General features: G+C 54.2%; 1 protein-coding gene and 1 long non-coding RNA gene across 2 annotated transcripts in view; one reads left to right on the top strand and one right to left on the bottom strand.

Annotated features, from left to right (window-relative positions):
* Nucleotides 1–1,781, bottom strand: part of LOC122428246 — a 13,905-nt gene extending 12,124 nt beyond the window's left edge. The window contains exon 1 of the long non-coding RNA XR_006265675.1: nt 1,647–1,781. This is a non-coding gene — a long non-coding RNA (uncharacterized LOC122428246). The remainder of the gene's footprint in view (nt 1–1,646) is intronic.
* A 7,547-nt stretch (nt 1,782–9,328) lies between these two features.
* Nucleotides 9,329–50,186, top strand: WDR1 (WD repeat domain 1). Its single transcript, XM_043447736.1, has 15 exons — nt 9,329–9,639; nt 10,144–10,265; nt 21,718–21,808; nt 26,257–26,404; nt 27,610–27,790; nt 35,315–35,392; nt 35,756–35,836; nt 36,169–36,402; nt 39,475–39,562; nt 40,865–41,021; nt 42,145–42,232; nt 45,046–45,156; nt 46,138–46,311; nt 47,962–48,106; nt 49,247–50,186. Exons 1-15 carry the CDS (start codon nt 9,624–9,626, stop codon nt 49,351–49,353), a joined length of 1,821 nt encoding a protein of 606 aa, XP_043303671.1. The 5' UTR covers nt 9,329–9,623; the 3' UTR covers nt 49,354–50,186.
* Nucleotides 50,187–69,634: the final 19,448 nt, after the last annotated feature.

Below are 69,634 nucleotides of genomic sequence, written 5' to 3'. Positions count from 1 at the left end.
TTCAGTGCCCATCATTAACACAATGGGTCTTTCAACAAGCATGAGCCCATGAGTTGCCAAAGGCCAAGATTTTGTTTTGCAATATTCAGATAGGTTTGGCTTGATTCCACTCCCTCTCCCCCCAGTCAAGGGTTATACTCAAGTATCAGTATTTCGGCACTGGATAGTGGAATGGCTGGGGGTGGGCAACCCAAGGGAGGGGAGGTAAGTTTTGTGAACCAGTCCTGAACTATTGTGACACAAACTGACACCCACCCAATGGCTGGCTCCACATTCACTCTGCCTGGGATTAAGCAGTTACAACTTCCAAGTTCTAGACGTTACCAAGACCACCACTGAACATTTCGCTCAGTCTTAGCACTCTTAGAATTAAATGACCTCTTCCCTCTGGTTTCTAGTGGTTCTGTAACTGAGGATCACTTCAACACCCACAGCATACCAGGCAGACACCAGGTGAGTGGTTGACGTGCAGAAATCATGCTTCCTGACCTACACGGTCTCCATCCTACAGGAGAAAGTTTCTCAAGGGCCCACGTTCTCTCCCCTGCATGTCATCGTCTCCACGGTGGCCAACACAGCATCCTCCAGTCTTGGGAATCTCAAAGGGACATAGATGTACCAGCCTCCTGAGAAACTACAGGCTGAAGATACACAGGGCTTCAAAGGGATGGGCATACACAGGAGACTGAAAGCCTTGAAGTTATATCTAGATGCCAACAGCTCCCAGATGTTACTGGTGCTGCCTGATGCCATTAACTCTGGAGAGAAATAAGCTCAGACTCTGACACCAGCCTCACCCTCTGCGATCTCCTTTTTGATCTATTGACTTAAACCCGTCAGGGTTCATGTCTGCATACAGAGGCTCTTATTATCCAATCCCAAAGCCATCATTAAGGGACTGGAGCTCACCTGACCAGGAGCAAGGAGCCTGGGGCTCCTCCAGTTCCACACTGAAGGGGCATCAAGAGCCACCTGCGGCCACCACCACTCTCCGGCTGCCCTTGGACACAAAAGTACTTCATGGCCACAACAGCCAGGCTGAGGAATTGGGCCACAGATCTCTGGGCAGCAGAAGATGCTGAGTAGCCCCCTAATATGACAAATGTCCTGGTGGCTATTTTAAGGGGTGCCATTTTAAGCTGCAGTTGAGCATTTTCAAATGGGAGTCAGACTCAGGGATGGGCTGGAGAGCAACATTTATAATCATTGATACTTTGGTAGGACACCTGGCCTGGTTGGGGGTTTTCTCCAAGGTCAAGTACTCCGGAACAGGTGGTAAACCTATGGTGTAAATGCTATTGTCAGTGAAAGTCAGCAAACATCTTGCCTCCTTCCCCTCTCCAAGGGGCTCAGAGGCTAGGGGTTGGGACTCTGGGCTTGGGAAAGGATGCTAATGACAGGTGAGACGGGCAGGTCCAGTCTTCCATATTATGAAGGGTTGAATTGTCTTCTCCATGCCCCAGTCACACATCCAGGTCCTAAATCCCAGTACCTCAGGATAAGACCTTATTTGAAAACAGCACCACTGCAGGGGTTGTCAAGACAACTTCATACTGGAATTGAGTGGGCCTTGATCTAGTGACTCTAGTATCTTTAGGAGGGTGAAGGAGGTACGGACACTCAGGGATATTGCCATGTGAATGTACATGTGAGGCTGCCAGGGCTAACACCATGACAGGCAGCCCGGACCTAAGTTTCGGTTTCCCCCGAAATGGTAAGATTCCCTACCCCCATCAGGCCACCTGGAGCCAGCCAATCAATATGGGCCCAGTAAGAAAAAGGGAATCTATCAGGGGAAAGCTGAAAAGCCTGCAAACGCCCAAGTTTAAAAAAGGCCCACGAAAGTTTGGACCAATAAAATTGCTTTGAAAACATGTAACCAATCTGCTTACGCCAGCTACCAACTGCTTATGCTCACCCTATAAATTTGTGTAACAGCTTGGGCTCAGGGCTCTCTGACCCCACACCACTGCGTTGGATGCGGCAGGAGCCCTGACTCGAGTCAGCAATAAACTCCCCTTTTTGCAAGTTGCATTGTCTTGGAAGCCTTCTCTCTTCCCGCTCGGGGATTCGGACATCGGGCATAACAGTAAAGACAGAGGAAGAAAGCAGCAATTAATTGCCAGCAGACCCCAGCAGGGAGACAGGCACACAAGATTCTTCCTCATGCCCTTCAGGAGGAACCAACTCTGTCAATGCCTTGATCTCAGACATCCAGCCTCAAGATTGGACAATGTTTAAGCCACTTATCTTGAGATACCTTGCAAGGCCCAAGTCTCTGAAGTCAGGCAGGCTCCTCACACCTAGACATTAGAAGGATCAGACAATGCAAGCTGTTGTGTATGAAGTGATAGAAAAATATGAAGATAGGTCAGTAAGGAGTGAAGAGGATATAGCCTCCCTGAGGTATGTTTATTAGATCTAGAAACCTATGCAGTGAAAAAGTTCTTAGAGGTATATCCATCGGGCATAACCTCAAAGGGGAAGTCTTCTGTATGCAAAAGTTGCACAGTTTGCAGGGAACTGCCAACCCCTACAGCACCAGTGGAGCTTCCCCGGTGACTCAGCGGTAAAGAGTCTGCCTGTAACGCAGGAAACTCAGGAAACTTGCGTTCCATAACTGGGTTGGGAAGATCCCCTGGAGGAGGGTATGGGAACCTACTCCAGTATTCTTCCCTGGAGAATTCCATGGACAGAGGAGCCTGGCAAGCTACAGTCCATATCGTTGCAAAGAACTGGACACAGCTGAAGCCAACTGAGCACACACACACAGCACTAGTTACGAATTAATCACCTGGCTGCAAAGCTCAGCGCTCTGACACAGCCTATGAAACGTGTTTTCATCTGAGCAGCTCGGGGAGGGACCCAGTAACAAGCTCGCACTCAGAGTCAGAGGTTAAGGACTCACTTCTTGCCTTGGAAGAACTTATATTCCAGAGATTAACATTCATATAAGGTTCATATAGGTAGGTCAGGGTTTTGAGTTATTAAACCTCTTTGACAAAGTCCTGGGGGACAAAAAGCAGAGATCTTGCTGTGATGGCCCTGCCCTCAACAGTTCTCCCTACTAGGAGAGCAGCCCAAGGGTACAGCCCCAGGTTTCCAGGACAGGAGGGGATAACCTGTAGCTAACTTTACCATCGTCCCCACCCCCCATTCATAGTTAAAATTTATTGTAGCCTTAATGCACAGGATATAATGACTTCAAGCAACTCCTGTTATCAGAAGCTATAGAGAATGGGTAACTGACCATTCTGGTGAGTGTAGGGTTAACCCCACCCCCGCAAAAATCCACCTCATGGGAAATCCAGTAAAAAGAACTCAGAGGAAATAACCCACAGGACTAAAAATACCGCCAGAAAAGTCTCCTCTTTCAAGGGAAAGCAGTGACCCCCGTGGTGTATTTGTAATAGTCTGTTCCTCTGCACAGAGGTGCCTGTGACTCTGCCCTACTACACTAATGAAGTATTAGAATGTTTTAGTAAGATGTGCAAAGTTTCAAATACATAAAGGGCAAAAAAAAGTTGCTGATATTTACGCAAACTTGTTTCAACATTCACTGACAAATTGTTGGTCACAGGCATTGGTTTCTACAAAAATCCTCTGTCAACGTAATTGGACTATAGATGGATGGGAAACAGAACAAGATCCATTAAATGCCAACTTGCTTGTCCAAGTTGTAACTTGCCTTTATTAAGCGTCCTGTAATTTTTCTTGCAAATTGCATCTACTCCAGGGGTCACTGGAGCCTAGACTTATCACAAGATTCCTTTAACCACCCCCTATAGATAACACCCGATATGGGTCAGTGAAGAGTTGCCCAAGTTGTTTTTTTTCAGGAACTTGCCCAGACCACTTGAGACCACTGACTATTCAAACTGGACCTGCCTAAGTGTGTGAACTTGTGGCATCACAAGAACACTCTCAGATCACGTGAATGTTGCTATTTTCTGGACACGTGTCTCATGAACCGTGTCAACTCGGATACACACATTTTCTTTTCTACCTCCGATTACCTTTCTCCTGTACCTCCGTACCACCATCTACTCTTCACCCCAAGTATCCCAAGCCCCTCAACCTTCGGGCAGGGAGCCAGACTCAAAGTTTGTTCACCTCTCACTTGGGGGCCTCCTGAAAAAGACTTGTCTCTTCTGCAAAGCTCAGCATCTCAAGCATCTGGCTTGCTGCGTTCATCAGGAGGATGAAACTCACTGGACAACAGAGGCAGGCTTGACCCAGCCTGAACTCAATTTTCTGGCGATTTGGAAGTGAGGGCCTGCTCGTGGAGCAGATTAACAGGTGATGGCAGTAAAACTGGCTTAAGAGACAGGTGCTTCTTGAGTGTGGCTTACCCGAGCTTGTTTACAGGCTGCAAACGACCCAGGAAAGTAAGACTCCTAGAGAGGGGGGCAGGGCTAGTCATGGGGCAGCGGGCAGTTACTCTACTGCATGGGACATTCCGACCTCTCCTTCCAAGAGATGAGCTAGTCCAACCCTGAGCTCCTGGAGGGGGTAAAGTGCCCACCCCCTCCTCCCCCCTGTTCATTCCTTCACCTGGCATGGAGCCCTCTTGCAGGGGGGCGCCCAGGACAGAACAGGAAGCAGATCCCTTCCTTAGGAGCCTGGACGTGAGAACACTAGAGTTGAAAGTGGGCAAGCAGTTTGGAACACCCGTCCAATTGCTCCTGTCTCTCCCCAAAGCTGACAACAGCCTTCCATCTCCTGTACACATCCAATTTAGGGAGGAGGCAACAAGGGCTGGGGGCTTCCCAGGTGGCTCAGTGATAAGGAATCTGCCTGCCAATGCAGAAGACGCAGGTTTGATCCCTGGAGGTCGGGAAGACCACCTCGAAGAGGAAACGGTAACCCACTCCAGTATTCTTGCCTGGGAAACCTCACAGAGGAGCCTGGTGGGCTATGGTCCATGGGACGCAAAGACTGACACGACTCAGCACACATGCACATAGAATTTAAGAGTTCAATTGAGTGTGTGTGCTACCCTAACTCTGCCTTGTCAAGATGCTGTGGAGTTGGGCTAGCGAGAGGGAGGGAAGTGGCCACAGCCTTTCAGGTTGCCTTTTTTTTTTTAATCTGGGCTCTTCTAGACCCGACTACCACTTGCACGCTCATGTGCAATAAGGGTTGAGGCCAAGCATGCCCAGGGTGAGGTGGAACCTTGTAGGGCTGTTGGGGCCACTATGAAAAGCAGGAGCGACTCCATCTTGAAGCCTATCATCCGTCTTAAGGACAGGATGTGAACTGGACCGAACTCTGCCCAACAAGGACTGGATGTGAACTGGACCGAACTCTGCCCAACAATGAGGAAAAGTGTTGCTAAAGAAACCAGGTCTCCTGGAGACTTCCCTCCCTACAGATGGCAAGTGGAGATTGCAGTTGAGGTCAGGCTGCCCCTGTGAGATTTAACCATGGAGACATCCCCGTGATGTATAATCAATGTTCCTCCCTTTTACCTTAACTGTTTGTTCTGCTAGCACCTGCTTGTTGTAGAACTCAGTCATATACAATGAAGAGGTTGCTAACATGTAACCAGTCACATAGACTAAGTCTCAGAAACATACAGGTCCTTGTTGGGAACCAAATCCCCCTGGACCTGCTGGCATAATGAACTTACTCCCATGTTTTGAGTGTCCTCCGAGGTGTGTTTGACGACTCTGGATTCCACAACAGGGCCACACGTTCTGAGCCCCCGCCCCCCCCCCTTTTTTTTTAAAAACAAAGCAGCTGGCAGAATTGGAGAGAGGTAAGGCCTCCTCATACACACACGTGGAGCCAAATGAACGGTTTCCCTCCAAGTTACCCAACTCAGGTAACTGCAACCAGTCTCCCCCAAAGCCAGCCTAGGGGTTTTTCCTGGAGGAAGTTTGAAGGAGTTGCCCCAAAGGGTGTGTCTTTAAGAGATGCCATTTTACACACTTAGGAATTCGCTGTGGATTCAGGGAAGGCTCTCATGACTCATTCTCTCCAGAGTGCAGATCAGCAGCTTCCCTTAGCTCATCTGGTGGGCTCTAAGTATTGCAAAAACATGGTCCCTGTTGTGATGTTTACAATGTCGGCAGGGCAGGCAAATTGGATTAACCCAGCAGGCACAGCATCGTATGTTAAATGCTATTTACCTACAGTTTGGGCTTCCCAGGTGGTTCAGTGGGGTTAAGAGTCAGCCTGCTAATGCAGGAGACGGAGGTTCAATTCCTGGGTCGGGAAGATCCCCTGGAGGGGGAAATGGCAACCCACTCTAGTACTCTTGCTGGAGAATCCCATAGACAGAGGAGCTGGGCTGGCGAGAGTGAGTGAGGGGCCGTGGTCTGGTGGGTTGCCCAGTCTGAGCAAGGCTCTTCTTCGGAGCTGACTGCCACTTGGCTAAGGAAGGGGTTATCTCACCCATTATCTGTAGTTGGAAGTCTCCCCAGGCAGAGGTGTGGGCGTTCCTAAGAAAGCATTTCCAACTACTGTTCCCACATCACAGGGCTTTGCTCCCAAGTGGTTAAAAAAAAGTTGCATGAACTCTGGCCTTAAAATTGAGGTATCAGGAAAATCCTGGAAACAGGTACAGAAACCCCAAGGCAGAGCTCTGAGCCAGCGGCCAGAGCTGGGAGAACTGGGATGAGAGCAGTTTGAGAGCCAGGCTGGGTCTGGGCGCCCTGGGGCCTAGAGAGGCTGTTGCTCTCTATGGAGAGAAAAAAGACCAGAGTGGGAGGTGGCAGGATATTAACCAGAGATTCGGGCATCCTAAGAGTCCAGGTGAAGGACTGAATGTGGTGGTTGTGGGTGGGTAGATGCGTTTTCTGGCCAGTATAGCCAGAGATGGGGCCGCTGATCTCTGCAGGAAGGGATAGCCCGGAGGAGCCGTCTCGTGCAGTGGGAGAAGGCGAGGTGGTCTGGTCTCAGTTGGCATTAGGTCTAGTCCTAGTAGGTGTCTCCAGGACACTCCCCCAAGGTGCTAGGAAGGCAGTTTCAGAAATGAGGGTCTCAGGAGTGGCCAGGCGACACAGCCATCACAGATTGGGGTACAGTCATTTCAGGGTCCCCATCGGAGACCGAGTGTGCATTAACACTTGTATTAAAAGGGGGATTAGTAACAGCTAGTCACAGCTGACACCAACTCAAGGACTGCTGCGCCCTTACAGTGGAGAAGGACCAAGCTGGGATCACCCTAGGCAAAGAGCACCCCATGTCCCTCCCTCTTCCTTCCAACCCCTGCAACTCCCTGCCAACTAATGTTTTCTGTGACATGATTTTTACAGCAAAGGCCAGCATCCGTAACACGCATCCAAACTCAAGTCCCCTGAACAACTTAACTTCCTTCTAAGCTATAGAGCCTAGCCTCCTGCCAGGGGCTCGGAATTTAGCTCTAAGTTTGCTGCATAGTCTCATTTGTGAGTCCAACAAGGTTTTACCCCCATGCACAAGGGTTATCTGCTTTCAAGGGCTTGAGGTTAATGCTTTAGTAGTTTTAGAGTCAGTCCTTCAGTTACAAAGATGCCTGAGGGGCAAAAAGTTAGCACAGCTGATCTTAATCCCAGTCCCAATTCTCAGATGATTACAGCCCCCACCTGTAGATCACTTGTTTTCCCTTTGTTCTGGCAACATCTCTAGGGTGGTTCAGTTCACAAAACTACCTTTCACAGCCACTGTTTCTCAATTGAGGACCGCACATGGGGTCTGGGGTCAGCCATTTGAGTATCTACCCTGTCAGGGACACACTCCAGATAACAGGGACCAGAGTATCAAGAAGGTATTTGTAGGGGTTGGAAGGTTTAGAGCCAGTTAGGTGGTCAGGGTGGGGGGTGGGGTTCCCTGAATAAAGGACACTCGCATTTAAGTAGTTTTGAGTAATTCCAGGTAGTGGACAGAGGTTATAGAAGTCCTGGAGGCAAGAGCAAGGCTGGGGCATTCGTGGAACACCCAGGAAGCTGGGGTGCTGCAGAAAATGGGGAGCAGAGCAGAAAGCAGAGAGGAAGATAGTCTCATGGAAACCTGAGATCTAGCACATAGAGCTCAGTTAGGCCATTTCACGACTTTTGCTTCAACTTTGAGACCGAGCACCTACAGGTTTGACAGTGAGGAACAGACATTTTCAATTTTAAAATAGGCTGCAGCCTGAAGGTGCAGGTGAAGGTGGGGCAGGATAGGAGCAGCAAATGCCTAGAGACCAGATAAGACACACCTAGTTTCACGCAGGTGCGCCTTCAGAGCTCTGCAGTGCTATTGAATGAACCTGGATGCAATTCAAAAATAGAGCCAACCCAGGTACCATGTCCCCTACAACTCCGGAAGATTTCCCCAAGAGCGCCAGAGGCCAGGATAGCATGGCCCCCAGGAGGTCGCCCAGGCTTGGCCTGGCAGAGAAAGACACACTGACCACCCTCACTCTGGAAGCTTCCACCGCGAGCAATTCCTTATGATCAGTACATCGCTTCCTATGTCTGACGCCAAGATCTTTGTTCTAATGTTTTTTCAATTTTTATATGTTGAAAACTTTTAAAGCTTCAAATGAATAAAAGTTAAGCATTAAAAATATTCCCAGTAGGTTCAAGAAAAATCAAGGATCACCCTGAGGTTTCTGACTTTACGTTACCCTCCTCCTCCCCCCGTCCCTGCAAATTCCGAGAGACAGTACCCGACACTCAAAGATGAGTTTCCAAATAACATCTCAACTTGCTTTTCCCCTAGCAACGAGCCGCTGCTTCAGCCTTACAAGTGGAAGTTCCCCCTTTCTTCTGCTTTCATTAGGAAATAAGTACTAGTTTTTTTTTTTTTTTTTTTAGAACCTACATCCCTCCCCTCTCTGCTCTTGAGATCCTAGTTTTCTAAAGTTTTTAAGAGATCTCGGGCCCCGCAAAGCACATCCGTAAAACTCCTCCTGCAGCTGCTTTTTGCGAGGAATGCCGTCTGCCAGTTAGTCATGCTTTATAGAAGAAAGCAAGAAAAAGCACTCCTCTGTGTTTACAAAACCCAAGGAGGACGCCCACTGGGCCGGAAGGCTGGTAGCTAGGTAAACGCCCGCTACGCAAACACAAGCCTTATCCTGACGCTCCAGTGATTTCAGCGTCTGCAAAACTTCAGGTTAAAAAAAACAAAAAAAACAAAAAACCCCAACTTCCTTAGCCTACCCTTCCCCCAACTGCCGGAGCCGCGCAACCTTCTCCGCCGGCTCCCAGCAGCGTTCTGAGGCCCCGCGCTGACCATGCGGCCTTTTCACTCGGTCGCGGTTTACGTCACTTCCGGAGGCGGGGCGCGTTGGGCGGGGCCCGCGCGGGGAGGGGGAGGGGCGCGGCGGCGGCCAGGTCCGCGCAGGCTCGCCAGAGCCGCAGCCGCCGAGCCGAGCGCTTGACTATATATGGTCAAAGCTGGGGGGCGAGCCGCGCGCGCGGGGCCGCGCTTCCGGGTTCGGCGCGTCCGCAGCGGCAGCGCGCAGGGCAGGGCGCGAGCCGGCCTCGGAGACCCGGCCTCGGACCGCCCCCCCGCCCCACTCCGCGCCCTGCACGCCCGGCGCCGCCTTTCGGCCCCTGTCCCTGGGCTCGGCCTCGGCCAGGTCTGATTCGCGGCGCGCGCGGCCCCTAGAGGCTCTCTGGCGAGCGCGGCGCGGTAACAAGTGGGCAAGGATGCCGTACGAGATCAGTAAGTGCCGCGGCCCGGTGCGAGCCCCTCGCCCCCGGGGGTGGGCGCCCGCCCTGCCTGCCTGCCTGCCTGCCTGGCCCCTCGGCCATCGGCCGGGCGTGGGTGGTCCGGCGAGGTCCGCGGGGCGCGGGGGAGGGGTGCGGGAGCCGGCTGGTGAGCGCCCCGCCGCCCTCCGGGGGCGCCGGGCAGCGATCCCTCGCCGGGCGGGGGAAGGAGAGGAGGGCGCCCCAAAGTTGGCGATGCGGTCGGGGCCCCGTGGAAGTCCCCGCATCTCCCTGCAGGGCCTGGTTAAGGGAGCGCGCCGACCAGGAAGTCGCGCCGGTCCCCTGCGCTCCTTCAAAGTGGCGGCCGCCCCTCCGGGTTGGAGGCAACAGGTGACCGGCCGAGACCGGTCCAGGGCCGCCCCCCCCCTCTTCTTTTTTCTCTCCCCTTTTCCCTCCCCTCCGCCCTCATCCCAGCGCGGGGCTGGCCCTTAGGTGCCTGGCTGCGTTTGTGTCTCTGCAGAGAAGGTGTTCGCCAGCCTCCCCCAGGTGGAGAGGGGTGTCTCCAAAATCGTCGGCGGCGACCCCAAGGGCAACAATTTTCTTTACACCAATGGCAAGTGCGTCATCCTAAGGAACATAGACGTGAGTACCTCGCCTCCCCGCCTCCACCGGCCGCCGCCCGGATGCCGGTTCTTTCCCTGACCACCCGCCCAGCTCTGGGGTGAAGCCTTCCCCTTGCAGCCCCCTCCCCTCCGGCCCAGCGGCCTGGGGCGAGGACGCCACGCCCCCTTCAGCCTCGGGGACCACACCTCGGAAGCCAAGGGAGACAGCTGCAGATGTATCCAGGCCCAATTCTCTTTCTCCGTGGGGGAAGCCGAGGCTCAGATTTAGTTCCCTTCAAGTGAAGGGCTCTGGGTTTGAGGGATCGGACGTTGACCCTTGGGGTGCTTGGTGACTCGGCCTCTCTGAGCCCTGGTTTACTCATCTGTAAAATGGAGATGACTTGAGGCTCCCCGACTTGTCCTGCTGGCCTGGGTCCCCCTGAGGGAGACCCTGCATGCCCGGCGGACACCCAGTACTCATGGCACACCCAGGGTCCCCCAGTGTGGCAGAGATGGGGCTCACACCCAGGTCTCTACCCTTCCAGCCTGGTCTTCCCCCTCGCGCCGTCTGAGCCCCACTGCAAAATAAGGAACCAGTTTATCCCCGTGAATCATCTGCAGAGGCCTCCTGTACCCAGGCTGAGAAGGCTTTTAGAACCCATTCCTTGGGAAGTCCTCGAAAATACTCCGTTACTTCTCTGTAATTATCGAAATGACCCAGTGTGCTTGTCAGTCTCCCCACTGCTGAGATTACATAGTGAAATCTTTTCTGCCTGCCTGGCCTGAGTGGGGGGTGGGGGTGGAAGCTGGAGGTACCAACATGACCATTCCCTAGTGTCTGTGTGTCGGGGCAGGGTTCTCCTGAGCTTCCTGGGTGGGCCTTGTACCCAGTCTGTAGGTGGATGGCTTTTGATTGGCGATGCCCCCCAAGGGGTGTCAGCTTAAATTCAGGGTACGTGCCCTTGGGGCACTGGAACCGTCCCTTTGAAGACAGGGTTGCTCTCTGAACCTCAGAGCTGGCTGAAGCAGTGCAGGGGCTCTGTGGTCTTGATTTCCTTGTCTGTGAGGTCTGAGATGCTGCTGGCTCTGCCTCCCCACCCCGCTCCCCCTGCTCCCCAAAGCAGTCTGCTGGGAGACAAAGCATTTGGCAGTTTCTGCCCTGCCCAGGATGGCTTGGCCCCTCACTTGAAGGGGTGGGTGGGTGTGAATGTGCTTTGAAGGTGCTAACAGCTCCTCTGCTAGACACAGATTCCTCGAAAGCTGATCCCGACTCACTCAGAACTGGGGAAAACATGGCCAGGGACTTAGATCATAACGATCTGGAGGTCTCCAGAGAGCTTCTGAGATATTGAGGGAAAAAAAGTTGAGATGGCCCTAAGTAGGTAGATACCATAGTTTGTCAAATAAAATGAGTGAAGGCATTCTCGGGGATACAGGGCAGCGGAATGAATGCTTGTGTTTGCCCCTAACAAGGAACACACACGTCACAGCGGGCTATACTCACTTCCAGATGGGAGCCCGCCCATGAAGACCTACTGTGTGTCTGGTGCCATGAAAGGTTCTTAACCTGCAGCTTCTCCTTTAAACCACATCTTCCTCACCTCCCTGCTCCACCCGCCAAGGGGACCCACTGCTCAGAACAGGGGTCCAGCTCAACGAAAGGAAGGCAGCCAGTAAGTGGAGCCCCTTCCAATGGAGATGCTGTTTACAGTCACGGACAAGCACCCTCTTTGCAGGAGGCATTCCCTAACTTAAGGAACCTATTCTATTTTCTGCTTGCTTGTTCTGAGTTCTTTTTTTTTTTTTTTTTAATAATATTTATTTTTGGCTGCGACAGGTCTTAGTTGCAGCACACGAGCTTCTCTCTAGTTGAGAGAAGCCTGGCTCAGTCGTTGCAACATGAGGGCTTAGTTGCCCTGTGGCTGGTGGGAATCCCAGCTCCCCAACCAGGGATAGAACCCACATCCCCCGCTTTTCAAGGTGGATTCCCAACCACTTGACCACCAGGGAAGTCCCTCTTCTGAGCTTTTCATCCTTACCCCCTTGAGTTTACCATTCTCTTTGGAGGGCGCGTCTGCTTACCCATCTGTTTGTAAGTGTCTGCAGGGCCAGGACAACCCCGGGGTGCAGATGTGTTCTTCCACCCTGTTCTGGAAGTCCTATGAGGCGTTTAGGCTTTTGTTTGATGGGAGTGGACCACTGGTGCTCAAGTCAAGGTGGGAATAGTTTTTGTTAGGGCAGAGTATTCCTGGGGAAAAAATAGACACAACTCTCATGAATGTTGAGGAAATAAGAGAGGAATGCGGTCTGGTTGGAATACAGGCTCAGAGTCTAGAAGAGACATGAAAGGGAGGAGGGGACCAGATCGGGGAATGTCCGACAGAACGTCTGATGGGCGGCTCATACTGAACACGCCCTCCCCACAGTTGGGTTTCCCACGCGTCCATCCCCAGAATGGCGACCGCCACTCCGCCAAGTTGTTCTGGCCCCAGCCTTGGACTTCCCCTTTCCACACCATATTTAGTTCTGCAGTGAGTCCTATTGCCTCTGCATTCAAAGACTTCCGAATCTGATGGATTTTTCACTGCTTCCACCCTTATCATGCTATCTTGCCTGGACTGCAAAAACAAAAGGCCAAATTGGCCTTCCTCCCTGGCCCTCCTCCAGCCTGCCCTCAGCACTGCTGCTGGACCAGTTATTAAAATACGGGGTCGAACTGTTCTTTGCTCTCCCATCCAGGACTGATGGTGCCCCATCATCCAGCCTTTCACCCCCGACCTCTCCTCACCACCACCACCTGCCCCTGGGGCTCTAGGCCCCCGGCTTCCGCGCCCTCCCTTAAGCTGGCTGCGTGTGGGTCTCCGGACTTGGGCCTTGCTGTGTCCCTTGTCTGCGCATTCTTTCCTCAAATAGCAGCATGACTCGCTGCCCATTTGCTGTGGCAGCTTCGCCTCCCAAGTGGCCCTCCCATCCTGGCCTTCCAGGAGCCAGACAGCGGGCAGCCACTCTCACCTGCCGTGTCCCAGCCTAGCACAGTGCCCGGCACGTAGTCGGTGCTCAGTAAGTCTCCTCTTGATTGAAAGGCGGGCTGTGTGGCGGAGATGATAGGCAGACACAGAAGGTTTTACTGTATGGAAGTAAGAAAGGCCCCCCTGGTGGCTCAGATGGTGAAGAATCTGCCTGCCATGCAGGAGAAACAGGTTCGATCCCTGGGTCAGGAAGATCCCCTGGAGAAGGAAATGGCAACCCACTCCAGGACTCTTGCCAGGAGAGCCCCATGGACAGAGGAGCCCCGAGGGCTACAAAGAGTTGGACACGACTGAGTGGCGGATCCCGCCTTTGTTCCCACCGAGCAGGCATCAGGCCCCTTGCTCACCTTCCCCTTGGATCCACAGCCGTCATTCACTTTGCTGCCTTTTCAGAGTTGCTTGGTGAACCCAGCATCACGGCACTTCTCAAGCTGGTGGCAAAGAGTGTTTCTCACCTGTTTTCTCTCAACACGTTTGATTGCCACACCTAGCAAAAGAAATTCTCTGCTGGGTTCAAAGCAGGCGGTGAGGTGGCCATCCAGAAAGGAACATTCCAGGAGGGAACCTGATACACTTGTACCTGGAGGCCCCATCGCCCCCTGCCCACAGTGTAGTCGGAAGGTTCCCCCCCGCACCCAGTGGCTGTGAAGGAGCTTCTTCACGTTCTAAACCGCCTGGGATCACTTCCCTGTAAACTGGCTCTGGCAAGTGAGTGCCCGCTGCCAGTAGCAGCCAGCAGATCTGCTACACGGGCAGGCTTGGGGCTTGCTTTTGAAGCTCTGCAATCCCTACATTCCAGATCTAGAATGAACTATATGCGTGTGTGGTAGTCACTCAGTCGCGTCTGACTCTGTGACCCCGTGGACTGCAGCCCGCCAGGCTCCTCTGTCCATGGGGATTCTCCAGACAAGAATACTGGAGCAGGTTGCCATTTCCTTCTCCAGGGAATCTTCCTACTATATAGACACACACACGCACGAATATGGGAAAAAGTGATGTATGTGAAATTAAATTCCAGGGGTTGTGGTTTATATCAGTTTGTTGCTGTGCTTCCAAGCACAGGATCTGTGGACTCATCCTGAGCAGGGCAGGGGCCAGCTTGCGTGCGTGCTGTGTGCTCAGTCGTGTCCAAGTCCTTTGTGACCCCATGGACTGCAGCCCGCCAGGCTCCTCTGTCCATGGGATTTCCCAGGCAAGAATACTGGAGTGGGTTGCCGTGCCCTCCTCCAGGGGATCTTCCCGACCCAGGGATCGAACCCACGTCCCCTTGCCTCCTGCATCAACAGGTGGCTTCTTCACCACTGGGCCACCTGAGAAGCCCTGGAGGCCAGCTTAGGGGATGTTGAACTCAAGCGCTGAGCTTCCCACGGGGTGACCTGCTGCCATTCAGCATGCAGAAGGACCACCTTGGGCGTCCCCTTCAGGTGGGGTGGGGTGTGTACGTGAAGGGACAGATGGCCAGAGGAGGACAGACCGCGTCCCTTCTGTCCCATGACACGTGCCCCGAGTCCCTGCCCCTGCCCAGGACGGCTGCGTGCTCTATGGGCAGTGCGGGGACAGTGCCCCTGCCCGCGTGGAGCCCACTGCCTCGGGTGGGACTGAAACGGGCCTCCCGGCGACAAAAGGAGGTGACGTGTTTGATCGCCACCTGGACAGAAGGCCGGCGGGCAGCACAGGCTTGGGGTCGGGCCAGGAGAGCACTGGGGTCCTGTGGTCTGACCTTTTAACGAGCAAGGATGCTGGGCTCAGAGAAGGCTCCAGAGCTGTTGGGGGAGCCCCCAAGGGGTGGGGCCGTGCCCCACTGGCTTCTGGGCTAGTGACCTTCAGGTGCTTGGGCTGTGATGTCAGTGTCCACCCATTGCCAGTCATCTTGGGAACCCCTCCCCCACCCCAGGGTCAGCTGGCTCGGGGTCACTTCCACTTCTCTCCCACCCTCCTTGCCCTCTCCACTTCCTGAACTTGAGCCTGACTTGATCCTGTTACAAGTATATGTAAGCACCTGCTTTGTAGCGGAGCCCAGGCCTGGCTCTGGACACTCCCCAGCAAAGGCCTGTCCTCACGGAGCTCACCGTCTCCAGGGGAAACCAACACTCAGGACTGATGCCGAGAGGAAGAGAGGTGCCAGGAGGTGTCATCCCAGGGGATCTTGAGCAGCTGGGGGCCCAGGAAGGGACCAGTCAGGTGGAGCAGGGCTGGGAAGAGAGTCCCGCACAGGTTGTGGACCCTTGGCCAGAGCCCTGGTGCAGGGGGAGTTACAGGCAGGCAGGAGAGGGTGCTGGACTCTGGTGCTGGGGGTCAGGCCGCCCCACCACAGCCCAGCCCTGGCCTGAGGCCACCAGAACCACGAAAAGTTTCAGTAGATGAGCAGTGTGGTCAAGTCCGTGGAGAGACGGTTCTGTAGCTAAGGTGTGAGGCAGGTGCATGCATGTGCGGCAGCTCAGTCGTGTCTGACTGTTTGTGACCCCACCGACTGTAGCTCCCCAGGCTCCCCTGTGCATGGAATTTTCCAGGCAAGAATACTGGAGCAGGTTGCCATTCTGCTTTCCCGGTGGGATCTTCCCCACCCAAGGATTGAACCCATGTCTCCCTCGTCTCCTGCATTGGCAGGCAGATTCTTTACCACTTCGCCACCTGGGAAATCCATGTGAGGCAGGAGGGAGGCCAATTAGGAAGCTGCTCGAAGATGAAGGCATCGTCAGCTGCTGCATCCAGTCCTCAGTCCGGACGTTTCCCACACACATTCCCCATCTTGCCAAGCCAGGCCCGTAGCCATGGTGCCCAAGGTTAAATCAGTGGTTCTCAGTGAGAGGCAGTTTTGCCCCCACCCGCACCCTGTTGGGTGTTTGGCAATATCTGAAGACATTTTTGTGCTACTGGTGTCTAGTGGGCAGAGGCCAGGGGTGTTGCCAAACATCCCACAATGCGCAGGACTGTCTTGCAACAAAGAGTTGCCCAGCCCAAAATGTCAGCAGGGGCGAGCAAAGAACCCCAGTAGGTAACATTCCAACTCACCAGGTTAGTGCTTTGAAAGAAGTGTGTCCTCGGTGCTTTGGGAACACGAGCGAAGGGCCAGCTGTGTCACAGAGCCTCTGGGGAGGTTTCTGGAGCAAGGGAAATTTTGAGTTGGGTTTTGGAGGGTGAGTAAGAGTTTTCCAGGAAGGGGGTTTGAGACAGCAGAGATGGAGGGAGTCTGGACTGTGAATACAAGTGCATGGAGGTTGGAAGAAGTTGAGCTTGTGTCCTGTCAGCGTTGTTATGGACTCACACACTCGGGCCTTTGGGTATCTTTCTTATCCTTTATTGTTGTCATTTACTTGCTCAGTCGTCTCTGGCTCTTTGCAACCTCATGGACTCTAGCCCACCAAGCTCCTCTCTCCATGGAATTTCCCAGGCAAGAATACCGCAGTGGGCTGCCATTTCCTTCTCCAGGGGATCTTCCCGACCCTGGGATCAAACCCGCGTCTCCTGCATTGGCAGGCAGGTTCTTCACCATCTGAGCTACCATTTCTTACCCTTGGCGGGGAGGCAAAGAAAAGGCTGCAGCAGAGCGGCGGCCCTGTCCCTTGTTACACTGGGGGGGCTGACCCTAACCCCCAAAGTCTCCCCTCCTGACTCCTCCGAAGGCCCTGGGCAGGCAGAGGAAAAGGGGGGACAGGAAGGGAGGTGGCATCGTGCTGGGTCCAGCGGGGAGTGGAGTGCCCACTCTCACATGGGGGGACCCCCTCGGGCCCCTGTTCTAGGGTTTGGTTTGCTTCAGGGTGGGGGCTGGGCAGGGAGCCAGAAGGAAGGTTCCGGGCGTGGCCACTCTCGCCCGCCTCCAGGCTCTACACTTCCAGGCGGGTAGCTGGGTAGCTGTCACCATCGGTGCAAACCTCTGTTCCCTGAGTTAGGAGTCAGGCTAACAGTGACTCCACGTGTAGGTCATGGAGTAGAACCAAGAGGAGCAAGGGTGCTCAGCTGAGTTCAGGTCCCAGCCCCCCACTTACTTGGGTGCATCCCTCCAAGTCTCTCTGCCCCACCTCTTTGCCTGTAAAATGGGGTCCTGAGGTTACCCGTAGGGGTACTGTGAGGTTTCAAAGAGAATCAACTGAAGGGTCACCCCGGCTGTCAGAGTGGTCATCAGCATATGATGGCTGTGTTTTCATAAATGGCTTCTGGGGACTGGCATGCCCCAGTCTTTTCAGGGCCGGGGTTGGGGGGGGTTGGTCAGAAGTTGCAGTGGTGAATCAGACCTGGGCTCTGCCCTCTGTGGGGGTCCACTTAGAAGCTTTGCAGGTGTAAGAATGACATGTGCCCAAGGTAGCAAATAATAAGGGCGGGAGGGTAGGGAGAGTAGTGTGGGCTTTCTGGGCTGGGAGAGATCATTTCTACCTTGGAGCATCAGGGAAGGCTTCCTGAAGGAGGCGGGGAGCCTTTGCCCGAGCCTTAGAAGATAATTCAGAGAAGGTTATCTGGGAAGTAGGGAAGGTATTCCAGCCTGCATCGAATAAAGGGAAGAATATCAGAGCGAGTGACCTGCTGGAGGAGGGCAGGGGCGTAATGGGAAATGGACTTTGGACTGTGGCTTAGGGCTGCTTCCTCTGGGTGAGAGAGGGAGCCTCCAAGGTCGAGCAGAGTGGGCTGGCCAGACCCTGGGCTGAGCCTCTGGGTTCAGTTCTGCAGGTCTGGAAGCGGAGAGGTTTGTGGAGCCGCTTGGCGGTCATTGAGTTGGGTCCTCTGCAAGCAGAAGGCCCTGCAGGTCACATTCACTGCACAGGTCGGCTTCCAGGGCCTGCTTTTAGGAACTGGGTGTGTCTAGAAAGCCAGCACTCTGGAAACTTAATCCTCCCAAAGGTCACTTTGCCTGGTCGAGTTTGTAGGAGGCCGCCGGAGACCATCAGCCACTCCAGAGGGGCAGGGCTGTGTCCCATAGCTTCACTGATGTGGCGACACGTCCACGGGGTTCCCCAGGGGGCCAGGCGTGTCATGGCAAAGCTGCCATGCCCTGTAGCTGGAGCCACCCCTTAACCTTACCTGTAAAGTGCCGTGGTGACCTCTGGCCTCAGAGGACACAGGAATGTGAAAGCTTGGGGGATGGGGGAGTGCTTTAGGGATTTTTCCTTCCACTTGTGGAAAGGTGTTGGGGGAGAATGCTTCATTTGCTGGGCTGGAGAGGGGCCTCCACGCACAGGAGGGAGGTGGGAACGGTCCAGGGTCCTCTGAATGTGTAATCAGAATTGGGACATAGAGCCTGGTGTGGGTTGATGGAAGGCAGAGGGTTCATTTCACATGTTGTCACGGTGTTGTCCTGGTCCCAGGAGGAGCAGGAAAAACTGGAATCTGGCCGGGGTGGGGAGATGAGGTGGATGGACTTGGGACAGGCCTGGGATCGCAGGGCAGGGCAGGGCTGAACAGCGGGCTAGGGCTAGGGCCAGGGCCAGGACAGGCCTGGGGTCAGAGGTGGGGGATTGCGGAGGGACACGCCCAGGGTGGAGGGTGGGGGGGGCAGGGCTGGGATGCGCATGGGGACCCAGCGAGACGACAGGAGGTTTTCGCAGGCTCTGCCCACATCCGCTAGGCACCCACGGGCCTCAAATGCCAAGGCTTCCTCCTGGTTTCTGCCTGAAGCCCCTGTCCCCTGATGGGGGGGCGGGGGGAGGGCAGGAAGGAAGTCCTCGGGGAGGGATGCCCCAGCCCTGCAGGGCCGGGTCTGCCGAGAGCCTGGGCGGTCCTGGAGGCCTGGGGACAGGGAGGCGTCCCCTTTGGCTGGGGAGCCGAGGGCGGGGTTTTGCTGCTGACTCGGGAGTGTTCTGTTTGTTGTGTTCAGCCGGGGGAGCTCGCCCCCAGTTGTGTTGGGAATGTGGACGGGGGCGCCGGGAGAGCCCGCTCGGACTGACCCGAGGTTTCACTCGCCCCAGCCGCTTTAGGGGCAAGGTCTGTAGGGGCAGGACTGCCTCCCAGGGCCGCTGCTTAACTCACTTTCCACTTCTCCACGTACCCCAGCCCCGCTCCCCTTTAAGGGCAGGGCTGGGCTGGGCATCGCCTTGGGCATGAGTCCCCCGGGGGGTGGTCGCCCACCTGTCGTGCCCACGTTCGGGGCTGAGAGCCCTCAGTCAACCTCGGAACAAGGGCCTCAGTGGCGCCCGGCCACAGACCGCTTTCGCCAGCTTCTCTATGAGGGAAGTTGTCCTCGTTAGAACGTTCCAGTCCAGAGGAGTAACCTGCGCAGGAGCAGGTTGGGCTGGGAACGGACATTTACTGGATCCCACACATCATCCTTTTATGGCAGGGTAATTTAGGGACAATAAAACCCATCCATTTCAAACACATAACTAGAGTTTTGACAAATTAAATACCATCCCGTCACCCCCGCCACCAGCATTCCAGTCAATCCATGGGCCTCCACCCTCCCCCCCAGGCCCTGGCAGCCCCAGCAGACACCCGGCTTTCTGTGGCCCGTGGGCTGGCCTTTCCTGGACTTTGATCAGAACGGACCCCTGCAGCGCGTTCTCCTTTGCGTCGGGCTTTGTCATTGAGCGTCAGGCTTTCGAGGCTCCTGTGGTTGAGGGTCCACAGCAGTGTGTGTGCTGAGTCATGTCCCTTGGGTGGACAGCGCACTTTGCTTCTCCAGGCACCTGGGGATGGACCTTTGGGTTGGTTGTTTTCCACTTAGGGGCTGTCATGAACTTTCACATGTGTCTTTTTGTGGGCCCGCACTTTTATTTCTCTTGGATAAATACCTGGGAGTGGGGTTTTTGCATAAATGTTATGTTTAGCTTTATAAATAACCAGCCCAACTCTTCCAGCTGTGTTATTTTACATTCCCCCCGGCAGTATATAAACATTCCAGACTGTACCCCACCCATCCTTGCCAACATTTGGTGACGTCAGTCTTAATTCTCCCCACTGTAGTTCTGATTTGCAGTTTCCAAAAGGCTAATGACATGAGCGCCTTTGCATGGGCTATTTGCTATTCAGAATATCTTCTAATGCTTAATGTCTCTGATTGCACTTTTTGCAAATGTTTATTCTGCATCAGGTTAATGTATGAACTATCTATGTTTAAAGTACCTACTCTATCATGTGATGCTAAGTCCTTGGGGTAAAAGGACTGTGTAAAGTTCCCCCCCCCAAAAAAAAAGTAATTGAGCACCTGTTGTTTGCTAACTGCTGTGGTGGCTAAAGGAGATAACTACACATGGAGCAGGTCAAAGAGTCGTTGGAGGAGAGGGATAAAGGGGCCAGGGACCATGGTGTGTGTCATGTTAAATGCTTTGCAAGCACAGGAGAGAGAGGGGCTGTCACGGCAGGCTTCACGCAGATGGCTCTTCAGGCCTGATAAGTGGGTGTTAGCAGGCAGGGAGAGGTGTTGCTGGCCAGGGCACGGCATTTACAGAGACCGGGGGGCTTGCAGGAATGGTAGGAGGGTGGTTGTCAGAGCTGGGACTTAGGGGGGCGCTTCTCTGGACTCTGTCGGGTGAGGGGGCGGGTGATCCTGTGGCTAGGAAGCTGAGAAGAGTCCCGGCCTCTGTCCTTGTTGATGGGCGTTAAGGAGACAGGGGAGGGGGAGACTGCGAGGTGGCTGGAAGAGGTGGGGGTTGTTGGGGGGCAGGTCAGATGCACCCGCAGCAGCCTCCCTGGGACCTGATGCGTCCACAGCCCGTAGCTGCTCCTTTCACAAGGCACTTGGCTCTGGAGCGTGTGTCGGCGGGTGTCGGGGATTAGATGCCTGGCTCTCTCTGCCCTCCTGGGAGGACGCTGGGCTCTGATGACAGAGCATCTCAGCACAGGGCCGCAGGTTTGCTGAGGCCTCTGGGCCGTGTGTGTCGGGGAGTCGGGGAGTGCCGTGATCGACTTTGATAAATTGTACATTTAAGCCTGGTTACTGAGTCCAGAGCTGCTCCTGGTCTCCAACGCTGGCCCAGTTCTCGATGCAGAGTCCAGCCAGTCTTGAATTTGAGCCACGAAAGGGAGTTTCCCAAATCGAGGGATTTGGACGAGGAGGGGGCCCCCAGCTGTCTGTTCCTGCTCCTCCAGGCCAGAGGCTCTGGTTTAGGTCAGACGCCGCCTGGCAGCCTGGGGAGAGCTGGTTCTGAATGGGGAAGACCCGCTCTGGGGAGCTGGACTCAGGGAAGGCAGCAGCCCCCTACAAGTGGGAGAAAATCAGAGTCGTAGAATTTTTTTTTTTTCCCCTAAGGAGACTTTTATGTCCCATGTGTATTTCAAAAATACATATTTGTTTGACAAGTACCGAAAGAAAACAAATCACCTCGCCTCTTATAAAAGAGTTAAATTACCTAGAATTCTTGTCACCCAGGCAGGTATGTGTATTTCTGGGATTTTCCTTACGGAGGTTTTGACGTCCGTATTTGTGTGTGTGTGTCCACATGTCATTTTCCCACCCAACTCCGTTAATCCAGAGAGTGGAAAGCGAGTTTGCCTGCTGCTGGGTTGCCTGTGTTCATTCTGGTCTTCTCCCTGCAGAACCCGGCCATCGCGGACATCTACACGGAGCATGCCCACCAGGTGGTAGTGGCCAAGTATGCTCCCAGCGGCTTCTACATCGCCTCCGGAGGTACCTGTCCATCCGCGCGTGGCTTCTGGGTGCATGTGGTTTGGCCCGACCTCCCCCCGCTCCCCTGAGTCCTGGGCACCTGGCTTGGGAAGGTTGGGGGGGTGGGTGAAGGAGGCAGGGAAGAAGAAGGTCCAGGAGGGTGGGGATGGTAGGTGGGGCTGACATGGGAAGTGTAAGCCACCAAGAAGCCCCTTTCCAGAACTGTAGCTGGCAGTGTTCCAGCTGGTTCCAGCTCGGAGGTCGGCGGGGATGCTCACGTGCTGTTAGGCCAACTGTGCTGTGATGTATCAAAGCCCATTGAGTGTGTGTGTGTTTCTGACTTGTATCTTTGCCTCGCGTCGCCTTTCTCTGCCGCCCTTTTCCGTGTATCGGGCACAACTCTGGCCTCTGGCAGGCACTCATTCTGTTTGGCAGTTGGGGTCTCGGCTCCCTGCAGCCGGACTTTGTGTGGCTCGGTGGGAGGCTGGGCAAGAGGTGGGACATGAGATGCCCATGTTGTAGGAGGCTCTGTTCACCCCGATGCTCTCTTGTCTACAGCTGAGAAAGGCGGGGGCACACAAGTTAGACTGCCCCGCCCCCCCCCCGCCCCGTCTCCCATTCACTCATCCGTTCGTACACTCAGCAGGTGTTGACGGGCAGCCTTGCCTGCGTCCAGGCCCCAGGAAGGGCTGAATGGTTGAGCTGATGTGGGCCTTGTCAGCTCCCCCCCGGAGAGGGATGGAAATGAGCAAATTGCTGAATGGACTGGTAGCCAGTGGAGAGGGGCAGGGATCATACATACCAGTGGCCGTTAGTCTACACCGCTCCGCCCATGCCTGGGAGGCAGCATAGAGTTGTCCCTGCAGGGGTTGCCCCTTCATAGCTGTGTTGTTGTTTTGTTGTTTAGTCGCTCTGTTATGTCTTATCTCTGCAACCCCATGGACCCGCCAGGCTTCTCTGTCCATGGGATTTCCCAGGCAAGAATACTGGAGTGGGTTGTCATTTTCCTCTGCAGGGAATCTTCCCAACCCAGGGATCAAACCCGAGTCTCCTTTACCGCTGAGCCGCCAGGGAAGTCCTCCTACCTGTGCAAGCCTTCCTTAAAATAACTCCGCTTCCTGGGCCTTAATGTAACTGCCTTGTCTGTAAACGGGAGCTTTAGTTCCTACCAGGTTGGTGTGGGGAGGACCCCGTGCAGCAATGCCTGTGCGATGCCTGGGGTGGCCTTGCCCTGGCAGGCACCACAGGGGACCAGGTGTCTGTCCCTGAAACCCCCAGACACTCCGGGGCGAGAGGCGTGCCCGCTGATGGCTGATGCCAGCCGCCCAGGGTTGTGTGTATGGGGGCTCGGCCAGGGGCTGGCATGAAATGGGCCCTTAATGATTTTTATGTTTAGACCTACTCTGGATTCCATCTGTAAAACTTGCTCTAATTTATATCCTATGATTTACTCTAGCCCTGTGATTCCCCAGCCCTGCCCCCACCGGCCCTGCTTTGCTTGCCAGCAAAATGCCTCTTCATTTAAAGCCCGGGATTTGGCCCTGGTGCCTTTTAAAATGTGTCTTCTTGGGAGAGGAGTATGGTTGGCGCAGCTCAGCGGCCTGGTGCTGGGAGCCACGGCCCAGCTGCTGAATCACTCGCAAGCCCAGGCCTGCTCTCTGGTCCCCAGGCAGGTCATTGAACCAGCAGGAAGCACGGGCCTCGCCTGCTGGCGCAGAAACCTTTGCAAAGGACGGTCCACAGAAGTAAAGGCTCCGTCTCACGTTTTCCTTCTTGTGCAAGCTCCCGGGTTTGGTGGGGAAGTGAGCGGGGTGGGGCTGCGAGCCGGCGTGGGCGGTGTGTTTTATGATTCTAGCAAGTTGGTCCTTTGAATGGAGCAAAGACCAGGAAACATTTACTGCAGAGATTAGTGCTCTGGGCTAAAGATAGTGTTGTGTGTAGAGTATGGAGCTGGAAAGGTGCTGTACTCTCTGGCTAAAGAGGCTTACCCGGCACCTGCCATGTCCAGGGTGGGGTTGGGGGTCCCGGGACCTCAGGAAGCCTGTAGTCTCTCCCAGACAGGGTTCCAGCCTCAGATCTGCGAGTCTTTAGATCCCCTAAGTTTGGCTGGTCCACATTCAGATAAAGGATCCAACCTTACGGAAGGCCTGGGTGAGGAGGCCAGGCCTCCAGCCCTAACTAAACCAGACAGCAGTGTATGCCTTTGGGGAACCTCGCTCCTGGCTGGTGGGCCTCAGGGTGGAGCCATTCCGGGGCCTGATTTACCTTTCTAGGGTATCTTCCCAGGCTGCTGGGGGAGGGTGGTGGTTTCCTGGATAGGAGTCTCCACCCTGACACCCCAGTGATGCTGGTGTGAACCCCTCACGAAAGTGGGGACATAGGCTCACCACGAACAGATCCTGTTTTGTTCCTGGATGCAGCGTACTGTCTGGGGAGAGCGCCTCTCCGGATGGTGGAAGGAAGCCTTGTGGAGGGAGGGGGCCCTTCCCCTGGCCCTGTCTGCCACCGTGCACTGTGGTGCTCTGCCCTGTGGCCCTGTGAGTGCAGCACGTGACGTGTGTGTGTTTGCAAGCAGGTGCCTGGTCTGTGCTGCACCCCCGTGGCCTAGTACAGGGGCCTGGTCCCCAGGGGTACCCGGTTAGGGCTGCCCTCGGCCGATGGGGCCACGCCTGCTCTCTAACCCCTCCGTCTGTTTCCAGCCCAAGTGCTCCTGAAAAGAATTAAATGCACCAGCAGGGCCCATCAGAGGAGGCTGATGGTCCAGGTTGGGATTGGGGGGCGGGTGGTGGAGAACTGGGATGCCAGGCCTGTTAAGGGGGGAGTGAGCTGAGGGCAGGGCAGGCGCCCCCACCCCCACCCCCGCGCCCGGGGAGGGGGAGAGCGGCTCTGCTGTCCCGGGGGCCGGGGGTGGGGCTGTGTTCTGACCCGTGCTGCAGACGCTGCTGTGTTTTCCATAACTGCAGCGCCCTGGGCTGGCCTGAGCGCGGGGACTGCACGGCCTGGTGCGCGTGAACATGAGCACACACGTGCACGTGAGCACGGGCATTAGTGCACATGTCCTTCCAGCACACGCAGTACACGTTTCCCGTCTCTGGCCTCTGCCCCTTTCTTGCCTTTCCCTGCTGGCCCACTGGTTCAGCCGAGGGGCTAAACTCGCTCAGGCCAGCTTCTAAGTTCGCCTCGGGCAGTGTGCCAGGCCGTCTGGCTGGACCTGGTCCAGAGACCAGGGCCCCTCATCAGTGCCATTCACAGGGCGGCCCGTGTCCCCTTCCAGCTGTCCCACGGCCGGACGGGAGCCCCTGGTGTGCGCCCACAGAGGCGGGGTCCTCAGTGGCTTCTGCAGAGTCCTAGGCAAGCCACTGACCATTTAAAGACTAACTAGACTGCAGTGGACTGGGGGCTGGTCTGAGACTTCGCACGTGTTGACTCACTTTGTCGGCGCAACAGCCCTCTGGTGGCTGGTTATCCCCCCTCGGGTGCAGTCGTAGGGGGTGTTTTAGACCCCCAGAGCCGCAAGGGGCAGGGGTCGTGTCTGCAGCCAACACCTGCCCTCCAGTGGATGCTAACAGGAAACCCTAGCTGTTCCCCCAGACCTCATGTTCAGTGAAGCAGCCAGGGATGCTGGAAGCAGGGCAAACAGAACTGCTAGGGGAACAGGACTTCCCTCACCTCCCCACCCCCACCCCCACCTCTGACCCACGTGCGGCTGAGCTCCCAGCCTCGAGAGTTCCTGTAAAACACTCCGCCTTTCCTGCTCTTTTGGGAAGGGGCATGTCGGGGTTGGTGCTGGGAACCTGGCGTCAGTGTGGTGGCGGGCAGGGAGGGGGTGATGCTTTATCACTGATGGGCCGCAAGTGCTGCAGTGAGAAGCTGGCCTGGCGTCAGGTTCTGCCTGGAGTGTCATCCCTCCCAGCCCCGACCTGTGTGTCTCCTGGGAGGCTGTCAGCCACCGGTGCTGGCGGGGTGCCTGGCTCTACGAGCGGGGCTGCAGGGCACAGGGGCACCCCTCGTTTCCACTGGTCACCCCAGTGCCCACACAGGAGAGCCGGCATCACTAGGATTGTCCCGTTTTGCAGATGAAGATCTTTAGCTCCTAAATGTTAAAGGAAGTTGCCCCAAGCCTGCGTGCCAGTTAGACCCCCTTCAAGGAAAGGAATATAGTCATAAATCAGACTGCTTCCGGGGTTCTGGGGTGCCACCATGCGTCCCTGGGCTTCCTGATGGCTCGTGCAGGGCCCATGATCCCCAGGGAAACACGGGGATCCCATGCTGGTCCTCACGGAGGCAGCGGGCTCTGAGTGATGGCGTCTGAGTGCTGCTTACCTGCTGGATGCCTGCGCCTCCAGCCAGCCCCGCCCCAGCCAGCCCACCAGCCTGTGGGCCGCGGGCAGCGCCACATGGCGTGCCTGGAGCCCACGCGGCCCTGGCCCCGAGGTGAGCATGGCCCTCACTGCCCGTTGCTCCCACAGACGTGTCTGGGAAGCTGAGGATCTGGGACACCACGCAGAAGGAGCACCTGCTGAAGTATGAGTACCAGCCGTTCGCTGGGAAGATCAAGGACATTGCTTGGACGGAAGACAGTAAGAGGATCGCCGTGGTCGGGGAAGGCAGGGAGAAGTGAGTCTGGCCTCCGCGCCGCTCCCCGCTCCCCCCGTCCGTGTCCCTTGCTTGGCTTTCTCTCCTGGGCGCCCCGGTGGGAGGGCTGGGGTGACATCCGTGCAGCTCAGATGGGGGTGTGTGTTGAGTCCTGTGGGTGCTGGGCCTTCAACACAGCACTGGCTTTAGCAGTGCACATCCGAAAACCACGTGTCACCACGGGGAGCACCCCCACCCCCGGGTTTGTCTTTGGCCCGGGCACCTCCTCTGATCCGACATCCTCGGCCCTTTGCCTCCTGGAACCCGTGCGGTCCTGCACATGTTCTAGATACAGGGAGACGGAGGTCAAACCGTGGGGCTCCTCAGAGTGTTCACTGGGGTTCCTCCCGAAGCTTCCCCACCGCCACACCTGCCACGCGGGGAGGCTGGATGTGATCGCCAGGAGGGCACACCCCACACGGACTCACTAGCGGGGAGGGACGCTGGGCAGGTGGCCCTGGGCGGCTGCCTGCCCTCACAGGGCCGGTGACCAGCAGGGTCAGGACCTCGCTCCAGGCGTCTGGCTCCCGGCGCAGGCCGGGTTCCGTCCTCAGCCCCTCTGCTGCAGTCCAGCACTCTGAACTTGTCTCCGTTTCCGTCACTCAGGCTTTCTCTTACCGGGTGTCCTGATGGGTGTCCATCCTTCCATTGTCTCTCACGTCATCCCTGTTGGTCTTAATTCCTTCGTCACTGAGTCACAGCTCGCAGTGCAGACAGCACATTTTCATTGACTGCCGACGACTCGCTGACTGCAGGGCGGCGTCTCGTTTCTAGCAGGGGCTGGTAGCTGGTGTGTTTCCTGGTCTCTGTCTCCAACCACACCCCCGTCATTCCCCCCACCCCCTCATTAAAACGGCCGTGAAACCAATGACCCCTGAGCCGTTGGCCTGGCTGGTGCTTCTGGGGCATCTTCACATGGGAGGCTCCTTGGGTCTGGGGCTGTAAGACACGGTCACCCGGTCCCTTCCCGAGGGCCCTCGGGGCCCCTCCTGCTAGCTCTCCTGCGTTTCAGACGGACCCGGGGTGCCGGTGTGTTGGTTCTTTCGGGAGCGCGTGTGAAACACGGCCGTGAGCGGGGCTGCCCCAGCCAGCATCCCTGCCCCTGGTCGCCAGCGACACAGCTGCCCGTCCCAGGGACCTGCCAGGCCTGACCTTTCTCCTCCCGTGCCTCCTCTCGTTGGGTGAAGGTTCGGCGCCGTCTTCCTGTGGGACAGCGGCTCCTCCGTGGGCGAGATCACGGGCCACAACAAGGTCATCAACAGCGTGGACATCAAGCAGAGCCGGCCGTACCGCCTGGCGACCGGCAGCGATGACAACTGCGCCGCCTTCTTTGAGGGGCCGCCGTTCAAGTTCAAGTTCACCATCGGCGTAAGTGGGCTTCTCCGGAGGGTGGTTTTATGGGAGCTTTGTGGCTTGTGCGTGAAGCCAGCGGAACCTGGACCTGTTAGGTGCTGGTGGCAGAAGGTCACGCGTGCACAGCGTTTGTGCCAGGTTGGCTGGGTGATGGGTTCCAGCACTTGGGGGTGGGCAGGGAGCGGGTTCACCCTGGGACCGTGTGCGTACTGGTCGGGGGGCACATCTCTGACCAGGCGAGTGTCCCGGCCTGGAGGTACCCTGTTAGGGGAGTCCAGGCCCAAGGCAGCCTGCCCTCTGGTTGTGCCAGTGTGAGGCCCACTGAGCCACCAGCATGGCAGAGGAGCTGAGCTCCAGGCATGTCTGGGTCTGTTCCCTCCGGCGCCTCCTGGGAGATGGATGAGGGCAGGGTCACACCAGTAAGGTGACACGTGGGGAGCAGAGTTGGGTGCTCTCCTGTGGGGCGTGCTCTAGATGTCGAGTGGAACCACACAGCCTGCTGGCATGAATGACTGCAGGGCTTCGGTCCCCACAGCTTTGCACGTGGGCCAGACCCTCTCAGCCTCACTTTATCCTTCTGCAAGATGGGCGTGGGACATGGGCGTGAGAGCATTTTAGCCATGGAGTTGAGCTGTGCACAGCACCCTCCCCGGGTCCGGAGCAGCTCACGAGGCTCATTTCCCGCCTGGGGGTCTGAGGCTGGAATATGGAAGGAAGGGCACCACCTGGGGACGGCCCACCGGTGAGTCTCGGGGCGGTCATGATTCCGGACCTGCCCTCCCAGTGTCTCTTGTGAAAACAGTGCAAGGCCCTCAGCCCTGGTGCTGGAGGTGGACGTGACCTTGCTGAGCTGCAGAGTGGAGGACACTCGGCCCTTTACGGCCGGCTGTGTCCCATGGAGGTGGCTGAGCTGGGCTTGGCCAAGGTCCGGGGACGTGTCCAGAATGTTAGTGGCTTGCTGAGGAGTCCTATGAATTATGATGATGATGTAGTGAGTCATGAACAGCGGGCAGGGCGTGGCTGGACGGTGGTGAGGGTTCTTGGCGGGCCCCTGGGGTGTCCCGGGGACAGGACCCGGGCCGTGGGCAGCATTTCTGGACACGGGTCTCAGCCCGGCTGCAGAGGGGCTTCTACAGGTTCCCTGTTGGTGGTGAAGCGGGGTCAGTTTTATCCCAGGGCCCCCCGAGCAGGGTCTCTGGCTGGCTGCCTGGGAGGCACAGTGGGCGTGCCTCCTCTGCCTTTCAAGGTGGACAACCTGGAGTCCCCCCGACACCCCCCCCCAGCACCTCCCAGAGGCTGGCCCCCGGGGCTGCTGGTCAGGGTGGGGTAGTGTTCAAGGTCATGTTTCCTGAGCGGGATAAGGTGCTCTGGAGCACAGATGAGTCATGCTGAGTCAAGTAGCTGGGCTCCCTGTGCAGTGCCCAGCGGAGGAAGGAGGGGAGGTTTCCGTGGCAACCAGAGACTTTCCCAGCTCATTCCAGTGGAGCTAGCCCGCCCAGCTCCCCACACCCTGCACACACGCTGTTTGTTTTTACTTAGCTGAGCTATGGGTGGGCACGGCTCCTTTCTATCCACCCCCTGCCGCCCCCCTCAACTCACCCAAAGATTTAGTTGCTCTTTGCAGATGTGGGTTAGACCCAGCAGCTCAGTGGGGGGGTAAGTGGAGCCAGGATTCTTTCCAGACTTGACCCGAGCCTGTGCTCCTCGCCTCTGCCAGTCTTCTCTCCGTAGTATGTGTCCATGCCATCGTACGTGTGCCTGATGAAATGATGGCTCACCTGGGGACCTGGCCGAAGGTTCTTCCCCTTTCCACACTCCTTTCTCATCTAGGAGCACTGCCCTCGCCCCGCGGCCCTGGCCGACATCTGTCTCCAGGGTGGGCATGCAGCTTGTCCCCGGGTCTTCCTGTGTAGGACCTAGCAGAGATCAGAAGGGGCTGCGGACCAAGAATGGGGTCCCTGGGTGGCAGCCCAGCACTGCAGCTGGCCAGTTCTGCGGCTGTCGGGCTGGCCCTGCCTCTGAGCCCCCCTGGAAACAGGGTGAGGACAGCCCTCCTCCACGGCCCCCAGAGCTGTAGGGATGAAAGGAGAGGTGCTGGTGGACGTGTGAATGTCGATAAGGAGCTGTTGGGCTTCTGCTGGAAAAGATTCTAACAGGCCCAGTTGGCCTCGAACAGAAAGGACAGGAGGACGCTTGGGGTCCCCAACACCCTCCTAAATGCCTCCTAAGGGGCTGACGGCAAGATCAGCCTGTGACTGCTCTGTGTGTACCTGGCCTCAGCCCTCATGGCCCCAAAGTAAATCTGTAACGTGAGGGCCGCCCATTGGTCCACGTTCCAGCTCCTACCATCTTCCTCCTGACCACGTTTAGGGCCGTGGGGTAAGGGGTGGGCATGAGGAGCCCAGCGGGGTCAAGTTGCTGCCTCAAAAAGGAGTAGCTGGTGTTCCGGATCAACTCCCAGGAGGCTCGGCCCCGGGTGGAAGGAAAGCAGTGTTACGGAACACGTGGGCTGGCCACCCGCCCACCTGCCGACCTGAGCGCAGGGGTCCTGTTGTTTCTCCTTCTTGTTCAGAGTTTGTTTAAAACACCTTCTCCTGTTGGCAGAGCGAGAGAGGAGACAGAGCTGAGTCGTGCACACCTGTAGCCAGACGGTCCAGGTTCCGGCCCGGCGTCCGTCCTTGTTTGTCTGAACCTGAAATGGGCTGAGAGGCTGCAGGAGCACGCGGTGGAGGTGCTGAGACTCCCAGTTCCCCCTGGAATTGACCCCAGCCCGCCCGGGAAGCGATGCCAGGGTCCGGGGACCAGCTGTGAGACAGAGGCCGTGGGCAGCAGTACCCCGTGCCCAGGGCTTTAGGTTCCTCTTCAAGGCCCTCAGGGCGGCCTGAAAAGAGGGCAGGTGGACCTTGCCCATCCCTGCCTCTCCCATGGGGCCTTCTTCCTGCTGAGGGCATCCCTGGGCTAGGTGCGTCTGGATGTGTGGTCACAGGCCCGCTAGGCATCGCTAGCTCACCCGCCTGTCTGCACCTGGCCACCTGTGGCCTTGGTGAGTTTCCACGCTTCTCCAGCCTCTACCTCCTCTTCGGGCAGGTGGGCAGGTTGGCACTCCTGGAGCAGACACCTCTGTGACTGTGTCCACAGTCTGTTCCATAGTATGTGTGCCTGATGAAATGATGGCTCAGAGCAGGAAGCGTTGGGGCCTTCTTTGCCCCAGGCCCGCTCGTCAGACTGTGGCCCTGTGGTCTGGGACTGGAAACTGCCCGCTGCGTCTCCCCAGGCCTCTGAGAGCAGAGCGCACCCTGGTGGATGCCTGGCCTCCCTGTCACCCAAGTGGGCTGCACAATCAGTCTGGCCCCTGGGTGTCTCACACATCACGCCATGGGAGGAGCTGCACTTCCTTCTAGAACCTTGGTCTTCACTGTAATTGCGAGCATCACCTTCCTAGACACATAAACTTTGAGCTTGAATGTGTGAGGTTTCCGGGCTGTTGTGGTTTCCCGTGTCCTTACGGCAGGGCAGGAAACAGCTTTGCGTTCAAGTGCATCTCAGGTGCCCGCCCTGCACTGGCCCTGGCCTGGGCACACAGCTGACCTGAGCGGTCCTTAGCCAGCACAGCCTTGTGCCAGCTTTTCAGAAAGCTGTGTGCGTGTCCATGGGGATCATGCCGGAAGGTCAGTGGGGCAGGGGATGACTCAGCCAAGCTCTGTGGATGGTCAGTGGCCCAAGGAGGGTTCGAAGAAGCCTTTTCATTCTCCATCAGGTCCAGTGGTCACTCTGGCAGGTCTGTGCAGGGCGACAGGAGAGGCGGGGGAGGAACGTGGTGCTGCCCCCCAGGCACTTGGCAGAGGGACCCGACCTCGCAGAGGGAGAGGGAGCTGGGTTTGGGAGGGGGTGTGGGCTGAAGGGGGCAAGGCAGCCTTCCAGGTCAGGATGGACACCCACTCCTGGGGTGCTGACCACAGAGGCACCTGCTGCCCTCGGGGAGTGTGGGGGCGGTGGGCCTGGGCATCCAAGCTGTTTGGTCCCTCTGCAAGTCTGTGGTGCGGGAGCAGGGGCAAGTGACCCAGGGTTTCAGCGTGCAGGTAGGAGTCCCGCTGCAGCACCCCGCCGAGGCTGGTGAAGCCAGGGCGGGCTCTGGGACACCCGAGCTGACAGGCTGGTCAGCCGTGGAGCCCGGTGGCTTTGTGACCCCGTCAGTGACTGGACGCGGTGCATTACCTAATTACTGCTGGTGGCTCCCATCTCGGGTTTCTCAGTCGTGGGGGGAGGGGTGATGGAGGAGCAGTAATGATGGGGGGGATAATGATGGGTGTAATGACAGTGGGGGAGGTAATGATGGGGCACAGGTAATAACAGGGTGGGTGGGGGGTGATTAGAGTGGGGAGGTTCTTGGGAGTGTCCATTGACACTGCCCCAAGCAGAGCTCTGGCTTGGCTGTGCCTGAGGCTGGGTGGGCGTGGGCCAGGCAGGACAGCCCCCTCCCCAGGGGCCTGCGGGATGGTGCCGCCCCTCCAGGACTGTAGGGGGTCCGGGGCTTCAGAGCCCAGCTCTGTCTTCTGAACCCTCCGTGATGTTTCCCCCAGCCTGGTCCTTCTTTGTCCTCTGGCCTCCCCTCCCTGTGGAACCAGCTATTTTTAGCCCCCTTTTTTTTTTTTTTTTTTTGGTTAATGCGCTGCTCACTGTTCCTCCCTTTAAATTGGCTATTTTCAGGAGCAGACATCAGTCTCCCGCTCATCTGGACTCTTGGCTCCAGTGGCAGGAAAAGCTGACGGGGAGACTTTCTACAGCCACAGCGCCTGGTCCCCGGGGGTGGGGGTGGGGGGACGTCTGACCCTTGCCCGGTAGCCTGCTTGGTTCAGGGATGGGACGACAGATAACAGACAGGTCCACACGTGTGACATCCCTGTAGGGTTGGGGGTGTTGAGAGCGGGAGGTGGGCAGGGGAAGCCCCGGTGTCTGTGCTGACCTCTGAGCTGGGTGTGTAGGGAGGCTAGTCCTGTTTTTCAAGGAACCATGGTACCCAGGGTTGGACAAGCCGGCATTGCAGGGTGACCCAGGGTCCCCCTGGTTCATAGCGTGTTCCTCACGCCCCCCAGTATAGCCCCCCCGTTGGCCCCGTGGTCTGCTCCACCGCGGGGCGCTCTTGGCATGCCGGATCAGTCACAGGGACCCAGGGGGGCCGGCCCAGCCCCCTCCCTCACCCACCTCACCACCCAGGAACCCAGAACAGCAGGGTGGGATCAGCCAGTAGAGGTGTGGATAAGAGGACCAGACATGTGGGCAGGCGTGCAGAGCAGTGGTTGAGTCGCTTTTCCTTTGACCTCATGCAGGAGGAGCCGCGTCTGCATGTCTGTCCTCCCATCCCCACTGGGTGATTCTGGGAGGACTGAGAGACGCCCTCCCACCACTCGTCCTGAACCACCCCAGGAACACAGGCCAGTCGAGGCCCAGCAGGCTCCCTCGCAGCTCTGGGGATGGCAGGCCGCTGGCTGTGGGCCTGAGGAGTTAAGGATCTGACCCCCGGGCTCCCTGCCCGGCTGGCCTGCCTGCCTGCCTCCTGTCCAGGGCCGAGAGCCAGAGCTTACACGGGAAACTGGAGACCTGGGTTCCCAGAACCCTGGGCCGCTTGGGGCCTGGTTGTCCCCTAGGGAAAGAAGGGTACCTGAGGCTCCCCAGGGGGTCTCAAGGTGGTAGGGTGACTGTGAGCCACGGTCGTGGGGAAGGGCAGTCAGAGGGCCCAGTTGGGAAAGTTCATTCATCTTGATGGATCGCAAGCCTGCAGGGAGATAGCTGTCCTACACCTAACTCAGAACACGAGCCTGAGAGCTGGAAAAGTTGGCCTGAGAAGCAGGATAAGTGGACATGATAAAGGAAAAAGGCAACATAGGCTACCCTGGGACAGGGTGGGGGGGGTGGGTGTAACCTAGTCTCTGCCCCCATCTTCACGTTGAGAGAGCCAGTTCCTAGGCAGGTTGATAAGTCCGGGGGTCCCCAAGGAGAGAGGGGTCTGGAATTCTCAAGGAGGAAAGGACAAACTTCTTTCCCTCTACATTCCTTAGGATTATGTAACAATAATGTATCCTGCTTGAGGACCATTTCTGGAAAAAACCTTCTGGCTAATCCTGTTATCTTAAAATGTAAATCACGGGAGTGGGTCTAGTAAGGTCTTTATAGCCTCCAGACATTGTTTTGATTCACTGTAGTTGGAGAAGGAAATGGCAACCCACTCCAGTGTTCTTGCCTGGAGAATCCCAGGGATGGTGGAGCCTGGTGGACTGCCGTCTATGGGGTCATATAGAGTCGGACACGACTGAAGCGACTTAGCAGCAGCAGCAGCAGTAACTGGTTAAAAGTATATAACTCCGTTGCTAACACTAGCGAGGGGGCAATCTTTCTGCCCCTTTTGATGTCTATGTCAGAAGCTTTCTCTATCTCTTTTATATTTTGATAAAACTCTATTACACAAAAGCTCTTGAGCAATCAAGCCTCGTCTCTGGCCCTGGATTCAATTCTTCTCCTCCAGAGGCCAAGAATCCCGGCATCTTCTGTGGTTCAGCAACAACCTTTCAACGTGGTGTCCCAGTGTCTGCGCTGAGTCCAGATTTCCCTCTCCCCACGAGGACCCCTGTAGTGTTGGGTCAGGGCCTGCCCACCCTCCGGGGCGTCATCTCACCTTGACTACACGCATAAAGACCCTGTTTCCAGTGAGGTCACGTTCACAGGTCCTGGGATTTCAAACCACCCATAAACTTGATACACGAGAACGTGCAACTCCTTCCAGCCCAGCAGCTCAGGCTTTAAAACTGTTGGTGGTTTCCCTCGGCAGGGGCCGGTGATTTGCGTTGAGTCGAATGGCTTTTTCTGCAGGTGGGGCATCTGTGGCCAAGGGTGCAGGTGACCCCGTGCACCTTTAGGAGAACTGACAACACCTGTCGCTTCGTGCGTGCTTGCAGGGGGCAGGGCGCGGGCTGTGGATTGGTGGCTTGTGGGGTTTTCAGAGGATCACTATCTGACGCAGGCCCTTCTTGACCCAAGAAAGAACGACTTCATTTACTCTGTCAGGTAATGGAATTACCCCTGGAGGTCACATCTCCTCAGACTCTTATCGCCGGGAAGGTCATCACCACTGTTTAATTTCTTTGAAACCTCAGTTCGTTCAGCAAATGCTCAGATGAGCGCCTGCGGTGTGCTGGGCTCCAGGCCAGGCTCTGGGAACTCAGAAACAAGGCCTCACAGTTTAGCCTCACTCAGCATAGGGGTTCTGAGCTTGAGTGGACTTCAGAGTCGGAGGGAGGGTAGCATTTCTGTCTGCAGAGGTCAGGGAGCATGTACTCATAAAGGAGGGAGGCCTGGCAGGCAGAGACGGGCCCGGCTGAGGCAGGGGGCTGAGCCAGACCTCCCGGCGTGTCTGCTCAGGGCTCCTGCCGAGCTTGGAGGGCTCCCGTGGACTGGCATTCGCATGCATGGTGGTCGTGGGCCTCAGAGCTCGTGGAGAGCTTTCCCGAGCTGCCTGTCCCTGGATAACCATCCCGTTTCCTGCAGGACCACGGCCGCTTCGTCAACTGCGTGCGATTCTCTCCCGACGGGAACAGATTTGCCACGGCCAGTGCCGATGGCCAGGTGAGGTCTAGGACCTGTGAGGTGGGACGGCGGGGGGGTGGTTCGATCATCTCTTGGGCCTCTGGTTGTTGGGAACAGACAGACTCAGTAAAGCTGGTCTCAGTGGGCAGCTCCCTCCCTCCCTCCTCCCAGGATGTGACTCCATCTGATGCTGTGTCCTCAAAGTGTGATAACCCCATCTCTCTGTCGGTCTCCTTTTAAAGGAGCTCGAAATTCCTCCAGTTTTGATGAATTCCTGTAAAGTCACTGTTGCCAACCCTCTTCATGGTGAAGCGGCGATGAGTGGGAGGAGCTCAGTCAGTGTGCTGACAGCTGGGTGTGCACACACATATACATGACCCACATGTTTGTATTTCCTGAAAGATATTCATCTATGATGGGAAGACGGGAGAGAAAGTGTGTGCGCTGGGAGGAAGCAAGGCTCATGACGGCGGCATTTACGCTGTGAGTATGGGCCCGTGTTCACGGCTTGCTCTGTGGTTGTCAGGCCTGTCTGCTTTTGTCATCATCCGTATGCATGTTGAAGTTGGAGGCCTGAGATGAGGGATCAGAAGTGGGGTTGCTGGCAAAGACCTTCAAGGTCAACGCGGGACAGGGTGCCGTGGCCTGCAGAAGCACGTGGCCGGGATGCTCGTCCCATCCTTACCCTGCGTGTCCCACCACCTCCTGGGCTGTCGTCCCTGCTCAGACACCAGGGTTTTGGACACAGCCCCGGTGTCTAAATCTCCTCCCCCCTGTGGAATGCTCTGACCCGTGACCACCATTTGTTTGAATAGATCAGCTGGAGTCCTGATAGCACCCACTTGCTCTCTGCTTCCGGAGACAAAACCTCGAAAATCTGGGACGTCAACGTGAACTCGGTCGTCAACACGTTTACCATGGGCTCCAACGTCCTGGACCAGCAACTAGGCTGCTTGTGGCAGAAGGACCACCTCCTCAGCATCTCCCTGTCCGGCTACATCAACTACCTGGACAAAAACAACCCCAGCAAACCCTTGCGGGTCATCAAGGTAAGGCCGGGCCGCAGAGCAGCTCAGCCTGCAAGGGCTGGCTGGAGGGGAGGTGGGCGTCCGACCAGAGAAGGGGCAGCTGAGGCGAGGTGGAGGCCCAGTGGAATGGCAGGGCCTGGGTTGCTTTGGGGATGTGAGTTTAGCAGAGAAGAAAGGCCAGGCGCCAAGTTCCCCCTGAGCTGCTGTGAAAGCTGGGCGTTCAGGGCCGTGGCCCTCGCGCCTGCTCTTGTGACTCGTTTGTCCCGAGGGGCTCAGCTTTCCTCGGTTAGGAGCCCACCGGCTGTGTCCCCTGCATCAGGCAGGACCAGGAAGATGCTGAGCCCCGAGACGAGGCATGTGGCGGGGTGTGGCCGCAGTTGGGGGTGCCCAGCTGGCCTTGGAGCTTGACCGGGATGATGTGCAGGGTGTGAACGTGAGAATGAGTGGGGAGGCACTTGTCCCGTGTGGTTAGGGCAGGGAGTGGTGGGGAGTAGGGACGTGGAGGCGGATGTGGACTTGGAGAAGCCCGTGGAGCCCTGAGGGGCAGAGGCCCGAGGTGTGGGCAGCAGGGAGCGCTAGTGCGGGGCAGTGGGGAGGACCCCCCTTCCCTGCCTCCCGTCTTCATCTCATCGGGACCACTCACCCAGGCCAGCTGGCCACCAGCATCTGCCCCAAGTGTCCCGTCTGGGTGGGGCCATGCCTTCTCCCTCTCTCAGCCCTGGGGATAGTGGCGTCTCAGGAAATCGCAGCCAGACTGGGAACTCCCGTGTCCTGGGGCCCCACTCTGACCCACCCCCCGCCCCCTGCCCACCGCGGGCCTGCTTCTGCTGCGGGCTGGGTGCTCAGGGTTGGCCTCACCTGCCCTGGCGGCCTTGGGTGAGCCGTGTTCTCAAGGGAGGGGTCTCCATAGCGCGGCTTCAAGCGGCTCCCCATCCTGGGGCTTAACCCCAGCACCTCCTCACACCCTGCTCACTCAGCTGCTTTAGGGCCGTGCAGACAGGCTCCAGGAGGCGCCTGGGCCCCGCGGCCTGGGTATAGGCCCGGCTGGGATTATTCCCCGGGGGCCCAGTTCCTCCCGCAGTCAGTGGGTTGCCTGGCCCTGCAGCGTGTGTGCACCCCACAGTCCGTGAGGTGGGCTTGGGCTCCTGAGGACCATGCCCACAAGGCGGTGCCAGGCCAGGCCGTCGGCCTCCTTAGGCCTCGTGTGGCTAGTTCGTGAATCCCGAGGGCTGTTTGGTGCCAACGTCGGGCTGCGGGTGAGCCCAGGAACAGGCTGGAGTTAAATCAGCTCCTCTCAGCACGTTCAGGTCATCTGGAAGTTTCCATAAAGGGCTTGATGCCTGGCCAGCCCCATCGGGATGTAGTCAGAGACCGTAGGAGGCTCTTAGGGGCTGGTTACTTTTAAGATGCACCCAGGTGATCCTGTGGCTCGAGCTGGAAGCTACATCAGAATCGAATCACCTGAGCGGGCCCGCTTGTTAGAACACGGCAGCTGGGCGGCTCCCAGTGCTCACAGCATTCATCTGTGGGGCGCGGGAGAGCCCCGGTGCTCACAGGCTCCTGGCAAGGCTGCGTGCTGCCCCAGAGGGGGCGGGCCAAGTCCCCAGGCATCCTGCTGCTCACAGGTTCTCTCTGGGTCCCCAGGCTGCATGGGGCGAGACTCCCGGTGAGGTCAAGGGTGGTCTGAGGGCCATGCGTTTAAGTAGAAGGCCTGGTGGGTCGCTGCCCTGTGGGAAGGATTCAGGATCCATGAGAACTACGTGTACCTTGTCTCTGATGATACACGTCACATCGTGGCAACAGTCAGCAGTGCTCAGAGGGCTCCGGCTGCATCTGAGGAGGAAAAGGGCTGTGATTAAACCCCATCTCTTAGGTTCTTTCCATCCCAGGAGCAGTTAGTTCAGTTCAGTTCAATCACTAGTCGTGTCCAACTCTTTGTGACCCCATGGACTGCAGCATGCCAGGCCTCCCTGTCCATCACCAACTCCCGGAGTCTACTCAAACTCATGTCCATTGAGTCGGTGATGCCATCCAGGCATCTCATCCTCTGTTGTCCCCTTCTCCTCCCACCTTCAATCTTTCCCAGCATCAGGGTCTTTTCAGATGAGTCAGTTCTTCACATCAGGTAGCCAAATATTGGAGTTTCAGTTTCAGCATCAGTCCTTCCAATGAATAGTCAGGACTTATTTCCTTTAAGATTGACTGGTTGGATCTCCTTGCAGTCCAAGGGACTCTCAGGAGTCTTCTCCAACACCACAGTTAAAAAGCATCAATTCTTTGGTGCTCAGCTTTCTTTATAGTCCGACTCTCACATTCATGACTACTGGAAAAACCAAAGCTTTGACTAGATGGACCTTTGTTGGCAAAGTAATGTCTCTGCTTTTTAGTACACACATGTGATGTGTGGCAACAGTGATGCTCAGAGGGCCCCAGCTACATCTGAGGAAGGGAAAGAGCTGTGATTAAACCCCACCTCTTAGGTTCTTTCCATCCCAGAAGCAGTTAGAAAGGGAGGTTAAATGCCCCCTTTCAAAGCAGGCGTCTGGTTGTAGATGAGTTGCCGATCAGGGAGGGATCATTGCCCTGGGACTGCCCTGGTTGTGGGGGTCACAGCCCTGATTGGGGGAGGGGGCTCAGGAGAGAAGAATCCTCCCGAGCCTGGGGCGGCAGCTGGAGCCATAAGCTGTGTCTCTGGGTGGAGACTCTGGGCCATCCAGTGGCCTTGGGGTTCTGCTTCTGCGAGGGTTGGGCCCCCAGTACTGTTCCTTCACCTTCCTGGAGACCCAGCCCCAGGTGGGGGCTTGTCCTCCGTGGCTGGGGAGGTGAGGGCGGCTGCCTGGGTCAGTCTGCACAGACCTGGGCGCTCTGCTGGGGCTCCTGCTAGACCCCTGTCCTCCACACAGGTCAGGGTTAAGTGCCTGGGTGGGGAGGGACCCAGATGTCAAGGGGATGGGTCAGCCGGGGGTGGTGTTTCAGGCCCACAAGGGCAGTGGCCTCTCCCTGGGGCTTAGCCGGCGGCAGCAAGCATTTGACAGTTACCGGCTGGACGCCGGCGTGTCCTCAGCTCACTCTGCCCATCTGTCTCCTCCACAGGGTCACAGCAAATCCATCCAGTGCCTGACGGTGCATAAAAACGGCGGCAAGTCTTACATCTACTCCGGGAGCCACGACGGACACATTAATATCCTTTGACTCACAGCGCTGGCTCCTCGGGCCCTGGCAGGAGAGATGGGAGCTTCCTGTTCTCACGGGGCCATGGGCCAGGTGGCGGCCACGGGGCTCCTCTGCCCAGTCCTGGCCGCCGAGAGGTGACCCAGTCCACACTCGGGCCCTCCAGCTCCGGGTCACGGCCTTGACCCGATGGCTCACTCGCTGTGCGGCCTCAAGGGGTTGGTTGCTGAACTTCCCTGTTTGTGACCTGGTCTCAGCCTCACGCCTCACGAGCAGCAGAATCCATGTGCGTTACGATCTGGAAGGACTTAGAGCCTTTTAGGGGGTAGTTCCCTTGTCTTAAAAACGGGAAAAGTGAAGCTCAGACACCTTTGAGTGGCTTCCACTTGGCGACAGCAGAGCTGGGCAGAGCCCACGCCCTGTCTCCCAGCGTGGGGTTTTGGGGTGCCCCCGAGACGTTCCCGGCAGCCCTTCCAGCCCCTCCTTCTAGGATGGCCAGTGTTGGAGGGGTGGTCTGCAGGGCCTGGCTCGGCGAGGCATCGTGGCCGCGTGAGAGGCCTGCCCTTGGGCCGCCCGGCCCCTGGCCTGTGGCTGCCTTGCCCCTGGAGGGGCTTCCCAGGCCCTGCGCTTCCCCCCACCCCTGTGGGCCTGCCTTGTCTGCAGGGTTCCCTCCTGGGAACAGTCCCCGAGGGAGGAGGGCAGAGGTCCCCCTCCACTCCATCAAAACAGAAGAGGATACGATTGGGGTCCTGCCCCGTGTCCCCCAACTCCAGGCACCATGCCCTCCTCCCTGCTCGTCCCCGGCCCGGGCACCCCAAGCAGACGGTCCACACCCTGGCGCCCAGCTGGGTTAGCCTGGGACCGGTTGCCGGGTGGCACCTGGGCGCCCATCAGCCAGTCCTCATGGCACAGCCCGCCTCCCACTGAAGGTGCTGGACTGGACGGCAGGCAAGAGAGAGCGAGGGGGTCGGAGGGCATCGGCCCAGGTACGCGGGGTCCCTGCAGGGCTTCCTTCTGGGCCCCCTCGGACAGAGGCACCGCTGCATTGTGGCAGGGCAGCGCCATCCTGCCACCTGCCCGGTTCTCGTTCTCGAGACGGGTGGACTCTCCCACTGGGCGCCCTCTTGCTGGTTGATCACAACGTCCGCTCCCTGAAATTGGGAGCTGAATGTGCATGAAGAGGTTCACTCGGCCCGGTGCCCACCGTCCCATCCCTAACGTGCTGCCCGGGACGGGGCACGGGCCGTGGCCTCCCCAGCGTGGGCACACACCACATCCTGTAGCCAGGCTCTTCCTTAACCCCCTGCCCCACATTACTGGGATTCCGAGACGGGGGAGAATGACTCGTTTGCCGGGAAGGGCCACACGAACCAGGTGTCCCGGATGACCGTGGACGAGCACGGGCAGCTGGTGAGCTGCAGCATGGATGACACGGTGCGGTACACCAGCCTCACCCTGCGGGACTACAGGTGAGAGCTGCCGGGGCCGGACGCGACCCCCGCCGCCAGCCCGTTGGTGGTGGGGTCGCCCTCAGGGGGCCCGTGCTGCTGCCGCCGCCCCGAGGCCCGGCTGACCAGCGCACCCAGGGCAGAGCCACGGGCTGCTGACCGTGCCGCAGGGTCCCCTTCACCCCGCCTGGGAGGCACCACACTCGGCTCAGTTCTGTGGCGTTTTCCTCCGTTGACCGTTCGTTAAGAAGTGGTTTGTGTGTGCAGATTTTTCTGGGATGTGTCTTTGTAGTTTTAACCAAAAGTGCTAAGTCCCTCAGTCATGTCCAACTCTTTGCAACCCCATGGAGTAGCCTGCCAGGCTCCTCTGTCCGTGGAATTCTCCAGGCAAGAATACTGGAGTGGGTTGCCATGTCCTTCTCCATTAACCAAAAGTAAAGGTGACAATTTTCACCCATCCCATTAAAAGTACCAGTTTTATACATATATATATATATTTTTCTTTTTTAAATTACATTGTGGAGGAGACTGTACATTGTGGAGGAGACGGGTTGTGGCCGTGGAAGAATGGGAAAGTGAAAGTGCTAGTCACTCAGTTGTATCCAACTCTTTGAGACGCTATAGACTGTAGCCCGCCAGGCTCCTCCGTCCATGGGGTTCTGCAGGCAAGAATACTGGAGTGGGTTGCCGTGTCCTCCTCCAGGGGAATCTTCCCGACCCAGGGATTGAACCTGGGTCTCATGCATTGCAGGCGGATCCTTCACCATCTGAGCCAGATTCTTTGGGAGGTTAGGACCAGAACTGAATTCTGTCTGAACCCAGGGAGTGCCAGCCAGGGTGTCTGGCCGGCGCACGTGGGGCCTGACCCAGGGCAGGGCATCAGTGGGGGCGGCCCTCAGTGCAGATGCGGGAAGTGCTCCCTTCACCTCCTCTCACCACCCGCACCCCTCGTCCCAGCCCCCCATCTCGACTCTGTCTCTCTCCTAGAGTCGGGGAGTCTTTCCTCCTTCCCTCCAGTGTCTGTTCTGCAAAGGCTCCTTCGGCCGCGATCGGGCGGAATTCCCACCCGTCACCAAGCGTCTCCTGAGTGTGTGTCTGTGCCTGCCCTGCACCCCTGGAGACTAACGCGTCCTTCTCTCCACAGCGGACAGGGAGTCGTGAAACTGGATGTCCAGCCGAAGTGCTTGGCGGTCGGCCCCGGGGGCTACACCGTGGTCGTGTGCATTGGCCAGGTACGGCTCCCACCCGGGTCTCACCAGAAGGTCCGGGCTGACATTGCGCAGTACCTGCTCCTCACATCCTGCACGTGCTGAGGGCCTCCCATGTGTTCACTGAGTCCTCAGCAGCGCCATCAGTTAGGCCGGCGTCATCCCCACCTCACAGGCGGGGAAACCGAGGCACAGAGGCTAAGCTGCCCCAGGGCTGCGTCCGGCAAAGGGCAAAGCTGGGATTTGAACCCGGGCAGCCTGGTCAGAGCCCACACTCGAGGGTCGGATGCCCTGCAGGGGTGGTCCCTCAGCCCTGCGGCCCCCAAGGGGCACAGCCATTGTGGCTGTATCCACGCATTGCAGACCCCGGCCCTGCAGCACTTGGCGCTGTGTGGCTTGGGGCGTTTCCCTCACCCTCTGAGCTTTAGTTTTCTCGTCCCTTGCGGCTCACAGGGAGGGTTGCAAGGAAGTACACAGCAGGCTATTGGTACCACCTCCGCGAGTGAGGAGGCTGAGAGTGACTGTGCCTCCCGCCCCGAGGCCCTGTGATGGTGGAGGGTGGCACCTGGACCTTCGCGGGGTCTGCTCTTCCAGCCCTGGCAGCCTGGGTTCTCATTCAGGGTGGTGTAGGTCTGTCTCTTCATGCCATTTCTTGAAATTTCCGGAACACACCGCCCTTGACTGAGACCCAGGCCTGACCCACTTTATCCAGGACGCCGCTCTGCAGCAGACGCCGTCTGTCGGCAGGGCTGAGCGTCCCAGCGTGCAGGTTGGAGGAGGCAGGTGCAACGGAGCCCCTGTTGGCACGAGTGACCAACCCACTCCAGAGAGCTGTCTTTCGGATCCACCACCCCTCCTCCGTCCTGGGAGCTTAATTGCTTCAGGGAACGTGGATTCCTGTGTGTCCTAGATAACACAGCCCTCCTGCCAAGCAATTACGGCAGACAGCGGGGTGGCCAGTGGGGGTGCATGAGGAATCGAGAGCTGGGAGCGCCGCAGCAAGTGTGGGAAAGACTGGACGTGGCCTTTCTAGAAGGTCACACCGCGAAGAGCTCATGGGTTCGGGGAAGAGCTGCCTGAGGCTCTGCTTAGAAGGGACTTGTGGGTACAGGGTCTAGTCCTGGGTCCCCAGTTTCCCAGGAGTCCATGGCCCATGGGATCAGGTGTGATGACTGCCCTGTTGCATTCTGTTGTTCCCCTGCTTCTCTCGGGCATCCTGACCAGAACTCCCCGCGGCCGGTCATAGGGTCTGCAGACTGTGCTGGAGGGGCCCACGGTTCTCGGTCAGGGAGCAGTCACATTCAGGGCTCGCCTCTGAGACTAGAACCAGAGTCTGGACAAAGGCCCTCCGTCTCTCTGTCGGGCGCAGGGCAGTGAGGGCGCTTCCTGAGTCGGGCTGATGGCGCGGGTGAATGTTTGTCCAGGTGCGTTTTCAGTAGCAGATTTTAGGGAGGGTGCTGCCACCCATTGACTGGGCTTCTTCACCTACTCCACCCCACAGCAGAGTCCACAACACACCCCGAGGGTGACAGTGGGGGGCTGCCTGCCCCCGGGACCGCTGGTGGCTTGAGCTGGGATCAGACGGGGTCAAGCCAGAGCTGTCACAGATGGAGGCCACACTGTTGGGACAGTCCAGTGAATTAGAACCAGGACAGGCAGCAAGGGGTGGGTGGGGGTGGGGACAGAGGAGGGTTACCGTATCGGGGGGCCCTGGGCCCTGTGCAGAGGGTGGGAGACGCAGCATGGTGGCCAAGGCAAGGCTTTGAGGTCTCGCGGCCCATGTGTGGGTCCCCGCTCGGCTCTGAGAGCCACAGGGCTTGCACCTCGTTTGCTCCTATATTGACGGGAGGTGACCCTGCAGGGCGCGTGGCTTACACTAGGCGGGCTCCAGCGGCTGGTTTTGTTTGCTTTTTATGAGGCACTTCGTTTACTCTGATCCCTGAATTCCATCCTCAGGCTGTCTAGGCACCGCTGGGTTTTTAACCCTGGGAACCCAAGGCTCAGGACGGTTCATGAGCCACGTGTGTCCATCCCCTGCCCGTCCACCCCTGCCAACCCCCATCCCGGGCAGCAGGTGACTGAGCCAGGATCAAGTCCCGTCTGTGTCGGCAGAGCCCTTCTGTAGGGCCTGGACCCCTGGGCGCTCAGCCCCGCCTGCTGACTCTGTCCTGCCCTGGCAAACAGGAGGGAACTGAGGCAGGAGCTGGCTGGGGCGGGACGAGGGAGTGGGGTATGTCGTGGGTGCCTCCAGGCTGCTTAGCCGTGAGCCATCTGTCCTGTCCTCCCCTCGCTGCTGGGCCTGGGGACAGACAGAGAGCCTCCATGGACCCAGATTCCCAGCGCTGCTGCCTACCCGCTGGAGTCAGGGCTGGGTTTCCTTTCTGTCGGGGGTGGGGGGGCCTCCAGCACTGTCCCCGGGCTCTGGGGACTCACTGTGACGTTGCTAGCTGTTTTACACACCATGGTCGAGGTTGCAAAGGATGTTTCTTTGGACAGACCTGAAAGGCCAGAACTTCGAAGTCTGGCCGGTCCTGTTCATTCTGGTGTTGGATTAGAGGCTCACGGCTGCCACGCGCTGTGTCTTCTTGAACCCGGGACCACTCTGCTCAGCAGAGCTCGGGCATCACACCCGACGGTGTGTAGTTGGAGGAAGTCGAGTTCAGAAGCAGCGGACGGCTTACACAGATGTCCGTGTGGGTGGTGGGGACAGCACCATTGATTCTGATGAGGGAGTAACACCGGGGGCCACGGGGCGTGTCCCACCCCCCGACCCCCAGACGGGGCCTGGGCCGTCTGTCCCCGGCCTCTGCTCTAACCACTGTCTGTGTGTTTCCCAGATCGTCCTGCTGAAGGACCAGAGGAAGTGCTTCAGCATCGACAACCCCGACTACGAGCCCGAAGTAGTGGCCGTGCACCCGGGCGGTGAGACCGTGGCCGTCGGGGGCGCGGTAAGGCCCTGTCCCCACACCCTCTGCCTTAGGGTCTTTGAGTGATCTGGGGAAGGGCGGTCAGGGCTGTGTGGGTGCCAGGCTATCTCCTGCCGCCCAAGTGAGAGTCTCCCTGGGCTGCCCGCCTCCCCCAGGAGACCAGGGTCCCAGCAGTGAGCGGGCTATGCTGGGGGCACAGGGCAGGGAAGCCCTCAGCCTGGCCGTCGGTCCTGGGGGCAGTTGGGGGAGCCTTGTGGGCGCAGGGAGGGGACAGGGGAGCCTTCACACCGTGCAGTGCAGCGCCCGCCAGAGGGCTTCAGTTTTCACGAGTTTGACTTCCTGTCATCATCCGCTCTTTCCCCTCACCTCCTGGCCCCTGAAGGGAAGTGCCTGGACCCCGCAAGGATGGGGCGTTTGCTAGGAGAGGGGCCTGGTGCCCGAGGGGATCTGCCAGGCTGGTGAGGGGCATGGGGTACGGGGCACAGGGCAGATGGTGAGGCTGGGCTCACGGTCAGGTTGGACGAGGGGCCTTCGCTGGAGACCTGACGCCTGTGTAGGTGCTTCTCAGAGCTCGGCCTGCGGACACCTGACCGGAACCTACTAGAAGTTTTGTAAAAAAGGCAGTTTCATGAGTGCCCAAACACCCAGATCACAATGGGCGGGCGAGGCTGGGATCCACAGTTTAATGTGATTGTAAGATCTTTAACCTCTCTTCATGTAATTCTGCCCACTATGCTGCTGGGTTGTAGCACGTGTCCTCTGGCGCCTGGGGACGAAGGGGTAGCTCTCCTGGCACCTGAGCTGGCACGTGGCCAAGCTGGGCAGCGGTTGGCGGGGAGGAAGAGCACTGCTTCTCACGGACACTCGGGCCCCTCCCTCCAGGAGGAAGGGCATCGGGAGAGTGTTGGGGGGATGGGTGGGGCGGGGCGGGTGCATGTGTTGTCTGTGGGCATGTGCACCCAGGTCAGGGGAGTGACCCACCGCCCCTCTGTCCTCCCGCAGGACGGGAATGTCCGCCTCTACTCCATCCTGGGCACCACGCTGAAGGACGAGGGCAAGCTCCTGGAGGCCAAGGGCCCTGTGACCGACCTGGCGTTTTCCCACGATGGCGCCTTCCTCGCCGTGTGCGACGCCAGCAAAGTGGTCACGGTCTTCAGCGTTGCCGACGGCTACTCGGTGAGTGGTTGGGCCCCCCCGCCCTGGCCCACACCAGGCAGGAAGGGTCCACAGCCTCTCTCTCTGGTCATCACTGACGGGTGGATGCACAGGACACGCGGTTTTGCTGCTCTGGGAGCGTGAATGATGTGGGCCAAGGAGACTTCCCCTGTCATGCGGCAGTTTGTGGGATCATAGCAAAGTTACCCAAAAGTTAGGGGCCTGAGTGGGAGCGAGGCTGCTGTGAAATCGGGCCGGTAGGTTCACCTCGGAGGTATAGCTCAGTGATTCCTGGGACCTTCTCTGTCAAAGAGCTTAAGCTAGGTTTTTTTTCTTGGATCTCATTGCCGCTTAAAGTTTTGCCAAGTGTGAGTGCAGGTCGTCCCAACGTGGCCTTGCACTCGGGGTGGGGGTCCCTGGGCAGTAGATGGGTGAAAGAGGACCCCAGAAACCCATCCGGCCCTGAGTAGGACAGCCGATGGCACACTGGCCTGGGAGGCGTGAGACAGCCTCAGACCTGTTTGACAAGAGACTGCACTCCGGAGGGCTCCGGTCACCCTCTGGGTGTGAGGAAGCTGGTGTGATTGAACTGCAGAGCAGATGGGGGGGCGGGGAGTCCCTCCAGGCCCCCCCACCAAGCCAACCTCTCCCTAACCCCACCTCCCACCCTTAGGATAGCTTTGAAATTTATAGCCGAGTCCAAAGAATTTGCCACCTAGATTCTACCATTACCATTTTACTGTGTCACGTTACCCATCTAGTAATCTAATTTTTTAGTGCATTTAAGTGTACATTTTGCTATTAGGTATATCAGCCCACATATTAACTAGAGTTTAGTGGTTTCTTAGTTTTATTTTTGGCTGTAAAATTTACATGTAATGAAGGATGAATGAGAACATAAGTATACACTCATACTTTGTGTACTCCTGAGGCCCACACCTCCGTCAACATAAAGAACATTTCACCTCCCAGGAGGTTCCTTCCACCTGAGTAGCACATTTATCAAATCCTGCATTTATCACGTCTTAAGTGATTTCATTTGCATATACCAAGTTCACAGCGTGCTGAGTAATAAGCAGAGTAGACTCAACAAAAAATGGAAGAGGTCACTTGAAAATCACAGCTAATCTAGGAATTAAGAACAAGGTGGAATACTCGAAGTAAAAGCGTTCCTTTAGTTAGAGAGCGTTGACTTTCTGTCCACGTTGACCCGTTTGGTAAGACAGTGGCTCGAGGCTGGGACACACTGTGGACAGACATCTGCCTGCAGACCACACTCCAGGGCAGTGGCGCGTGTCTGGGGGGCAATCACTTCCTCCGTCCATACACGCACAGGGCCCGGTCCATGCCAAGCAGGACCTTCTCACGCTTTCCATTCCTGCTTTTCTGACTGTCCGCTCCCTAGGGCAGAGAGCTCTGCAGGCGAGTGGGCACATGTGGCCCATGGATACATGCTAGGAGGACAGCCCCAGGGTCCTGGGGTCTTGGGAGGGGCGTGGTGGCTGCTGCTTGATCTTGGACTGCCCCTTTCTGGGCCTTTGAGCACTGGGCACCCTGGGGATGTTACGAGGGGTTGGTGAGAAGCCTGACCCTCATGATGGTTAGATGAGATGATGCTCACTCACTCTGGCCCAGACTCCAACCTGCCACCTATTTTCAATTCACATCCAGGAGAACAATGTTTTCTATGGACATCATGCAAAGATCGTCTGCCTGGCCTGGTCTCCAGACAACGAGCACTTTGCCTCAGGCGGCATGGACATGATGGTGTACGTGTGGACCCTGAGTGACCCTGAGACCAGGGTTAAGATCCAAGGTGATGCTCCTGCCCACCTCGGCTCCCCAACCAGCTCTGGAGAAGCGTCCCTAGGGCCCGAGGGTCCCTTCTGTGCTTTTGGGGAGGTGGCCCCCTCGGGAGGCCTGGCCGTCCAGGAAACACCTCTGCTGGTCTAGGCGCACATGCAGAGGACACCCGTGTGTCCAGCGTCCATCCAGGATGGATCTCAGTCCTCCTGTCCCCATCTCCCCACCTCCCGCCACCTCTTGTGGGCTCTGGTCCCTTTCCCCACAGGGAGCCTTTTATGTTGGATATAAATGGAATCCTCTACTATTCAAAAAAGTTCTATGTCAGCCTCCCCGCCCACCCCCCCTCAAGAGCTCTTTCTCAGGTGGTGGTGGGGGAGGGACAGTGGTGGGCTGTCCCCCACACTGGTGGGGGTGGGCAGGCGCACTCCTTGGTTCAGGATGGGAGTGGGGAGCAGAGCAGACTTAGATGGGCCATCCTGGTCTCCGCAGGAAGCAGCGCTGGTTTTTTAGGAAGACTCAAGTTGAAGGTGCAGCAAGGAGCGCTCAGAATAGAGGGTGGGAAATCCAGTCCTTGGGTCTGGGCTGTGGCAGGGGGGCAGGTCGTAGGTCACTGAATATGCACTGGCCTGAGGTCAGGCTATTGTGTGCAGGGGTTCCCTAGCCATGTATTCTCTGCCTTTTTATTCATTGTGGCCTTGATCTTACCAGAATTAACACAGTAGTGTCTGTGTGTTGTCTGCATATTGTTGCCTTAGGCACAGAAAGACAGACTTGCACCCCTGGGGGGAGGGGCACCCCTGGGGGGAGGGGCAGTTCCGCCTCCCCGCCCGCCCCCCCCCCCCCTCCATGGGCGGTTCGTGGTGGTCTGGACTCTGCTGGCACCAGGAAGCTGCCGCTGGGGGTGGCTGGCTGGAAATCACCAAGTGTCGGGGTCCCCCAGGGGTGGGTGGGGATGCTGAGGAGCCCGGCCACTGCCCCTCCCATCACCCAGACTCTTCCCCGCCGAGAAGAGGGCAAGGGGGTCTGGTTGAGCAGGAGGATTGTGTTGGGTTTCTCCTGCGACCCCTGCGGGTGATCTTGGCCCAGGAGATCCTGGGTCCCCGGTCCCCGTGGCCGCAGAGCTCAAAAGCTGCCTCCTCCTTCTCCCCAGATGCGCACCGGCTCCACCACGTGAGCAGCCTGGCCTGGCTGGATGAGCACACGCTGGTCACGACCTCACACGACGCCTCTGTCAAAGAGTGGACAATCGCCTACTGAGGAGCCCTCCTCACACAGATCTGAGACCGAATCAGGGACGCGGGGTGAACGCAGCTCCGCCTCTGTCACTCCTCTCTCTGCCCCGCCCCTGCCCCGCCTCCAGGGGGAGGGGCCTCACCTCGTACCCGCCCTCGGCCCCGCCCCCCGGGAGGGAGGGGCCCCGCCGCTCACCTGCCAGCTCGCTGGGCCATCCTGTCTGTCCCAAGTTCTGAAAGCTTTAGACCCTGGCCGTTTGCACATGGGAAATCAAGCGGGCACGTTCAACCACGTGTGGTGCCTGACTCAGACCCACCGCTTGCTGCCCAGAACATTCCAGAGGCAAAGCCTCCAAAGCACACAGACCCTCTCGAGGCTCCCGGGGGTCTGCCGCCCCTCGCGCTCCCCGCCTGCGCGTCCTTCCCGGTTTCTGTACCTGCAGGAAGGGGGGCCGGCAGGGCCGATGCTGTAGAGCAGGTGGCGCTGCTTTCAGGCTGACGGGCGCACACGGAACTCCGCGTTTCACTGTCAGTTTTTGTGCTTGATTTGAGAATGGATCGTGGGTTTGTTTTCTTTTTTTTTTTTTTTTCCAGTGTATCTTAATCCATGCCTGTCAGTGTTTACTGCGCTGCCTCAAGGCCTTCGGATCCCCTGTTAGCGGGACGGGAGGCTCCCTGCTCACCAGTTCACTCTTGTGCTTTGATGTTTTTTCCTGTCTTTCGATCCTCCTCTGCCCTCGAGAGAACAGATTAATTTAAAAGGCAAAGATGGAGTCACTGTAAACTAACTCGTCCTCATTTACACCTTCCTTTTCTTTTCCAGTGCGGAAATTAAAATAAGTATATAAAGCACGGTGATTTGGAGTCTCTTTGCGTTTGTCGGAATCACTGGTAAAATGCTGGCTGAGAGCGGACCCTCCCCTTGCACTTGTGAGCGCTTTAAGAGATTAGACAGAGAAATAATTAAATATCTTTTCTCTTCACTGTGGGTCGCTGACTTTGTGTGGTGGGGACACGTGGAGGGGGGGCTGGAAAGCTACAGGGGACCCCATGGCCTGCAGGCTCGGGAGATGACTCAGGAAGGCATGGAATCTCAAGATCCCCTCCTGCCCCAACTCCCCAATACTGTGTGTCCTGGACCACCTCACTTCTCTGCGCCTGAATTTGTCTGTGAACTGAAAGCATCGGACAGGTTGAGCTCAGTCCTACCTGACGCTCAAGTTCTGTGGCAGTTCATGACCTTTCTGGTACTGCCTTGAGAAGTAAAAAGTAGTATGCATTCCGATGTTGAAAAAAACTAAATTCCCAAGCGTTTAAATTAATAATGGAAAGACTATCTTATTCTTGGCTAGAAAGACAGCATCGTAAAGACGTCTATAAATTTGCAGGCCCAATAAAAAATTTCCCCTTCTGTTCTCATTGCTTCTACAGTTCATGTACAAAAAGGAGCTAAAAGTGGAAGAGAAATGTTAGTCTATAATAACTGAAGTGAGGGTCACCAGAGGACACAAATACAGAACTGCTTTGTTCCTGTGTGAGTTTGGACTGGGGCCAGGTACCTTCACATCAGTGGGGAAGTGACTATTAAGTAAACTGGGTAAAACTGGCTAACAGCCTGAAAAAGCAGAATTTGTTGCCTTGTTACCAGATAGAGACCCACGGTCTAAAAGTAGATCCAAGTTTTGAATTTTAAACAACAGTTTTAAGAGTGCTGGAAGGAAAGATGCAATTTCATATGGTACACACAAGCCTGAGTATTCCTAAGAATGACAACGGTCAAGGAGAAAATACTGGTACTGCATTGAAGGGGGTTGGGGGGGCGGTGGGTGGGAAACATCATAAAATGTTAAAATATGGCAAATGGCATCCATATTTTCAGCACATGCTACACAGCACTGAAGAAGCAGTTTAGTAAAGTTGATATTAGTTATTCCTTCATTTTGAAGTGAGAATATAATTACTGTGTGAGGTGAAAAATACAGACTGTCTCCAGGGAACTGGGGGATCCACTCAGTGCCATCCCTGGATCATGTCCTGTTGGGCAGTTTCCTCCACTTTGTCCCACTATCTGATGTGGAGGGAGGAAAGTTGGACCAGAAGTAAGGATGCCCAAGTTTCAGGCTCTTCTCTGTCACTTAGCAGCTGGGTAACTTTCACTTCAGTCAGATCCCCTCCCTGGTTCTCAGTTTCTCCATGTGTTCATTCATTTCTTTATTCAGACAGTTGTTTTCCCAAGCATTGTGTCTAGTACTGCATTAGGTGCTGGGAGAAAAAAGGATTAAAAAGAATATCCGCTACTACTCCACTGGGGACCACATAAAGGGCAGGCAATGTGCTCTTCACCAGATAAAACAAGCCCCAGTTACATTTGAACCTCAGATAAGCAACACATTTTTTAATACAAGTATATCCAAAAGTAGAAATTCCAATACTTTGTCCAACTGATGAGAAGAGCTGACTCATTGGAAAAGACCCTGATGCTGGGAAAGACTGAGGGCAGGAGGAGAAGGGGTCGACAGAGGATGGGACAGTTGGATGACATCACTGACTCAATGGACATGTGTGCTAAGTCATTTCAGTTGTGTCGAACTCTTTGGGACCCTATAGACTAAAGCCCACCAGGCTCCTCTGTCCACTGGATTCTCCAGGCAGAAATACTAGAGTGGGTTGCTATTCCCTTCTCCAAGGGATCTTCCTGACCCAGGGATCGAACCCAAGTGGCAGACAGGTTCTTTACCACTAGTGCCACCCGAACATAAATTTGAGCAAACTCTGGGAGATAGTAAAGGATAGGGAAGCCTGGCATGCTGCAATCCATGGGCTCTCATACATGACAGCAACTGAACAACAAATATCCCAAATATTGTGCAAACATACACAAAATAGTATTCATTGTCAATCTGAAATTTAAATGTACCTGGACATCCTGTATTATTTATTCTGTTTTTTTTTTTTTTGCTAAACCTGGCAATCCTACATATATTGTTGTTTCGCATAATTCTCACAATAGTCCTATGTGCGTATGGGGTCTTATCCCCACATAATAAATGTTGCAACTGAGAATTATCAGCTGGGTAATTTGGAGCCAATGTTTAAACTCCTTCAGAGAGGAGAATATAGACTTGAAATCAGATTATACCTGGAAGTTCTTTGTTATGTCAGAGTGCAGAATCAACACCAAAGGGTAGGAACTTCCCTGGTGGTCTAGTGCTTAAGTATCTGCCTTCCATTGTAGGGGATGGAGGTTCAATCCCTGGTTGAGAAACTAAGATCCCACATGCTGAGAGGCAACCAAGCTCACAAGTAGCAACTTCTGAGCCTCATACTCCACAATGAGAAGCGCTTGAGCTGCAGCAAAGACTCAGTACAGCCAAAAACAAAAGACCAAAGAGTAGAAGACACACAGAGGCAAATTGTGGTTCCACAGTGGGATGTGCTGTCTTCGAAGCAGTGAGCTGCCCATCCACATTTGTATGCCTGAGGTTGATGGCAGCTCGAAGGGTTAATTGCAGATGCTTGAATGAAGGGCTACTTGGAAAAATGTGAGTGAGGTTAAGGAGACCAGGAGGAGATAGTGATGGTGAAGCACCTGGGAACTCAGCAGGACTCTGGGCCTGAGGGCACCCAAGGAGTTCAGTTCAGTTCAGTTCAGTCGCTCAGTCGTGTCTGACTCTGCAACCCCGTGGACTGCAGCACGCCAGGCTTCCCTGTCCATCACCAACTCCCAGGGCTTGCTCAAACTCATGTCCATCAAATCGGTGATGCCATCCAGCCATCTCATCCCCTATCGTCCCCTTCTCCTCCTGCCTTCACCACCCAAGGAGAGTGGTGGTCAATAATAGGACTTGGTGCCTCTCACAGGCCAACCTCAACAGAAGCCAGAGAGCCTGGTTGCTCCCCTTACCAGATCTCTGACTGTCCCCCTTGGCAACTGCTTTCAGACAGGTCAGAGCAACGGGGGGCTAACTGGGAGTCAGTCCTGTGTACGCCTCCATGAAATCATCACTGTCCCGGCTCCTGCCCATTGGCTCCACCATCTTTAAATGGTATCATTCATTCTCATGCTGCTGCCTCATCTTCTTCTTGGTGGCTCTCCCGCCAACATCATATCTGCATTCCAGGAAGGACTAAAGAAGGAAGATGGAGGAGGAAGAAGGGATCCTTATATAAAGACTTCTTCCTGAAATTACTACTGGCTTCCAATTGGATCTCATTAACTGGAATTGGGCCACTGCTCATGTAAGAAGCCCTGGGAAACATGTATCTTAGTGGGACCCTTTGGCCACCTTGAACAAAATTGGCAGAGCCAGTTTGTGCTTCACCAAATATGGGTTGGGCCCAATGCTTCCAGGCTCCTTGCAGTTCCTATGGAGCTTGGGGGAGCAGAGGACACCACAGTTGGACAAATTAGGCTTGAAGCAAGTGGATATGAGTTGAGATGCTCAGCCCAATGTCATTTGTGGTTCATGAAGTAAGGTCAAGAAATGTGCCCCCAGATAACTCAGCTTTTTGACAATTATGCCTTCTTTAATTCCTCCTTCCCCCTCTCCCTTTTGTCCTTTCTGTTATAGTATCTAGTTCACTGGCTATGGAAACAACATTGATAATGTTAGAAAGATGCAAAGTACTTCATCAAAATGATGCCAGGGCTCAGTCTTGGCCAAATTAAATGGCCATAACCACTCTTTGGCCTGGGAGAAAACCACCTTTATGCCCATCTCAGCCACAAACACATTTCTGACTTTAGCTGACACAGCATAGAAAAGTACCACCCATTTCTTCACTTTCTGACAAACAGCTTTATCAATTCTTTGGCTTTTTGGACATAAGTTGTAAAATCTTCTCTAAATGGTCCCTGTCCATTTCAGTTTTTCAATCTCCCTTCTAAAAATCACATGTTTATTTATTTGGCTGCACCATATCTCAGTCGTGGCACCCTGGATCACCAGGCAAGTCCCTCAGTCTGCTTTTAACTGGAACAAATTTGTAGCAAGCGATGTCATCACCAGCCCTCAGGGGACAGGCAAAGTCTTCACTGCCATGAACTGTTCTGTGCATCACAGTTGGCCTGGAAGTGTCTCTGCCTCTACCCGCCACGGTAGTGTGTAGCACCCCCAGGAGCACCCCTGCCCCAGTTGTGGCAACTGAAAATATCTCCATACATGGCCAATTCAGACAAGAGGCTCTCTTGTTCCAGTTAAAAGTAGACTGAGGGACTTCCCTCGTGATTCAATGCCTAAGACTCCACACTCCCAATGCAGGGAGCCCAAGTTCAATCCCTGGTCAAAAAACTAAATCCCACATGCCACAACTAAAAAAATAAAGATCTCACACACCACAAAGAATATTGAAGATCCCAGGTGCCACAACTAAGTCTCAGCCCAGCCAAATAAATAAAAATATATATAACTGCTTTTGCTGCATCCCATAGGTTTTGGACCATTGTGCTTTCTTTTTCATTTGTTTCTAGGTATTTTTTTAAATTTCCTCTTCGATTTCTTCAGTGGTCCACTGATTGTTTAGTAGCATATTGTTTAGCTACTACATGTTGTGATTTTTATTGTTTTTTTTTTCTTGTAGTGTATTTCTAATCTCTTAGCATTGTGATCAGAAAAGATGCATGATATGATTTAAATTTTCTTAAATTTACCAAGGTTCACCTTGTGGCCCAGGATGTGGTCAGTCCTGGAGAATGTTCCATGTGCACTTGAGAAGAATGTGTAATTTATTGCTTTTGGATGGAATGCTCTATACATAATAATTAAGTCCATCTGATCTGTTGTGTCAGTTAAGGTCTGTCCTTTCTTATTTTCTGTCTGGATGATCTATCCATTGATGAAAGTGTCAATGTCCCCCACTATAATTGTCTTATAGTTAATTTCTCCCTTTACGGTTGTTAGTATTTGACTTACACGTTGAGGTATTCCTATCTTGGGTGTATATAGATTTCCAATTGTTATATCTTCTTCTTGGATTGGTCTCTTGATCATTATGTAGTGTCCGTCTTTGTCTCTTATAACAGTCTTCGTTTTAAAGTCTATTTTGTCTGATATGAGTATTACTACTCCATTTTTCTTTTAATTTTCATTTGCATGGAATTCATTCTCCCATCCCCTAACTTTCAGTCTATATGAGTCCCTGATCTGAGGTATCTTTTTTAGACAGCATATATAGGGGGTCTTGTTTTTGTATATAATCATAGCCAGTCTGTTTCCCTGGTATCTCAGTGGTAAAGAATCCACCTGCCAATGCAGGAGACAGGGAAGATCCCCTGAAGAAGGAAGTGGCAACCCACTCCAGTATTCTTGCCTGGGAAATCCCATGGACAGAGAAATCTGACATGGTCCATGGGGTCGCAAAAGAATTGGACACAGTCTACTTAACGACTAAACAACAACAAGAAGCCAGTCTATGTCTTTTGGTTGGTGCACTGAATCCATTTACATTTAAGGTAATTATCAATATATATGATTCTATTATCATTTTCTTAATTGTTTTGTATTTGCTTTTGTAGTTCTTTTCCTTTTCCTGTGTTTCCTGCCTAGAGAAGCTCCTTAAACTTTTGTTGTAAAGCTGGTTTGGTGGTGGTGAATTCTCTTAACATTTGCTTGTCTGTAAAGCTTTTGATTTTTCTGTCAAATCTGAATGAGAGCCTTGCTAGGAAAAGTATTCTTGGCTATAGTTCTACATTACTTTAAATATATCATGCCACTCCCTCCTGTCTTACAAAGTTTATATTGAGAAATCAGCTGATAGCCTTATGTGAGTTCCTTTGTATATTATTTGTCATTTTCCCCTTGTTGCTTTTAATCTTTTACCGTTGTCTTTGATTTTTTGTCAATTTGATTACTGTGTGTCTCGTTGTGTTCCTCCTTGAATTTATCCTTCCTGGGACTCTCTGTGCTTCCTAAACTTGGTTTACTATTTCCTTTCCCATATTAGGGAATTTTTCAGCTATTATCTCTTCAAATATTTTCTCTGGTCCTTTCTCTCTCTCTTCTCCTTCTGGAACCCCTTTAATATGAATGTTGGTGCATTTAATGTTGTCCCAGAGGTCTATTTAGGCTGTCTTTATTTCTTTTCACTGTTCTTTCTATATTATGTTCCATGACAGTGATTTCCACCATTCTGTCTTCCAGGTCACTTATCTGTTCTTCCACCTCTTTTATGTGATTGATTCCTTCTAGTGTATTATTCATCATTGTTTGTTCTTTAGTTCTTTCAGGTATTTGTTAAATATTTCTTCCATTTTCTCCACCCTTTTTCCAAGATTCTGGATCATCTTCACTATCATTATGCAAGCATTCACTTTAGATTGGGACGTGAACCCCTGTGCTGGGACTTGAACCCAGCCAAAACCCAGTTTGGGATGCTAACCTATGTGACTAGGACTCAAAGCCAGCCAAAATTCATGACCTTCCACTAAGATCACACACCTGATTTTAGGAACTAATGAAGCTCAGGTTCTCAATGTCTTGTCACAGAAAGAATTCGATGAGAGAAAAAAGTGGTAGGTAAGAAGTGGATTTATTTAGAGAGAAACATTCCACAGAAAGAGTGTGGTCCATCAAGAGTGGCCTTGAAATGTGGTGTGGTTAGCTTTTATGGACTAGGTAATTTCATAGCCTAATGAGTAGGAAGATTATTCCAACTGTTTTGGGGAAAGGGCAAAGATTTCCAGGAGTTGAGCCATCACTCACGTTTCAGTCTTTGATGGTCAGCCTTGGAACTGTCTTGGCGCCTGTGGGTGTGCCATTTAGCTTGCTGATGAAACAACAGAGTGTTTAAAGGCCTAGCGGAAGTCAACTCAGCCACCATCTTGAACCTATTTGGTTCTAATTAGTTTATGTTGTGTTCTCAGGCTATGTCCTTCTTTTAAAAGTTCTGCCCTGCCCACTTCCCTCCTGTTTCAAGCATTCTGAGTTCTTTTTCTGGAAGATTGCCTATTTATACTTCAGTCGTTTAGTTGTTTTCCTGAGGTTTTTTCTTGTTCCTTTGTTTGAGAAGAAAGTCCTCTTTTCATTTTGTTTAACTTTCTGGGGTTGTTTCTGCTCTGGAGGCTGCAGGATTGTAGTTCTTCTTGCTCCTTCGGTCTGCCCTCTGCTGGAGTGGAGCAGTGTTAGCTGTTCAGTCGTGTACGACTCTGCAATCCCATGGACTGTAGCCCACCAGGGTCCTCTATCCATGGAATTCTCCAGGCAAGAATCCTGGAGTGGGTTGCTACTCCTTTCTGCAGAGGATTTTCCCAACCCAGGGATCTAACCCAGGTCTCCTGCATTGCAGGTGGAGTCTTTACCATCTGAGCCACTAGGGTATCTAAGAGGTTTGTGCAAGCTGATGAGAGGGACTGGGGTGGAAAATAGTGGACCTTGCTCGGGTGGGCAGGCCTGTGCTCGTTCAAACTTTAATCCACTAATCTGTTGATGGATGGGGCTGTGCTCCCTCCCTGTTAGTTGTTTGACCTGAGATAACCCAGTGCTAGAGTATACAGGCTCTGCGACAGGGTGAGTGGTGACCTCCAGGAGGGCTCATAACAGCCAGTGGGTATTTCCTAGGGCTGCTGCCACCAATGCCCTAGTCCCTGAGATGAGCCGCTGCTGCCCCTCCCCTCTGCAGGTGACCCTCCAATACTAGTAGGTAGGTCAGGTTCAGTCTTCTGTGGGGTCTCTGCTCCTTTCCCCTGGGTCCTGGTGCACACAAGATTTTATGTGCTCTCTCCAAGAGTGGATCTCTGTTTCCCCCAGCCCTGTGGAATTCCTGTAATCAAATCCTGCTAGCTCTCAAAGTCAGATTCCCTGGGGATTCCTAGTCCCTTTGCCAGATCCCCAGACTGGGATGCCTGATGGGGGTGCTCAGAACCTTTACAACAGTGGGAGAACTTCTTTGGTATTATTGTTCTCCAGTTTGTGGATTGCCCATCCGGTGGGTACGGAATTTATTTTTATTGTAACTGTGCCCCTCTTACCATCTCGTTGTAGCTTTTCCTTTGGATGTGGAGTATCGTTTCTCAGTGGGTTCCAGAGTCCTTCTGTTGATGGTTGTTCAACAGCTAGTTGTGATTTTGGTGTTCTCTCAGGAGGACATGATAACACGTCCTTTTACTCCGCCATTGTGAACCAATCCCCAAAGAGTCTCTTTTTATTTTGAAAGAGCTAAGGTTTTGTTATTATGTAGGAGAGCTTACAACTCCATGATCCAAATAGCTGAATTCCCTTAAAAATGACATGAATCAGGTATTTGTCTTTTTCATTCATTCATTCAGGGGCTACTCAATTATTTAGGTAACTAACTATTCATTGATCATCTGTTATGTACCAGTCAACAGCCTTGAGACAAGACAGAGGTCGTTTGTCTTGTTTCTCTGCATTTACAGAGTGTGTGGGGGAGAGTTTAGGCAAGTGAGTCCAGGGCAGGAGAACTGTGGTAGAGGATACTGTAAGGTAAGGGAACTAGAGAAGGCAAGGTTTGGAGAAAGAACGAGACCAATACTCTACAGGAACAGATCACCTTTAATGAGGCGAGAAGGGACAGCCATGAGACCAGTGAGCTGCTGCGCTAAGTCAAAAAGAGAGTAGGTATATATAGAAAACATATATATGTGGAGATATGTATCTCCACAGGGGGAGGGGGTCTGTTTTTCCTCCAGATTATTTTGATTAGTTAGCTTTCAACAACTGGGGCAAGGAATGCCTGAGACCAGCCAGAGATTGGGACCGATTGGGAACTGAACGTAATCAGTCTTAATGTTCATTCCTCTCTTGGGGGGAGAAAGTTCGTCGTTCTGTATAAAATGGTGGGAGAGACCCGGAGGGGAGTTTTAACTCCAGGCTATTTTGAGCCGCGTAGCTTTCCTTCATTCCAGACCCTAAAGAATATATAAAAAGAGAGAGATGGGCCTTGTCAATGTTCAGGGCTTCTTCGTGCTGATAAATGAGGGTCGGGGGTTTGTGTTCTGGGACGAAGGAAGTCTAAGGCCCGTAGGGTTGATTTTCTATTCTAGCTGCCAGGGTCTCAAGCAGAAGAACAGTCTTGACTTGATCTCAAGAAATGGCTCAGATTCAGTCCTGGAGGAATCCCTGGAAAAGATTAAACAAACAAGGTCCAAATGTGAATAGGAGGATAATGAATATGAATGGTCCGAGAAGGGGCAAAACCCAAGGCATTCAGTTCCAATCCGTCAACCATGACTGCCAGGAGTTGCTTCATCTCTGGCGGATTTGAGAGGCTCTATCTATAAAGTTTTTTGCAGCTTCCTGGACGACATCCGACTGGTTGGCATAGAAGCAGCAGGATTCGTCCAGGAAAAGGCACAAACCTCCCTTTTCTGCAGTTTGTAGATCTAATCCCCTTCTATTTTGTAACACTAAGGCTGCGAAGGAATCAGATTGATTTTGGATAGTTATTAGAATTTGGCCTATTTCCTGGAGGCTGTCTGGTAAGTCTTTAGATAGTGCCTGGTAGTTTTGAACGGAGGTGGTTAGTTCCTGTTTCAATTCCAGCCACTTAGTCCCACTAAGTGGGGAATGAAATGAATGACTTGTTTCATTTGCTTGTGAATGAGAGGAAAAGGTAGGGGTTGATCACTGGGGGCTATAAAAATGTTTGGACTGGAGTATACCAGGGTGCAGGTTCCAGTCCAGTTAGTAGGTAAACAGAGGTATGTAGATGCCCCACACAGGAAAAACAGGCCAGGTGTCACAATACAACAGCTTAAGTTGATGGCAAAGAGGACTCGGCAGGTGGGAGTGGGGGCAGAGTTTGATCGTTCGTTCAAGAACGGTCAGGGACCCTGCTGATGTGGCCCCAATAATGGGAGAAGTGGAAGAGTATGCTGAGGGAAATCATCCTGTAAAGGTTAAAGAGTGTCCTGTAGGACCAGAAATACTATATATAGCCTTTCCGGTGGCAAAGAGTGAAGTGGAGGTATGGTTACATATGGGTTTAGGGATTATGGCCATGGGTTGGTCATATGAACTGTTTCAGGAATTCCTAGATATGCCAAACGGAGAAGGCAATGGCACCCCACTCCAGGACTCTTGCCTGGAAAATTCCATGGACGGAGGAGCCTGGTAGGCTGTGGTCCATGGAGTCGCGAAGAGTCGGACACAACGAGCAACTTCACTTTCACTTTTCACTTTCATGCATTGGAGAAGGAAATGGCAACCCACTCCAGTGTTCTTGCCTGGAGAATCCCAGGGACGGCAGAGCCTGGTGGGCTGCCGTCTATGGGGTAGCACAGAGTCGGACACGACTGAAGCGACTTAGCAGCAGCAGCAGATATGCAAAAAGGAGCTGGTTGTAATAGTGTTACTTTCTGGGTGATAGGGCCTCCTATTGGAGGTTTTCTGTTGTAGGAGGGAAGGTCAGTGAGCAAAGATTCTAAGAGTTCATCCAAATTCCGGATTTGATCACTAGTGTGAAGATATTTAAGATATGAGATGAATAAAACCTCCCCATGGTATAAGTGGTGTAGGGACATGTTACCAGTGGTCCAGTCAAGGATGGATGTAGGGAGGGCTGAATCTCCTCAAGGAGTTATGGATAGACATACCCAGCAGTCTTTAGCCAATTGTAGGTGTGGGTGGAATTAAGGGTCCAGAATAGATCATTGAGGTTAGGATTTTGAAAGAGTTCTTGGGTCACAGGAAAGAGAGAAGATAAGAAGATGTTAAGCAACATTTGGGGAAGTGAGTATAAGATGGACTACTATGGAGAAGAACTGGATTTCGAAAGGGTAAAAGTTATAAAAGGGTCCCTGCAGCCACAGGATGAAGATGTAATCTTCAACGTGTTCTAATATCGATCCTTGAGGACTCGAGACCCAGATATCTGCCAGGAGTTGTTCCAGAAATAATTGTGGCCGTGAAACCTATAGGCTCATCAGTCGTCAGCTGGGGCTGGTGGAAGCCGTGAGAACTTTAGAGTTGTAAGGCCTGTGTGAGAAACTTGATAGTATTAATCTGGTAAACATTCTCATCATTGGGCTGCATAACCTTTTTTAGTTGAGTAATGTGCACCCAAGGGATGACTTCTTTTAATTTTGCAGCAATAGGGGTCAGCAGAATTACCGTGTAGGGTTCTTGCCATTTGGGGGTTAGATCTGAGTGGGACTGAACTGTCATATAGACTTTGTCTCCTATTTGGAGGGATGGGTATGGGAGATTGGGATGTGGTCGAGGGAGTAGGTTATCCATATGTTGCCAAAGGGCATCTCGTATCTGGGCAAATGAGGGAAAAGGAAGGTGGGATGGCAGTTTGGGACCGTCGTGGGAGGGGGTGAGTCCTAAAGGTATTATGGGCCTCCGGTACATGGCCTCGAATGGACTGATATTTAGAGATTTTTTTGGTAAGGCCCAGACCTTTAAGAAGGCTAAAGGGAGGAGTTTAGTCCAATCTTGATGTAGTCTGATTGTTAATTTGGTCAGAGTTTCTTTTAGGACTCGGTTGGCTCTCTCAACCTGACCGGAGGACCGGGGGTGATAAGGAATGTGAAACTTCCAAGGAATTTGAAGGGTTCAAGCAATATTTTGGGAGGAAGGCATGCCAAACCTGGGGAGGGTATCAGTGAGAATAAGGCGAGCCACAGTAGGGGCTCATTTGTTAGTAGTTGGGAAAGCTTCAATCTATCTAGAAAATGTATCTACAAAGACTAGGAGAAATTTAATCCTCTTTATGGGTGGCATGTGGGTGAAATCTACCTGCCAGTCTTGTGCGGGAAGATGCCTGCGAATTTGGTGGGTGGGGAAAGGAGGGGGCGGCGAATGTGAGAATTAGGGTTTGTCCGCTGACAAATGGTACAAGTTTGGGTCAGATTATTTAAATAAGTCACATCGTCTTTAGTTAACTCAATAAAGTTCTGAAGGAAAGCCATAAGTACTCTTGCAGAGGGGTGGAAAAGGGAATGTAAATATGAAAGCAATATGCGGATGGTAGGCTCATCAGTTTGGGCTATAGTAAAGACAGGACTAACAGAGGTGGCCTGACACTTTGCTTCGTGATCTGCTGTATTGTTATAAAAGGAGATAGGGCCATGTCGCTGGTGTCCCCGGCAATGTATTACAGCAGCTTGTTTTGGGAACTGAGCCTCATGGAGGAGTTCAGAAATACAAGAAGCATTGAGAATCTGTGTGCCCTTCTGAGTCAGGAATCCCTTCTCCTTCCAGATTATAATATTATGTACATATTATAATATGTATGTAATATGATATAGACATACTTAGAGTCAGTGTAAATGTTTACCTTTTGGTCTTTGACTAGGGTCAAGGCTTGTGTAAGAGCTATCAGTTCAGCGTGCTGTGAGGGTGTGTGAGCTGGGATTGTGGCTGATATGATAAGGCGAGGGGGGATAACTTTGTCGGGCTGTCCCTGAACTATAGTGTATCCAGCCCCAAATGGGGCATGTTTCTGGGTACTGCCATCTATGAACCAGGATGGGACTGTGGGGTCAGTCATGGGCTGATCGGTTATATGTTTGAAGGGATTATGTGAACACAATCCATGGCCTGAACACAGTCATGAGACAGGTACTCTGCTTCTGGATCTGCTGTAGGGAGTAAACTAGCAGAATTAAGAGGTTTACAGGGTGTAAAAGAAAGGGATGGGTCGAGGTGATGTGCGTGGAAGATCTGTAGTCGAGCAGGGGGCAGAGAAAGGAGAGCCCCATGAGAGAGCAAATTCTTAAAGGAATGAGGTGAACATACATTTAAGGGAGCGTTTTGGGTTAGTTTTGGGGCATCAGGTATTAAGAGGGTAGTGGCAGCTAAGGCCTGGAGACAAGGTGGCCATCCAAGCGTGATGAGATCGAGTTGTTTGGATAAGTAAGCTAGAGGGCCCCATATGTCCCCCCGTTTCTGGCACAGAATTCCTAATGCATGTCCTTGTCGAGAATGTACAAAAAGGGAAAAAGGCTTGGTGTAATCAGGCAAGTAAAGAGAAGGGGTCTGTAGTAAATGTTTGATAAGAGTTTGTATGGGGGTGTTGAGAGAGGTGGGGGGGGTCAATAAGGGTTTATCTAAGTTTCCTCAAGTAGCTTCGTAGAGGGGTTTTGCATGGAGGGCAAAATTTGGGATCCATATTCGGAAGAAATTTAATAGACCTAATAGAGAATGAGGTTCCTTCTTGGTTTGGGGCCTGGAGGGTCTATGTCAAGGCTCGGAGTCTCTGAGCTGGAATTATTTTGGATGTGGGAGTGAGAAGCAGTCCCATGTAATTGACAGTGGTGGAAGGAATTTGTGCCTTGGATAGCAAGACTCTGTAGCCCCAGTTGCCTAGAGCATTTAATACTGCCACAGTGTGGACTGGGCAGTTACGGCAGAGGAGCTACACAGCAATAAATTGTCTACATATTGAAGTAAGGTCGTAGAGCCTAGGTCTAAAGTTTGTTGGTCTCTTTGAAGGGCTTGACCAAAAAAATGAGGGCTATTTCTAAACCCTTGTGGCAAAATAGTCCAAGTTAATTGTTGAGATTGATATGTGTCTGGGTCCATCCAGGTAAAGGCAAATAGCGGCTGTGAAGAGTGCTATAGAGGTATAGTAAAGAAAGTGCTGTAGCCAGGCGTTCCAGGAAACAGACTCACTCAGAAGGACAATGCAGATAGTGGAGTGCAGTTTACTACACTGCCGGGCCCAAGGTAGAGTCTCCTCTTAGCCAAGGGCCCCAACCAGTTTTTCTGAAAACCTTATATGCCCTAAGTGTACATCCTCAAACCCACGTCCCCAAATTCTCTGAAACTAGTCTGAACAAAGGAAAAGAAAGATACAAAGTTAACCTGTGATTCATTTGTATGTCTTAAACCTGTGATTTGTATGCCTTAAGCCTAGGTAGTTAACAGTGAACAATTCTCAATAGGCCTGTGGTCATACCCCAATAAGCATAACAGAATTTATAGTTCTATTTGGTTAGACAGATAATTAGGGTATTCTTTTAGGTGATGGAGAGTCTAGGTACGAGCCCTGGGGCTCTTCCATCGGGGCGGGAGTGGGGGGAGTGTGAGGGGTTGGGGGGATGGGGGGAGGGTTGGTGGAGGGTGGGGAGTGGGGGGAGGGTGGGGGGAGCATGGGAGGGTTGGGGGAGGGTGGGGGTGGGGGGGGTGGGGGGAGGGTGGGGGAGGGTGGGGGGGTAGGGGTCGGTGGGGTCTGATTTTCCAGTTAGTTTTTTGTTTCCATAGATACTGGGCATATAGCTCAAAGTCCACACTCCGGCCCAAGATGGAGTCCTGCTTTCAAGACAGAGCCTGTTCTGTCTGTTTCCTCCTTCAAAAGCATCTTTGAGGTCCAATACTGTGAAATAGAGTGTCTCAGGGGGAATATGTGAGAGAAGCGGGGCAGGATTAGTGACCACGTGGTGTACGGGTATTGTGGCTTCATTGGTCTTGTGAAGATCTTGGACTAGACGCCAAGAGTGGGGTTCCTTTTTGACTGCCAGTATAGGAGTATTATGAGGAGAACAGATAGGCTGCAAAAGGCTGGCTTTGAGCAGTAGGAAGACTATTGGTTTAAGTCCTTGTCGGGATTCTGTGGTCAGGGTATATTGAGTTTGGGCTATGATCTGAGAGGGATTCTTAAGAAAAATCTGTATGGGGGAATGGTGTCAAGCTACTAATGGGGCTTCAGTGTCCCAGACCCGAGGATCTATCGGGAGAAGATCAGGGGGCAGGTTTTGGGAGTGAGGGCTGGCCAAGGGTTTGGGTGCCATTTGGATGCAAAGAATTGATATGGGATCTAAGAATGGGAGGTTTATAGAAGTTTGTAGCTTAAGCAGAAGATCACATCCCATCAATGCCATTGGGCATTGAGGAACTACTAGAAAAGAATTGTGTTAGTGTTGTTTTGCCAAAAGAACAAAGGAGGTGGGGGTTATCTCGGGATAAAAAGGGACGCCTAAGACCCCTTACATGGCTACTTCTGAATTGTAGAGGGCCTTTGAAGGAGGTTAAAAGTGAAAAGGCTGCTCCAGTGTCTATTAGGAACGAGACTTTGTGTCCGGCCACTATGCTAATTACCCAAAGCTCCGAGTCCATTTGAATGGGATGGACTTGAGGTCTGGAGCTTAGGCTCCGTCACTGGAATAATTCAGGTACAGTTGGGTCAATTCCTCTCTCATCCGAGGAGCCATGGTCTGGGGTGCCAGGGCCCCCAAGAGTCTGGCCCTCAACCCAATGTTGCTGGGCCTGGGGTGGACCCCGAGATTTGGTGGGTAGTGTCCAAAGACAATCCATTTTCCAGCATTCCCATTGTTTGCAGGTGGGGCAGGGTTTGGTGGGTGGCTGGGGGTTTGGGCAGGATTTGGCCCAGTGTCCCGTTTGGTTACATCTGAAGCAGGGGCCTGGAGGGTTAGGTCCCATATGGGTGGCTCGAGGTTGGCAGGCCAGAGGGGTTGAATTTTTTCCTTGGATAGCTGCAGCGAATAAAGCATATTTGGCCTTTCTTTCCTTTTCTTTTTCCTTTTTCGCTCTTCCTCCCTATTATTGAAAACTTTAAAGGCTATTTCTAGGAGATCTCGCTGAGCGGTTTCGGGGCCCTTTTCGAACTGGCGTAGTTTTCAGCGAGTATTGGAGGCTGACTGACTTGTGAACTGGACGTGTAAGTATAGGAGTCTAGTGGGGGTGGAAATATCTAGGTTAGTGTATTTCTGGACTGCCTCAGTAAGTCGTGAAAGAAAAAGGGCAGGATTTTCATCCTTTTCTTGAGTCCCTTCTCTAATCTTATCATAGTTAACATGAATGTGAGAGCTTTTTAGCATTCCTTCTAGTAAACAGGTACCAGATGTAGGTACCAGATGCCGGCATCGCCAGCTTGATGTGTCCACTGTGGCTCAGTTAAAGGGATGGCACCATCAGCCACCAGATTAGCCGTATCTTGGTTATGGAGCTGATCAGCCCGAGCTCGGGCTGCCTGCCATATCCATATCTTTTTCATCGGGAGTTAAAGTGGCATTTAGGATGTAATAAAGATCATTCCAGGTTAAATGATATGCTTGTGTAAGGTGGAGGAATTCCTTTCTATATATAGTAGGATTTTCTGAAAAGGATTCCAATTTTTCTTCAATTTGGCTCATATCAGAAATCAAGAAAGGCACATGAACCCTCTGGTCCCACTACCTCTCTGTGAGGAAACATGTGTTTGCTTTGGGTCCTGGTCAATGGAGAGGGGGTGGAAATCTCTTTTGGGGTTTTGGGGTCCTAGGGTCATCGCTTCCCGATTTGAAGGAGGAGGGACTAGAGGGAGGGATTTTGTCCCCGGATGTCTCATCACCAGGGCGGTAGGGAGGAGGCTTGTCTGCCGGGTCGAAATCGGAAGCTGAAGGCTTAGGGGGCCTTTTAGGGGCTTTAGATTTGGATTCTTTTGTAGTGGAGGGGGAGAGAGAGCCGAGGAGAATTTGATAGGTAGAACAGTCCTTGCAGAGAGAAGTACAGCTTCTAAGGTCCCAGAAGGCTTGAATATAGGGGACTTCCGACCATTTGCCATTCCGTTTGAGGAAGTTAGTGAGATCTGATAAAACATTGAAATCGAAAGTCCCGAACTCAGGCCAGAAGTTTTGGGTGTCCAATTTGTATTGAGGCCAAATTTGAGTACAAAGTGACTTGAGTTTATGAACCTTGAGATCAGTCAAGAGTAGAGATTTGAGGTTTCATTTTACGCAGGCCAAGGGAGAGTCCCACGGGACAGATTGGCTTGATCCCATAGCAAACGGCTAACAACTGTCTGGTAGAGAGAAAAGGTCATCACCTAATCTTTCAACTGGGCAAAGTCAGAGAGAGACTCTGAAGGAGGGAGGGGTGTCCTCCAAGTACCTCCCCAAAGGGCCTTTTGGCTGGAGGGTTCCCCGGGAACCCAGAAAGGACGATAGTCTATGGCATCCTACAGTACCGTCCGAGCTCACCCGCGCTACTGGGTCAGGCGAGAATTCATGGTGGATGGAGCAAGGTTGAATGGCAAAAGGCCTCTGTCCTGGAGTTGGTCAGTCTCACGAAAAAGAGAGTGAAAGAGAGAGAGAGAGGCCAATATTTCTTGGGATACACGGAAAACCCATAAAGCTCTTACGCAGGGCTTGTACCACTCACGAAGGCACAGAGCGTCCTCTAGGGGAGGCCTTGAAAGCCCGGGTGGGAAAGTAAGCTTGGCAGGTTTCCAGGCTCCAAAGAGCTGGCTATGGAGAATGAGAAGGAACCTCAACCTTCTGGGTTTCAGCACCAAGAGTGTAAGTTAAGGGAGCTAGAGATGGCAAGGTTAGGAGAAAGAACAAGACTCATACTCTAGAGGAACAGATCACCTTTAATGAGGCAAGAAGGGGCAGCCGTCAGACCAGTGAGCTGCTGCGCTAAGTCAAAAAAAGAGTAGATATATATAGAAAACATATATATGCGGAGATACGTTGTTTTGAGGGGGTCTGTTTTTCCTCAGGATTATTTTGATTAGTTAGCTTTCAACAACTGGGGCAAGAAATTCCTGAGACCAGCTGGAGATTCGGACCGACTGGGAGCTGAACGTAATTAATCTTGATGTTCATTCCTTTCTTCGGGGAGGAAAGTTCCTCATTCTGTATGGAATGGTGGGAGACACCCGGAGGGGAGTTTTAACTCCAGGTTAGCTTGAGCCGTGTAGCTTTCCTTCAGATACCCAGAGTGCTGTGAACATCTCAACAAGGGACATAAGATCCAGCCTAGTGTGGGTGAAGTGGGCTGGAATTCTAGCTCACCCCTCTGGCTTTATGGGATCCTGGGTGTACAGAGCCTGGTTTCATTCCCACCACATTCCAGCCCTTCTACCTCTCTGGAGCCCTGCTGTCTCTGGCCTCTGAGCCCCTGGTGTCGTGTTAGGTTAAGAACAGCAGAGAGCAGCTTGGGATCACAGCGGAGGCGGGGCCAGCCTGCAAGAGGCTATGAAATAGGACAGGAAAACTGGCTTCCGGCCAAGGGACCGAGGAAGCCTCACGCGGCCAACACTCCTGGACGTCCCTCTCTCCAGCTTCCGCCAGCAGGAAGCCCCGGTTCCTGGCCTCCTGACCTCAGCAGAGCTGGCTGTGTTTATGTTGTCTGAAAAGGAGGTTGGCGTTTGTTCTTGACCCGGTTCACTGGGCCCAGCAGGAGGAATGTCATCTCTTTCATCTCCTCTCCTGCAAGCCATTCCTTGGTTAAGAGCACGGGCTGGCCGCCAGAGGAGAGAAAACCGCTTGTGATTATCCTGTGTGAGATGAGCAGGAGAGACAGCTGCTCGCCACAGGGATAACGCAAGGTCCCAAGCAGATCCTTTTTTACCCACAAAGAAGTAGACGTGATTCTAGCTCATGGTTGGTGTGGGAGGGGGCTTGACTGACTTCACAGTCAGGCACAGTGGCAGACGGGAACGGTGACCTGGCTTCTCACCTTCCCAACCCCATCAAAGTGTCCCTGTTCTCAGCTTCTTTCTCTTGGGCAAAAGAGTGAATTGAAAGATTTGTCCCAATGCGGTGCTAAAGGATGGCATGAGTTTAATTTGTCCTTCTCTCCTCTTCCCCAAATCACCTTGCTGGTGTTTTGATGTGAGCAAGTTTGTCCCCTCTTTTACCCCAAGGAAGGGTGAGCTAAAGGGGATATGCTTGCTCACAAAATGGGACTCTCAGTAAAATAGTGTTTCTCAAAGTATGACCCACGACCAGCTGCACCAGAAAATTCCTTATAAAAATGTGGATTTCACTGTGTGACAGTGTCTACCAGATTTAAACACATACCCACCCTGTGGCCCGTCAAGCCCACTCCTAAATATATGCGAGAATGGAATGTGTTTGTCCAACAAAAGCCTGGATAAGACCATCTGAGCAGCATTGTTTAAAAGCGCCCCAAACTGGGAGCAACCCCGATGCCCATGGGAAATGGAGGAACAAATTGTGGTTTATCAATCTTCGGTGATAAAAGTCAATGAACTACCAATACAGACAACAGGGTGGGATTCATCTTGTAAACATCATGCTGAGCAAGATAACCTAGACACGAAAGAGGGAATCCTATGTGGTTCCCTTTAGAGAACGTTCAAGCACAGGCTAATCTGTGTTGAGGGAAGTTAGAATAATGGTTACCTGCCGTGGAAGTGGTAAGGGCATTTGTGGTGTTGAAACTGTTCCATATATTAATCTAAGTAGTGATTTTACAGGTATATACAGATAGAGATATGGATATCGATAGGTAGATGTATGCCTATATGGCATTTACCATATATATATGGGTGTATGCTCAGTCACTGCAGTTGTGTCTGATGCTCTGTGACCCCATGGATTGTAGTCCACCAGGCTTCTCTGTCCATGGGATTCTCCAGGCAAGAATACTGGAGTG

This window comes from Cervus canadensis, chromosome 26 (genome assembly GCF_019320065.1).
Source record: "Cervus canadensis isolate Bull #8, Minnesota chromosome 26, ASM1932006v1, whole genome shotgun sequence".
NCBI classification, from domain to species: Eukaryota; Metazoa; Chordata; class Mammalia; order Artiodactyla; family Cervidae; genus Cervus; species Cervus canadensis.
The sequence above is the reverse complement of the archived record's forward strand: the minus strand, read 5'-3'. Positions and strand labels throughout refer to the sequence as shown.

Excerpts from the sequence above, each read along its gene's own strand:
- WDR1 (XM_043447736.1), top strand. Across the intron at positions 36,403-39,474 it reads AACCCTTGCGGGTCATCAAG|GGTCACAGCAAATCCATCCA; the intron begins GTAAGGCCGGGC and ends TCTCCTCCACAG. Across the intron at positions 45,157-46,137 it reads CCGTGGCCGTCGGGGGCGCG|GACGGGAATGTCCGCCTCTA; the intron begins GTAAGGCCCTGT and ends GTCCTCCCGCAG.